The sequence below is a fragment of the Jaculus jaculus genome, chromosome 1 (genome assembly GCF_020740685.1).
Source record: "Jaculus jaculus isolate mJacJac1 chromosome 1, mJacJac1.mat.Y.cur, whole genome shotgun sequence".
In the NCBI taxonomy this organism is placed as follows: Eukaryota; Metazoa; Chordata; class Mammalia; order Rodentia; family Dipodidae; genus Jaculus; species Jaculus jaculus.
In genome coordinates this window covers 115382820-115454908 of record NC_059102.1, presented here as the reverse complement: position 1 = coordinate 115454908, position 72089 = coordinate 115382820, and positions in this window count along the sequence as shown.

Here is a 72089-nt window from a genome sequence, read left to right as displayed (position 1 = left end):
TTTGCAAAGCTTTGACAACTCCAAACTTAAGCTTGTCCCAAAACTGGTTTCACTGGTGGTGGGAGAGCAGAGGTAGAAGAGAAAGATGGCATACCCTAACAAGAAGGGTACTGGTGTTCTCAGCCAATGACTGGAGCTGATGTAGCATTGTACTTCACAAGACAGGATAGTACTTAACAGAAATACATCGCTTACAGCTCTGGAGGCTGTATAATATTTCACTCCTTCTGAGAGTTCTGAGAGTCTGTGTCATGCACCCAGCCTGGTTTCTGGTGGTTTCCTAGTGTGTTTTGACATTCCTTGATAAGAAAGTATCATCCCTGTCTCTGCCTTCATTTTTACCTGATATTCTCTCTATGGGTATTTCTGCATAGTTTTGCTGTGTTTTAAGGATATTTGTCATATTTGTATCCATGGTCCACCCTACTCCAGCATGACTTCATCTTATTAAGTTACATCAGCAATGGTCCTGTTTTTAAGTAAGGCCATATTTTGAGGTACTGAGAATTATATTGGCAACATATGAATTGAGAAGATACATATTTAGCCCCTACAGAAGGCTATAATACTGTTACTCAAAATTGAGATATAAAAATTATATAGTTTATTTCTTTTACTTCTTTGTCTTTCTTCAGAAATTATTAAATTTCATGACACAGATAACATGGTTACTCTATAGAAATACATCTTTAAATCTCTCAACTGAAAGGAAATGCTAAATGTTTTCCTTTGTTCCTTTCTTCAGTTTTCACACAATGATGTCATGATGTCAACTGGCACACTTTTGGAAAATAGTGAATTTATAGAAAATAAGAGTAGCATAAAAGTAGGTACGATAGAGGAAATAGTATATAATTTACCAACACTTTTTCTAATTTACATATAAAGCATAGGCTTTATATTTTAAAGAAAAAATTACAGCACAGAGCCTTTTGAAGTTATGAATGACCAAGTTTCCTAACAAGTGCTCTAAGTCCTCTTGATAAGTGGACCCCTTTTGGTTTATTTATATAATTATTTATTTGTAGTCTTGAAGGACAGGAGCTAGTTACTACATATAAGTGTATAAAGCACCTTGTTCTACATTCGATAGGCTGTCAAAGATGAATTCCATTAGTGACTGATGTGGTCTGTAGCAGTAACACTGACTTGGAGGACACTAGCATTTACTTCTGCTGTAACCAAAGCAGCAGTCAACTGTAGCTGCCTGCAGCTGGATCTAAGTGCTCTGTTAGAATTGCTTTGTAACAGGCTTTATTTATATTATACATGTTTATAAAATATTTGTTCATTAATACCTACAATGCATTTGAAGAATGCTTTCTATATAAAGGCCTGGTATTTAGCACAGGGAACCCTTAGCTAGACAAGGGATGGTCTCTGTCTTTGTAAGGAGAACGACCCTATAAGGATGACCTCATCAACAACTTAGGTTCACATAACATGGGTTTCAGTATCATCAACTTTAAAAAAAAAAATTCTTTTGTTCATTTTTATTTATTTACTTAAGAGGAACAAACAGAGAGAGAAAGAGGCAGATAGATAGAGAAAGAGAGATAATGGGCACGTCAGGGCCTCCATCCACTGCAAACAAACTCCAGATGCGCATGCCCCCTTGTGCATCTGGCTAACATGGGTCCTGGGGAATTGAGCCTTGAACTGGGGTCCTTAGGCTTCACAGGCAAGCGCTTAACCACTAAGCCATCTCTCCAGCCTGCATCATCAACTTTTAATGTCTACTCAAACCAGCACCAGAATCCTGCACAAATGCCAGTCACCTTGCAAGGGCTTCATGGGAGACCACGGCAGCTTGTAAGGAATCCTTGTGTCCTTGTCAACATCTTTGTTTTCAAACCTCATTGACCATTCTGCTGGCCTCACATATGGGTAAGTCATGTGACAATGGGCAGAGCACCTGTACAGGTCCCTGAGCATACTGGCTAGGTGTGATTGTCACCATGATGACTGCCCTCTTTCCCAAAGAAAGACAACTCTTGAATGTCCTCCAATAACCTTAATATGTTCATTCATCCTTTAATTCATCAACATTCTCAAATGATATTATTTTATTACTTAACACTTCTTCTACTGCTGTACATTTATTTGGATAACACTCAGATTTGCTTTATTAAATTTAGCTTTAAAATATGTGGATAGTATTCATAATTATAAGTGCATGATTTAGTCATGAGAGTCATATTTTTGTACAAAATCCTTCCTAATTTGGGTTTGAGATTAAATATTTATTTGAAGAGACACTTTTCTCTTTCAGGTAATCTCCTAATGGAGTGAATGTGCAAACTACTGATGTCATTACCACATCCAAAGAGCTAGATGGGAAACTGCCAAACAAACAAGATATATTCTTTAAAGACAAAAATATAAGGCATGCTGTAGGAAACAGCCAAACATGAATATGGGTATACTATAGGATATAGGTCAAGCTTTTGTGGTGATACCCAGACTAAAGATGGCCTCTTACTTCTTTTCACTAATGCTGTGCTCCTATCACTTAGAATCATTACTGAGCACATGACTGAACATACTAAAATACTTAATCCAGTCATTTTGGGGTCAGAGATCTGCTCAGAATTTATTAAAGGACCAAGAATTTTTTGATAAATCATTTTCAGGCAGGTCACACAAGACTACAGGTCTCATAATTGAGAAATTGAAAATAATTAAAATATGGCCTTCAAAATCAAATTAAATCCAATTTGCAAATGTGCAGATCAATACACCAGGAAATTTCGATATCATGGAATGAATTTGCATTTTCTTCAAGCCTGACTTACGGTTAATAAACCATAGTGTCCAACCTGGTGAGCTTGAGTAGCACATGGTACGCATGTGCTCAATGGCCATTTAGTAATTTAAAACTGAAAATGATATGTGCAAAAGATAATCTCGAATTAAAATCAATGGTGGATGGAATTTTCCTACAGAAAACTTTGGTCCATACAGACAGGCATAAATCTTTAATTTATCATAACTTAAATTTCATCTATGAAAACGTTTGAGTACTGTAACTTTCTTTTGTGAACCTTATTCATCATTAAAAATAATTTATCATTTCATATAGCACTGTATGTCTCTATGTATTAATAGGGACAAGGGATTTCTTTAATTAAATTCTTATTAGAAACAAATTTTTTTCCACTTTGACAGAGCTCAAATAACTTCTTGCCCTTAAAATACTTTAATTCCATAAAATTAATGCTATGAATATTTCAGTTAGGAAGTATGAACAGTAGTTAAATAGTTTAAGAGCTTGATAAAAAGTCATTTCAAAGAGATTCAATTCATGGAGGAGATTAATTATACCAAGAGGTCTTTGGTATTGACATCATGTTTGTGCTAAGGTCATTGACTCTCATTATAATTTTAGTGTTTTGACATGTGCTGATATGTTTAACTTGCTGGAACAATGGTTAAATATTCCTATAAATTATTTACTAAAGGTGAAGCGAAGACTGCCTGCAACAACAAGTGTCCTTGAGAAATGTCTGTGACATTTACCATGAGGTTACATTACAGAGTTGCTTGTCCTTCTGCAGTGTAAAATGAGATTGTTTTATGAGTCCTACTGAGGCCAGTGAGCACAGGTACTGTCACTTCCATGAGGCAGGATGGGATTCTCCAATGCTTGTAAGTGGACTACATCATCCTTTGTGAAGATAATTCATTTGCTCACATCAGCAACCAGGAGCTTAGTCACATGTGGACAACTTACATATAGCTTACAAACTAGTAATGAAATAAATGATTGAGTTAGGGACAATGTCAAAACTTTACTAATGTGATCTGGCTATAAGTAGAAAAGACTGTTACTGAATTATCAGTGTGTGCATTTCTGTTAACAAAAGAGAAGTCTTATATGCTTGAAACTAAAAAAGAAGGATTTCATACCAGATAGAGATGCTTATCTAAAGGTACAGTCTGGCTACTAGTAAATGAACTGGTGTGGGGGGGTGAAAAACAGATGACTAGTTTTTCTACCTTTGCTAGAATATTCTTCAACAGTGTCTTCTTCCTTTGCTCTGATCCTGGGTTCCTGAATAACCTTCTGATAACACAGCCATTCTCAAACTACCATAGAAGCTAGCATCCAATACAGGATGTCTTGAATTTACTAGATGTGTTTATTATTCCATGGTAAATTAGTAAATAGGTTACTATATACTTCACCCTCTATCTCTTGAGAATTTGCTTGTTATTAATCAGTCCCTAATAGACAAGATAACTCTTGGTACACTATGTACCAATTCCTGAGTCTAAAATGTCCAGGTCTAGTCTCTGATCCCTTAAGAGACATATGAGGTAGGTTGTGGGATCCATTGTGGGCCTATCGCTTCAAAGTACTAGTTCATTCAATTGGAAATTTCTCGTAGATGTTTATGTTTTTGATTAATAGTTTAATTTCTGAGAGTTTGAATTATGCCCACATTTAAACACTGATGTATTTAATATAACCTTGGAGTCTCACAATGTAGTACAATAGAATAGGCTAGAAAATGCTTCTTCAGGGAGGAAAAAAAAAAAAGGTTTTCCAGCTTATTATAGAGCCATACTTACTCCAGTAAGAATAGCAGCCATTAAAAAAAAAAAAATCAAATGACAACAAATGTTGATGGGGATGTAGAGAAATAGGAACCCTCATTCACTGTTGGTGGGATTGTAAACTGGTACAACCACTATAGAAATCAATATGCAGACTTGTGAAAAGAATTCCCTTACTGGGAATTTACCCTAAATGACTCATGTTTCACTACAGAAATATTTGCTCAGTCATTCTTACAGCTGCTCAATTGATAATAGCTATGAACTGAGATCAACCAGGTTGCCCACCATTGGATGAATGAATAACCAAGATGCAGTATATCTAAACATTGGAATACTACTCAGCAGTAAGAAAAAAATGACACAATGAAAGTTGTAGAAAAATAGCTGAACTTGGAACAGCTCATACTCAAAGAACTCACACAATCATAGAAAGACAATCATTACATTGTCTCACTCATCTGTGGTTCCTAACCTGGATCAGCCCAAGTTGCTGACATACCTTATAGACATACCTTGAGGCCTGGAAAATAGGGAAGGTAGGGTTTGGAGGAAGATGGAGGGGGGAAGGGACACAAACTGAACTCAAAATAAACTTGTGCCATAGAAACCTTTGTCCTTGAAGATAACCTAAAAGGTTGAGACCAGAAATAGGGCTTTTGAAAAGGTGGGATGAAGCCTCACATTAATTTTTCTTCTTCACTTCTTCATTTTTCTTTTTTCTTGGCTCTGCCCTGTAACTCCCAGTACCAGGATGTAGTTAACACCCACAATGAGCTGTTGATTGGAGAGACATACAACCATTGCCCCAAAACAATTCATACTTCTATCAAAACACTTGATTATCTCCCTGAGGTTAATGGTAAGACCTTACATATGAAGACACCATATACTGTCAGCAGGGAACATGGAGAGACTTGGCTGGAATCCAGAAGAGAGACAGACCTCACAGTTAGCCCATCTAGTGCTAGAAGGCACTACATGAGCTACTGGAGTACAGTGGCCAACGTTTGTCTGAGCAACCCGGGGCTCTAAGCTACTCGGACGCAAAGAACCTGATGTGTTGCACACACAAGGGCAATAGTGGAACACATCTTTGATGGGTAACCAATAGCTTTCTGATTGGCTAAGAAATTTTCTCAGTGGAAAGAAACCCATACCTGGAACTGGGAACCAGGTCAGAATCATATTCAATGATTTTCCTCTTCAATATCAAGCTTCCACTAATCTTGGGCTAAAAGAAGGACCAAACCCATTAAATTTTCTCTATGTTGATAATGCTTATCTCACTTAACCTATGCTGACTTCACTCTCCATTGCAGAATCTGCTTCTCTTCTTTCGATGAGAGTTGGACTCAAGGAGATCCACTACTCATCTCACTTAAGTCTAGCCCCAGCTGAAATCACAGAGGAATTGGGGAGATGAGCAAGAGTGATGCCTTCTTGGTGAGCCTGATAATCCGTGCCAGAGTGAAGGAGATAGACACTGAGTACACTCAAAACCTACCAAATTAGAGATCCAGAGACTCCTAAGAGACCATCACTGAAACAGACTTACAACACACCCCACATGGCTTAGGGAATTTTGCAGACGAGGGATCAGAGAGATTGTTAGAGCCACAGTTGGGACATTATGCCCAGAGGCATTGCCTCACTCCAATAACTGACTACTGCTCCCACAATGGGCAACCCACAATCCCCATGGGGATAAACTTCAACCTCAATGAGGAGGTCCTCTTAGGAACAGGGGCACGGAAGAGGGAAAGGATGGTACCAACATGTGTTGTTTATATTCTAAGGATGTCCATAACTAATAAAAAATTAAAAAAGAGTTTTTAAGCTTAATGCAGAAAAGATCATGATGAGCTCAGAGTATCAGAATGTTTAATAATCACACATCCATTTTCTTAATTATCTTTGAAGTAAATATTTTGGTATTCTCTGTAGGAATATATACCTATTTTGACTTTACCCAGGGATGTTCAGGCAGAGTTCATCAAGTAATTACAGTATTTTTTTTTCTCATTTCACTATTGTGATTGCATTTCTGCAATGAAGTTGAATATATCACAGGAGACCTAAGATCCTATTTCATTAATTTTTTTTATCATAATGTACTATCCTATATCTTAGCTAAATGCAATTTGTGACAATTTCTTAGAAGAAAATCATGTGCTGCATTTAAGTCTAGACTTACCTAACACTGAAGTCATATTTAACTCTGAATTCTGCTTAAGCTCCATTTAGTGAAATAGCCTAGTGCTCCTTTCATTATGATACATTTCAGCGATCCACTATCGTTCCAACATTCCATTTTCCACAAATATCACTTAAATATTTCCCCCTATTCTTGAATGCTCTTATTAGTTCTCCCCTCTCATTTTCTGGACAAATTCTGTGCAGGTTTTAATTAATTCCTTCTACAATATTTGCATGCTATGATTTTCCTTAATTTATTCTGTCTACACTCTTTCCTTATTTAATTCAAGGGAACATTTGGGGAATGGATATGGTTTGCATAAAGGATGCTATGCAAATAAATTACACTGCTTTCAAATGCCAAAAAGGGTAAGCAAAACTTTGCAAAGCTGTTTCTATGAAGTTTATCTGCAAACAAAGAGAGCACTTCTGATTAATGTGGGTTACAGCTTTAGTGAAAGTCCTCAGTTCACTTCAGTGACACTTGCACACTTCGTGCTTTTAAAAGAGTTCCTGGTTTAAGTGTTCAGAATTGTACTCTGAGCATCAGTTCCAACAAGGATGTACAATTCTGGACCTGTTTGGCTCGTAGTTCACCTTCCAGATGGAATTGTGCATGTGAATTCATAGAGCATCACAAGCTTGGCAATCCAGAGAATGTACTGTGATGTTTCACAGATCTAATCCCTTTCCTCTGTGAATTGTTGCCAGTGTGACAGCATTTAATATTTTGAAAATAATTTCAAGTCCATTAAAACTAATTGGCTGAATTAATCTAAAGCATATTTCTGGAAGCTGTTAGGAGACAGATAAAGCCCAAGAAGAGGGGGAAGCAAGGTTAGAGGTAGTAACACTGATAAACAGTGACACAGAGCAGGGAATGTGTCTGATTAAAGGTCTATAAGAGGAGTGAATATAGCAGGGATGGTCCTTCCTTCCTTCATTCCTTCCTCTGTTTCTTTCCTCCCTCTTTTGTCCCTCATAGAATTCTTATAATTTAACATATATATTTCTTTGCTTAATTGCTGATTTTCATTCTCTCATTGGAATGTAAATTCCAATAATTTAAAAATTGTGACAGTCTTATTTTCATATATATAGGTACTCAGTAAATATTTGATCAATAAAATACTAGCAACTGAGAATTTAATATATTTTCAAGTCCTAGAAATATATAAGCTATAAAGTACTGGGAAACATAAGAAGAAAAGGAGCTGTTAAGGACAGTCCTATATGAGGAAAAGTGGAATAGTTGTGGGTGACATGAAGAGTGAAGGTTATGGGTGATTCTCCAATCATCAATATGATATTCTTTAAAATTGCTTAGAGGAAAGAATAATATTTAAACATTGACATAGGCAAAGGAATAACTATGGTCAAGGATATATGGTCCAGTTAGCAAAATGCTTGCAAGCATGAGGACCCGAGTTCAGATTTCCAATACCCACATAAAAGTTTATTGCAGCATCTTGCACCAGTAATTCCTGTGGTAGGGAAGTGGAGATAGGAGGATACCTGGATTTTGTTGTCTAACTAGTCTAGTTGAATCAGTGAGCTGCAAGTTCAGTGAGAGATCCTGTCTCACATTATAAAGTAGAGAGTGATTGAAGAAGACACCTGACCACACATCCATATGTACACAGTGTGTGTGTGTATGTGTGTGTGTGTGTGTGTGTGTGTGTGTGTGTGTGTGTGTGTATGTGTGTGATCAGCATTGGTAGATGTGCATTTAACTTTCATTTTGCAATGGGAAGGTTGTGAAAGTAAAAGTGGAGTATTTTAATAGTGTTACCGAAGGCTGTGCTTCTGAACAAGTGTGGAAGTTATTTTTGCTTCAAAAGAGGTTAAAACAACATTTTCTTAGCAGCTTCTCTTTTCAAAATAACATGGAGGGGCTGCAGAGATGGCTTAGTGGTTAAGCGCTTGCTTGTGAAGCCTAAGGACCCTGGTTCAAGGCTTGATTCCCCAGTACCCACGTTAGCCAGATGCACAAGGGGGCACATGCGTCTGGAGTTTGTTTGCAGTGGATGGAGGCCCTGGTGTGCCCATTCTCTCTCTCTCTGCTTCTTTCTCTGTCTGTCACTTTCAAATAAATAAATAAACATAAAACAAAAAAATTAAAAAGATAACATGGAAATATGGTGCAAAAGGGGCTCCTTTAAGGCTGTCCCTTATCATGCAAAGGATTGGAGTGGCACTGTATGTGAATAGACACAAGGAGCAGGCTTTCTGAAGCCTCATGCTCTCAATGCAAGACAAGCAGCATAGAAACGGAAGGCTACACCTGCATCTCACTGAAGCACAGATGCTAGACCAAAGTCAAGGCTTCCACTATCTAGGTCACGGATCTTCTTCTGTAAGTTAGACTTTAGGAATGTCTTGTCAAGAGCAGAGTAGGCAGGTCCATTGAATTTGAAGTATTAATTATTTATAATAGTTGTCTAGGATGCGCATGGCACAGCGTCTGAAAATTCTGAGATCTGAGCAACACTGCAATTCTCTGGACAAACAAGACCCAGACACCTGGAGTGCTGAGCCTGGAAGAAATGCTCAGCCCAATTTCTCAGCATGCTGATTGGCTGTGACATTCAGCTAGAGAAGTGCAGGGTGTTGGAAGGAAGGACTTTGTGTTTCTTGACAAAATGACAAAGTCTTTTGTCAAATAGAAACGGTATCTTGTGTGATTCCTTGGAAGCCTGGTACTTATCCCAAATGACCTAAATGCATCTCTTTCTCACATGTAACCACTAAAAAAAAAGCTATATTTTCCTGGCCTTCATGAGTCTTGCAGTTTATACTTTAGTGATAACTTCATTCTAAATGTGAGGTAATATTGGGACTTAAGTGGGGACCAACAGAAGGCTAAAATTCCTTTCAATCCTAAACATCATTTGTCTGAATTTTAGAAAGAAAACGCCCAAGTATCAATGTTTTAGAACTTTACATTTAAAGTTTTATTGTGAAATAATTTTAGCAGAGGAAAAGTTAGAATGACTTTTAGGTAAATTAATAAAAAAACAGTTTTTAAAATTTTTCTGGCATAGACTTAGAGCATAGTTTTTTTCATAGTCATAAAATTATCCTGTAGATTTCAATTCCCAAGTATAATTCTCCATGGAATGGGGCACTGTGTCTGGCACTAGAATTTCATACATCCAGAGGGAGACTAGACCTTTGTCCATTTATAGTAGGAAATCATCGGAAAGAAGGTGCTCTTTTCTCATTCTGTCCAAATCAAGTTACATGTTTCCATGAGCAGATTTAAAGTCAAAGAAGTTATTAAAGCAGATAAAATGTGAGCCATTGGCTTTAGTAAGTGCCTTTGACAATAAGAATCATTAACTTTTCATTACTTAGCACTTTTTCATCTGTGGTAAAAGAAAGGCATTAATGCTTCCAAATGACACATGAGGGCTAGTTTTCTGCATAATAGATTTACAAGTATAATAAAGTACTCTGAATAAGAGTGATAATAGAATTCCAAAGAGCTTGCTACTAGAAAAGATAAAATAGATAACATATATTGTAGTTTCTTTTATTCATCTTTTAAGTCTACAAAAAATAGACAAAGTGAAATATAATCGATTGTTATTTCAAAAATTTCTTTCCTTTAGGATGGTGGAGTTTTTGTTTTCTTTTTAAAATCGTGCCGTATATCATTTTATATCCATTTTTGTGTGAATTTTGCAAATTATTCAAGATCTTTCAGAGGGAAAAATAGCATATGAAGTATTGTTTGTTCTATAGAAAAGCTCCAAAATTCACAGTGTCTCTTCCATGTAGACACCTTAGTGTCATGGGTTATTTTGAATGTCTCTTGAAAAACACTCCATGAAACTAGCTCTGCATGTCACTAGCAGACTCAGAGGATTGTCCAATGGATGTTTTGGTACCACTGATGGGATAGCTAAGATTAGTATGAGATGGCAGTTTCTAAGACTTGGTATCTATGATGTAATTGGATACATGGAGGGAAGTATTAAGGAGGATGCTTTTTCCTAAAGCATCACAGCAAGGAATTGCTGAGTTTATTGTAACAGGAGGTTAGCACCATGAAAGGGAATAGAATGCTTAATAAAAATATTTTGTTCATTACACATCTTCTAAATATTGCAACAGAAATGGAAACACTTCAAGGCTACCACATAGTCCTGGTTCTAATATTTTTGTGTGCAGTAGAATTAACATGTGTTAAAACTGCAAATTCTCAAGCTAGACACTAACCCTGATGATGGAGAGTACCTGATAGAGAATATGCATGATGTCATTAGTTACTTTCTCATTGCTATGGCTAAATACCTATCCAGAAGCAACTTTAAGAAAGAAAGGGTTTATTATGGCTTACAGACTTTAGTAGATACATTTTGTCAAAGCAGAAAAGGCATGCTGTAGGCCTGCTCATCACATTGCAACCCAAGGCAGGAAGCAGATCAGGAACAGAAAGTGGGATTGGGTTATAAAGCCCAAAGATCAGTGCCCAGTGACCCACTTCCTAGAGCAAGACTGCACTTCCTAAAGATTTTACAACCTTTCCAAATAGTGCCACCAGCTGAGAATCAAGTGTATGAAACACATGAGCCTATGGGAGACATCTTACATTCAGAACACAATGTTTTCTTATAACCTTTGACTTAAGCATTGCCATTCTATAGTTCTCTCCACACTACATCCTGTGCTAAAGGACTAAGGCTATGGATTCTAAAAGGAAAGGTTAAGAAGGGCCTATAGCTTAGTTGGTAGAGAGCTTGCACTGCATGAAAGTTGGGTTTTGTTTCTCAGTACCACATAAACTGAGTGTGGTAGCACATGCCTACAATATCAGCATATCGAGGTAGAGGCAGGGAGGTCAGAAGTTCAAGGTCATACTCTGCTATATAGCAAGTTCAAGACGAGCTTTCAATACACTAGGCCATTTCTCTAAAGCAATAAAAATAAAAATAAACAAAGGGAAAACTCTACCTTGATTTTGTACTGATAGAAAATGGAAATTTTATTAGCACATTTAGAAGCAGGGTTTTAAAAAATATTTTATGTTAGTTATAAAAGGATGAATCAAATAATTGAAATTATCCACAATTTATGCATAGTCTTGTTGTAAAGACACACAAGCAGATAAACATAATGGAGGCATGAAGATTAATGATCTCATAGGCTATGATTGGATAATGAAGGTGGAGGATGGGAACTGTAGCATAGATGCAAGAGGGGAATTTATCAGAGTAAATGATGCTTACATCAAATCTTGAAAAATGATTATGTACTGAGGCTAGTTTAACATTGTCTAGGAAAGCATATTTAAGTTATATATTATCAGGTTAAAAGATTTAAGGGCATGAAATATGGTAAAAATAAGTAGTTAAATATTTAATTTAAATATTTCTACATACAGTTAACTAGTAGGAAAATATGATAATATAGTGTATATTCAGAGTGAAAGTCATGTCAGAGATCATGTCATGCAAAAGATAGAAGGATCAGATCACTCATCTCCCTTGGAAAAAATTTTTTAAAAAAGGTCAAATTTCTCCAAAATCTGAAGAGATTACTGACACGTTTTTAAGTGAAGGGAAAAGATCAGGTTTGCATATTTTGCTTACCTAAGAACTTCTTATTCCATCATGATAAAATTATGGAGGATGATTAAAAGTGAGGTATGCCATTAGATCTGGAGAAGTACTATTTCAGTTTTGGCAAATGGCAATGAGAAAGATGGGAATTGATAAGAAGGATATTAAGATGGTAAGTGAAGGCTGAAGAGTGTTCAGTGGCTAAGGTACTTGCCTGCAAAGCCTAAAGACCTGGGTTTGATTCCCCAGTACCCACAGAAAGCCAGGTGCACAAGGTGGCACATGCATTTGGAGTCCATTTGAAGTAGCTAGAGGCCCCAGCATACCCATTCCTCTCTCTATCTGCTTATCTCTTTCTCCTAAATAAATAAATAAATAATTTTTAAAAGGATGGTAAGTGAAACTTGGAAGACTCAGTAAAGGATATACAGAATAAATAAATTAACACAAAATCAACATTTGACCTACAGAAACACTAACAAGTGGTTTTTAAAGTGCCCATTCTCCATGGTACACAGGATTTCTAGAGAATGATAAAGAAGGTTTGGCTCTACTTGAATCCAGAAATTCTTCCTTCTCATGCGGGATGTGGGACTGGCAAGCATTGAGGAATGGGTATTGGATATGGGTAGGCATCAAAATTCCTTGGCAAGTGTTTTTAGTTACTCAATTTGGGTAAGTGTTGAGGGGAGTATATATATTAGCTTCCAAAGATTTAGGCAGGGCTGAGGAGATGTATGGATCAGCAAGTAAAGTTGCTTGCTCTGCAATCTTGCCAATCTGAATTCATTGTTCAGGTCTCATGTGAAAGCCAGATGCAAAGTGGCCCACATATCTTTAATCAAATGCATTATGTGTGCCATTTTGCCTCTGGCTTTTGTTCTTCCATCCCATTTTCTCATCATCTCTTGGTCTCTTCTTGTGTTCTCCTATCTTGAGTCATAGCCTATACTCATTCTTACACATACAGACATAGATACATACATACATACATTAAAAGTTAGGATCCGCATATGAAACAGAAAATGAGATTTTTTTTCATTTTTGGCATGGCTTACTTCAATTAATATATTTTTTCTAATTCCATCCATTTATTGAAATTTTAATAACTTGATTTTTATAGCTAAGTAAAGTTCCCTTGTGTATATATGTGTCATGTTTTCATTTTCCAGTTAGAAAAGAGTAGAATAGGAGCTCCAGGAGTGCAATCTGTTAGCTCACAAGTTCTTATACAGAAAAACATGAAAAATATATTTCAAGCCTTGAGAGTTTTCTTTTAGTTAACTTTTAAAAACAATCTAGTATTTTGATAGCTAACCTAGTGGTAACAATGTGTAATGAGAATTGAAAACTATTAATTGCCTACTTGATACCAGGAGAAGAGGAGACTATGCGAAGAACTCTGCTTCACAGAGTTCTGCTTTGTGTTCTAGTACAATTTAATACAAAACATGTCATATTCCTCAGGCCTGTGAGATCATATGTGATACCTCATCAACTGCATAAGACTAAAGATTGTTTTCAGAAATATAATAGCTTTGCTTTTGTAGTGCCATACAAATAACACAGCCAGAAATAAAAATGTGAAACATAAAAATGTAGATATAATTTAATGGATCAATAATGCTTATTTTCTTGAGCCACTGGGGTTTTATTCAGGAAGTCTTTTCCCATTCCTATATCATGGAAAGTACTTCCTAAATTTTCTTCCAGTAGTTTTCGAGTTTCTGGTCTTATGTTGAGGTCTTTGATCCATTTGGATTTGAGTGTTGTGCATGGTGAAATGTGTGGATCAAGTTTTAGTTTCCTGCATGTGGTTATCCAGTTTGTCCAGCACCATTTGTTGAAGATGCTATCTTTTTTCCAGACTATATTGTTTGGGCCTTTGTCGAATATCAAGTAGCTATAGTTGCTTGGCCCAAAATCCGGGTCCTCAAGTCTATTCCATTGGTCTATACTCCTGTTTTTATGCCAGTACCATGCTGTTTTTATTACTATGGCTTTGTAGTATAACTTTATATCGGGTATGGTGATGCCACCAGAGGTATTTCTTTTGCTGAGGATATGTTTGGATATGCGAGGCCTTCTGCCTTTCCATATGAAATTTGAGATCATTTTTTCTATGTCTGTGAAGAACATTGTAGGGATTTTAATTGGAATTGCGTTAAATCTATATATTGCCTTTGGTAGGATTGTCATCTTCACAATGTTAATTCTGCCTATCCAGGAGCATGGGAGGTCTTTCCATCGTTTCAAGTCCTCCTCAATTTCTTTTTTGAGAGTTTTTATATTTTCGTTGTAAAGAAACTAAGGACAACTGGCAAAATAAGCAAGGGTGATGTTTTCCTGTGAACCGGATACCAGCACAAAGGGGAAGGAGATCAATTCAGAGAAAAATCAACTCCTACCAAATCAGAGAGCCAGAGCCTCAGAGGCCCCCAACACCTCAGCACTGAAGCAGACCAAAAATGAACCCAACATGGCTCAGGGAAATCTTGCGGAAGAGGGGGCGGAAAGAATGTCAGAGTTACATGTTGGGTCATGATTTTCAGAGACATTTATCATACTAATAACTGGGGGCTAACTCCACAATGCACGACCCATTTTCAATAATAAGGAGGGTCTAATGGGAGGGGGTAGATCACAGATGAGCCTAAATAATGGTACCAAACTGCCTGTATTTACTGAAAAGAAAACTAATAAATTAAATTTAAAAAAAAAAAAATAATGCTTATTTTCTGATTAATTGAGAAAACAAAATAGAGAAGGGAGGTAGAGAAGGTAGCAAAATTACTTTTAAAACATAAAAACTTTCTATATACTTCCATTTGGAAATAAGCTACATGAACAACTTTCTGAATAATGTACAAGTTAGAGTATAAATGATACAGTTTCAACAGTTAGTTTTTGGATTACCCTTATGTCCTTTTATATAAGGTAATAATGAAATCAGTAAGCAGAAAGTATATGTAAGAATATTAATATAATTATATAAAATATAAATATAATATAATATATAAAAATATAATATATAAAAATAATATAATAATTATGGTTTACACTTGTCTGATGTCTAGTTTTTTTAACATTTAGTCTTTTTGTGTCATTGGTGTAATTTTTTTTCAAAAGGTATAGCAACACCAAAGGAAGAACTATAATCATGTTATGGTGAAACAGTCACATTAATATTTTATATAGTCAGTGTCTCTACCTATGTATTTTAAATAAATATTTCTGTGCATTTTATGTAAGTTAGTATATTTTTTCCTTCCATTGAACATTTTTTCTAAACACATTATAAATATTTAGGTAGTTTATCAAACAAGCTTTTGAAATTTTATAACATATTTTATTACAAAGAAGTATATCCGAGGACTTCCTGTCAAGATGGCATCTGCCTAACCATGTTTTGCCTCCAAGGAAAGGCAAGATCTTTGGGGTTTTTAGGGCCTGCAGATCCTAGCAGACCTCCAGGGGGAGTGTGTAGAGGAGCAAAATAGGGAATCCACTGATTCCCATGTTCTGGGGTAGCCCACCAGTCCCCCAAAGCCCTCAGGTAGTCATTCCAGCCACCACACAACCAGGTTCCTCCTGCACTACCCACAGGCCAGGCCTTCCTCCCTCTCTTGGCTCAGGCCATCCCAGCTGGTACCCCATCCTGTGTGAACCAGATCCTCCAGAACTACCCTCAGGCTACACGGACCCAGTCCAGCAGGCAAGCATTCCCCCTCTGTCTCTCACTAAAGTCCCTGTGGCAGGTGGCAGTTTTCTGGGTCTTTAGTCCCAGCCGCTGCCCCATCGTACACTGACCAGGTCCTTCTGCAGTACCTGCAGGCTACCAGGACCTAGACCAGCAGGCTAGCAGTACAACCTCCCTTCCTTGGTTTTCCCACCACCCATCACTGGGACTTTAATCCCAGCCATGTTGTCCCAGCCATGGCCCACCATGCACAGACCAGGTCCTCCTGTACTACCTGCAGGCTTTGTGGACTCAGGACAGTAGGCTAATAGTTCCCCCTTCCTCCCTCAGTTTTCCTTTCCTTTCATGCCACAGGGACTGCTGCCCATCCCCCTCTCCCTTACCATATCACCTGACCTGTAGCAGTCCCATCCCCCTGCCCCACTACGTCACCAGATCCTCAGTTCCATCCACACCCTGCTACTCAGTCCCAACAGACTCTGCTGTCCCCTCCTCTCACCCCGCCACATCATAGGACTAAGCAATCCTATCCTCCCCCCTCCCCTGCCCTGCTACAACATACAGCCCCATTGCCATCAGACACCTAATTGAGGCAAACATAAAAGGGAATAATCACTGAAGACATTTCAAGGGTAAACTACAGCCTCCTCCTAAATTAAATAATATTTCTACACTGTGATGGGCAGACCACAGTGCAAAAGGAATAACATGAAAAATCAAATGCAACTAAATCCAACAAGATTGTCCAGTCCCATGATGGAAATCTCTAACCAAAACATAGAAGGAAAAACAGAACCAGAACCCCAAAATGAAGACACAAGCTATGCAATCCTGACCAAGCAATTAGCAGAACTTGCAGAAAATCAACAAAGGTCCAATAATTGTATGAATGCTGTCCTCACTAGATTAGACCTAATAGAAAATAACCAGGAAGTGTTCCAAAGACAATTAAATGATCTAAAGGAGAATGACAAAAAAAGAGAACTTCAGTAACCAGCTGGCTAAGCTCAGTGACGACATAAAGAAATGCAAGGATGAATTCCAAGAAGCATTAAGAAAATCAGAAAATGATGTGGAAAGGGAACTCAACAGAGGGATGGAAACTATAGATAAAAAAGCAATAGAAAATACAGACCAAATTGAACAAGTCAAAACCTCTATAGAAGCTCTCAAGAGTAGAGTCAGTCATGTGGAGAATAGAAACTCAGAACTGGAAGACAAAACAGAAGAAACAGTTCATGAGTCCAAAAATTTGAATAAGTTCAAAACCTTTTGCGAGCATAACATGAGGGAACTGTGGGATACCTTTCCAACATTTGGATCATGGGAATACCAGAAGGGGAAGAAATTCAGACCAAAGGCATGGAGAATTTATTCAACAAAATTATGGAAGCAAACTTTCCCACCTTTTCAAAAGAAAGTCCCATCAAGTTACAAGAAGCTAACAGGACTCCAAACAGACTGGACCAAAGAAGAAATTCTCCACTGCAACCCATAGTTCACCCTCATGGCTCCATCAGGTCTCCATGAAGGCATCCAGCAAACCTGCTTCACACTGCCCATGGCCATTTCCAAAACATAAGACCGTGTTGCAAACTTAATGATCCTCTCTTTCCTGCATTTCCTATACTCCACAATACAAGGTAGGGTGCCAATTTGTTAATCCAGGGGGGGATAAAGCAGACTTTGAAGAACAGGACATTCCTTGAGCACTCAGGCCCATTCAAAAGAGTCTTCATTCTTCCTGTTGCCCCAGTGCAGGTCAGATGGTCCAATCTCAAAGATTCTTTTCATTTGCAGCTGAACAGGCAATAGTTCACCCAAAGATTTTTCTTTCTGTGCCATATCCCTCTACTCACACCAGTTCATTTCTATGCAAAGCAACACTATGCAACTTCTCAGGACATAGGCATAAAAGCAAGCTTTTCACACAAACTGCCTATAGCCCAGTCCAAGCAAAGCTCTTTCTCACCATCAGAAGCCAAACCTCACAGTCCATTGTTCTTACTGCATTCAGGTCTTTCAACTCTAACCAGAATAGTCCATCAAGCTGTATTTTCAGCACTGCAAAGTGTCTTTTAGGCCAAGGTTTCAAATCATTCCACAAGGTTAAATCCCAACATATCCCAAGGTTCAGTCACAGTCATGGTTTGAATCAGATGTCCCCAATAAACTCATGTGTTTTGAATACTTGTCTCCAGCTGGTGGCAGTTTTGGAGATGTTGCTGGGGTTAGGGTTAAGGTTAGGGGAGTTATAGAAAGCTGTCTTTAGCCAGAGCTCAGCTCACTCTCTTGATGCTTCCTGCCAGTTTTTATGAGAAGATGTGATGTCTTGCCTCTACTATACCATTCTGTCCTTGCCATGATCAAATTTCTCTGCAAGACTGCAAGTCAAAATAAACCCTTTTATCACCATACTTTCATGCTTTGGGTGTTTTGTCCCAGCAATGAAAAGGTAACTACAACAGTCATAGTTTTTTCCATCTATTGGCCTGACCTGCTGTTCCATGACATCCATATTCTTTCCTGGCATCCTTACTTGACTGGATTACAGTAGTCACACTCTTACCTACTAAGTGATGCTAGGTTGTTTGTAGAACTGCCTCCTCGGGTGCCATGTTCCACTGCTGATCTGCATGTTCTGATGGTGAACTCCTTCCACAGAGCACCTCATCTCCTGAGAAGGTGCTGTCCTTAAGATCACCACCTCTCACCACCCATGTCACAGACCTGTGGTGAAGTCAAGGTGGAAAGCAGCTCTGAGGATGCTGGAGCCTAAACAAATGACTACATATATAAAAGTATTTTTAGGGTAAAGAAAGAAAATGCAGAAGCAAAATCATTTATTCCTTCTTAAAATGTCCTTGTCAGGTACAAAACATGTGTTCATGTGCTCTAATCTGTTCCAGGAACTTTTGTAAAGCAGCTTCTTTGTCTTAAAACAATATTTACTTGTACATATATGTGTATCTGGACACATTCGTTCTGTTGCCTGCAAACAAATGCCAGGCATATGAACCACCTTTTGTGTCTGCCTTTAAGTGGGTCCTGGGAACTTGAAACTGGTCCCACAGGCTTCACAAACAAGTGTCTGCAACTGCTGAGCCATCTCCCTTGCCCATCCTTTGGCTTTGATGACTCTCTCATAGTATCTCCATATATGTACAGGAGAAATGGAGCTAGAAGAGACGTTTACAAGGAGCAACCTGTAACATTTAAAATTGCTTTGCCATGCTTATAGTTCTGCTGTTAAATTAGCTTCTTGGTGCCTGGTTTTTCCCTATCTTCTTAATTACTTTTCTGAGCCAATATACTTTCAAGAGAGGACAGATTTTATATTTGAATTATTCACATTTTTTCCTACTAAGTCTTTATAATTTTTGAAATGTCATTACTAATATTTAATAATACATTTTTGATAAAGGCTGGGGTAGATTTTTAATAGAGTCTTGGAAAAGATAGAAGAGATGAAGATAATCATATTCCAGCCAGTGTTCAGTGGTAATATTTCCATACTATGTCTGTTACATGAATACATATTCATGGTAGGCATAATTTTTGGCTTTTATTTTCTTGGAAACTTAGTCTTAACTGCTCCTTTCATGTTCTTGAACTCCTGTAAGCATGAATTCCATTTTCATAGGCAAGATGACCCTGTTTCTGTGGAAGGGCGTCACATCCCCAAGACAGGAACAGATGCTGAATTACTGGCTCAAAGACAATAATACTGAATTTGTAAAGCTCAGAAATCACTTTCTCTCTTTAGTGAACTATGTCTAGCTGCTGCCTCAGATTCTTCTTACCAGTAGTCTCTTACCAGCATGCTGAACTAACTGCCTTTGTGAACTGTGGAATCCTCTGTTTCCATGTAGTATGGGACAGTACCTGCCGATAGTCTCTTTTTTCTGCTCTAGTTTTTCTCTACTGTTCTTTTACATCAGATAGAAGAAATAGCTTTGTCCCTAAAAATCTGATTTCTTAATTTAATTTATTTGGATAGAGCATAAAAGTCAAATAGGGATTCATTTCCCAAAAACAAAGGAAGCAGCAGCAAAATAGAGGGGGGACATATTTGTTGTTTTTATATATGAATAATTTAATATGTTACTTAAGTACAGAATTTTATTTCCTAATGATCACACTGACAAAACCTAAGCAAGATGCTTGATGCTCTCTTGAGCTTGTAGAACAGAATTATACAGTGCAGCTTTGGCTTCTGGAGAGTAAACGTGTGATGCCAGAGTGTCAGTGTGGCAACACATTTATGGATTAGAATTTCCAGGGGCATTTGTTCCAGGAATTGTACCACTAAAGCCTGCCTCAGAGATTCTCTTACCAAACCATGCTATGGTATATCAGCTCAATATTCATTTACTATCCTGACATACAAAAAAATGATCAACAGCTACTCACAAAGATGCAAAAAGACACCAACAGAAGAACTGAATACATCCAAGCCTCAGTCCACAGGCAACTTAAAAACATATAACTATAAAAAAGAAGAAGGTACTTTTGGGCTGGAGAGATGGCTTAGCGGTTAAGCGCTTGCCTGTGAAGCCTAAGGACCCTGGTTTGAGGCTCGGTTCCCCAGGTCCCACGTTAGCCAGATGCACAAGGGGGTGCACACGTCTGGAGTTCGTTTGCAGTGGCTGGAAGCCCTGGCGCGCCCATTCTCTCTCTCTCCCTCTACCTGTCTTTCTCTCTGTGTCTGTTGCTCTCAAATAAATAAATAAATAAATGAACAAAAAAATTAAAAAAAAAAAAGAAGGTACTTTTGAGAGAAAAAATTTTAGATGTGTTAAATGGAAAAGGCAACAGAAAGAACACAATATGCAGCAGGATTCGGATCAGTGAACATAAAAGAAGCTGTCCTGTCTTTGGGACATGAATTTTCTTCTGGAAGGAAGACACAGTAAATACTAATAGTTACTGCCTTCAAGGAAGGAGTGGTTGGGGAACAAAGCATTTCATTTTTGCATTTGAGGTTCTTTGTTTTTCATAATATAACTTGTACTTACTTTTAAAAATGATATATGAAAAGGAGCTATATGAACTGTGATTTTGTAAATCAAGTTTTACTTATATAAATCTATATCATATATTTCTATGTATATTTCTTGTCTTCTATAATTTTGCAATAATTATATATTCATGTGCAGTTGTTAAGTGATAACACCTATAATGTTTTTGAGTGTACTTCTTTATTTAGAGTTTTCACTGTTGCTAAGTAAGTGTAGGTAAAGCTATATTAGTGTATGCCACTGCTGAGAAAAAAATAAATTTTAAAGATATTATTGCATTAAAATAGGGTTTGAGTAGGAAGGAAACTATCTCATTAGACTCTCCTGAAATCCTTTAAAAGATAATAATGATAAGATTGCAGATCATTCCACTTAAATCAAAATCTTTGAGAAAGCAGGGAATAGACACAAATGCTTTGACCTTTTATGGGGACACATTATATCAAAATGACAACACAGTTCATGGTGAATATAACCTACAAGCATATGGAAACTTATGTACACAGCTTATCTGTTGTAATGACCACTTGCTTGGATGATGGATACTAGTTTCAGGTGTGGCTTTATAGGTCCTTCAAAGGGCAATGACATAAGGAAAGGGCAAAAACCATGTTGTTGCCCTAAGTATCATCCGTCTGTCTGCTGCCCGCTCATCAGCAGCCTTTCTTCCCCCTCACACTTCCCCTGTCCACCTGACTTTTATCTCTATCCCCCCCCCAACACATATAATTTTCTACATTTCTAGGCTCTACATCCTTGCATAGATCCCTGTGATTTTCAAACACCTCTATCCTTAATTCTTCTTTTCTATGTAACCTAACATTTTCAAGGTACTAAGGGTTGGAATGTGGACATATTTAAAAGCCTGTACTCTCCCTATAACACTGCTACTCCATCTATATCGGAGGTTTTTGGCTTACAGTCAAGTTGTTACCATTGTTTGCCTCCTCCCTGTCCTCCCCCTCTACAGGAGCCCTCCTTGTTGTGGAATATGGGTTGTGCATTGTGGGGTTAGCCATGTGCATCATGACCCAAAGTATAGCTCTAACATTCCTTCTGGACCCTCTTGGGCAAATTTCCCTGAGTCATATTGGGTTCATTTTAGTCTGCTTCAGTGATGAGGTCTTGGGACAATTCTGTGTCTCTGGATATCTGGTTTGGTAGGAGTTGAGTGTTCTCTGTGCTTATCTCCTTTAACCTTGTGCTGGTACTGGGTTCACCAAGAAAGCAACACTCTTGCATATTTCCCCAAATTACCCTTAGTTTCAGCTGGGGCCCTTTTGAGGTGTGATGGGCTGGTTCTTTCCTTAGGATCTGTGTCTATATGAAAAAGAGAAGCAGATTCTCTGACAGAGAAAAGTTAGCACCATATAAATGGGATAACAATTGTTTTGTAGAGAGAAGTTAATAGATGTTAGGCCCTCTTACAGCCTCCTATTGGTGGGAGCTTGCTAATGGAGAGCAGGCTCATTTTTGGATATGGTTCTGACTTGTTTCCCAGCTCCAGCTATGGGTTCTGTTCCACTGAGCAGATCAGTTAGCTAACTTAAGAGCAGTTGGTTTCCCACCATGGCTATGTGCCACTATTGCACTTGTGTGAGCATCACAACAGGTTATGAACATTGTCACTGTACATATGCCAGCCTTCCTGCATGCACTCATTCCATAGTTTTTCTCCTCATTATTCTGCTTTCCTTCCCACTTTCTCTTTTCACATCCATATGTTCACCATATACTTATACTTTTTCATGCAGGTACTGGTTTATCCCTTCTGTTGACTTGGTCCCTGATGATTCCTGACACCATGGGTTTTCATCTGTTTCTACAGGAAGATATCAAGTTATTATGTGTTTATCACTTGCAGTTTTCTAATACTAATTTTGGAAGAGTAAGTATAATGTATTTCTCACCATTGTGTAAATGTCACATGCCACCAAAATCTGTTTCAAATCTTCTTTTAAAAATGCTCAACCCCTGCCCCAAGCTTGAGTTGGAAGAATCCATGCTACTTGAACTATTAAGCTTGACAGCAAAAGTAAGGGCTTTGTTATAGTTAACATCTGTAGTGAAATTGTGAAATGAAAATATTTCAATCCTGTGAAAATAACCTCACCAAAACATTTTCAGAGGCAAAAGTTAAGGTGTATCTGTCCAAGTTCAAATTCCTTTTGCTGCAATCTCTGTATCAAGATCTAGAAACCTAGAGTTTCCATAGCTTTCCTGAGTGCTTAGATGTCATGAGCAAATAGTACTGGCCAGTCAAAGGTATATTATCTGGCTAGAGCTGCCATAACCAAATATCATACATAGGTAGATGGCTTAAACCATAGAAGTTTATTTTCTCATAGTTCTGGAGATTATAAATTAAAGCTTAAGGTATCTGCAAAGTTGTTTCATCCTTGGTTCTCTAATTCTGATTTGCAGAAGTTCATCTTTCTGCTGTGCTCTCCTGCAGCCTTTACTCTCTGTGTGTATATCTTTGGTGTCTCTTTCATGTAGATACTTTTCCTTTTTTAGAATGATACTAATAAGAATTGATAAAGGCCCACTCATGTTAGTGTTTTCATCTCAGTTCTCTCTATAGTCCATGTGTCAAAATATAGTTGTATTCAGAAGTACTGGAAACTAGGATTTCAACATGTGAATTTTTGAGAAAGACAACTGAACTCATTACAAATGATGCATATAAGTATCCAGAGATGAGAGTTCAGGAAACTGCATTCTAACTGAGAAGGACAGGCACAACTGCTATTACTTTCCCCTTCTCTCTTTTGTTCTTTATTGGATGAAGATGTGATAAATGGAGCTAAAGGGAGCCATTATTATATGATCCTGAGGTAAAGGGTGGGTGTGACAAAAAAATTATCAGATCATTAATTGTGGAGTCCAAAATTAGTCAGTGGCCATTGATCTCAAGACTTCTTGCTATACAAAATTAATAAACACCAAGTCACTTAAGACTTTTTAATTTTTATATACTTTTCAGTTTTCAGTTCTAGAAATGGACTGGGCTTCATGCATGTTATATAAGTGCTGTACCACAATTTATGTCCCAGCCCACAGAATTACATCCCCAAACTTCACCTAAGTTTTCTGAGAAAAGTGTTTCATTATTTGTTGCTAGATAGAATCTTACTTAATGTATTTTGTGTGGTAGAGACTTTGAAAGCACCAATCATTAAGATATCATGTCTGCTTCAATTGTCATCCGAGCAGGAGGGAAAATACATCCCCAAATGTTTCACATAAAGAGAAAGTAATGAAGGAGTTACATACTGGGTAGGGCTAAGGGGAAAAACTAGGAACTGGTGACTCACTCAGACAAGAGTAGTTGAAAACAACAAGCTCTCTTAAAAGCCAAGGAACAGGAGAAGAGAATGAGCAGTCCTATCCAGTGAGCAGTGAAACTACAAAGCCATGGCTGCGGGCAGCGCTCACACAGACGGCCAAGGCCAGGAGAAGCATGGCAAGAAGACAGAAAAAGGAGCAAGGAAGAAAAGTTATCTTATCTTTCTTCCTCCTTCAGCCTGCACTGCCTGGGTCTCCAGGGTCCAAGACCAACTGGAAGCTTTTCAGTAGGGAAATATACAGTTGGTAGAATCCACTAATGTCAGTTTTCCAGGAAAGAACAGCAAGAGGAAGGCAGAGGTGAATCTTGGAGAGGTATGAGGGAAATTCTGAACAATTATTAAAGTGTTTTAGAAAACTTCAGCTTCATTTTGATCATCTTTCTTTTAAGTTACTATTGATAAAATAATAGGTTCATGGCTAGTCTTTCATATCAGATATCCATCCTTTAACTTGAAATGCACAAACCTACAGAGAAAACTTAATGGATCTTAAAAAAAAAAACATATATTTAACTGAAAAGTCTATGAGTGAAGTGTGGGTGCTAATACAAATTGAGAAAGTTAAGGTTGTACTCACTTGTTATCAGAGTATTTTAAAAGGAGATCAATAGTTACCTTCTATGTAAACTTGGGTCTTAGCTCAGTATGGATGAAAATGATACCTAAAAGCAAAAAGAGAGTTCAGGAAGGAAGACTCAGTAAACTGAGGTAAACCAGTACCATTAATTATAGGACTGAAAACAAAATAAAATGTCAGTCATAAAATTTGCATTTTAGACTAGAAATTGCTAAAAATCTTTATAGCAAATACAGTAATTATGTTGGAAGGAAGACCATAAATGGGTGATAGTCAAAATTTATTAAGTATTTTTTACCCTTTACCAGGAATAAAAGAGACATTCACTTGACAGTGCCCTTTCTATGTAGGAAAATCTTTGTCAATAGCTTAATTTTGCAAACCAATACTATAGGTAGGCAGGCAGACAAATAAGTAAAATATCTAGCCTAAACCCATAACAAGTAAGTCATAGGTAGAATATGGTAGAAGATTAGCCTGACTTCTCTTTCTGTTAAAGGCTGAGTATATTTTATAATAGGTACTTAGTATAATTCCATACAACACTTGGCTCTATCACCCATCTCAGTGGCAACATGTGGGTCATATTTTTAAACCTATTAGAAAATTAATATACAAACTCCAAAATGATGGCATGATGATCATTCAAGGGAAGAGGTTAATAATTGATCCCTGAGAATGGGAAATTGGAATAGCTTCTTGACCCAAAATCTTATTTTCCTACTCAAATCCTACAAGTAGGTTAACAAGGTCTTGCTGTTTTACCAGTAAGCTACAATTAATTAAACAGTTGGTTCATTTACTCAACAAATATTTAGCAGACAGTCCACATGTGTGCTATGTTACCATATAATGTGAGAGACACAGAAGCACAGGCTCTTCTTTCTTGGAACTATTTACAAAACTGATGGGACAAAACATGCACAGGCCATATTTAAGTGTACAAATCTATACAGACACTTCATTTAAGTCAATGGTTTACATATTTCTAAACTAAATATTTTCTTTTTATGAAATATCAAATAGCTATTAGCTGACATGATTTGATGCTCATAGTTAGTTAATTCTTAATCTGTTTTAGGTGACCACAATTGTGAGATAATGATTAAAAAGAAAGCATGGAAAAGCTGAGTAATTTATAAGCCTTTTTAAAATTTGCTTAAGTATGTCATATGTACCAGGGTAACAGTGGATGCTGACAATAGAAGAATAAAAGACATTGTTTCTGCTCTGAAGGATTCATAGTCTAGTAGCAGATGCAGTCATATATTGTAGTGTTCCAAGACTCTTATATGTGCTGAGATAAAAAGAAACAGAATAGCGTGCAGGGAAAATAAAGCAGCTGGATGTTCTGGACTCATATTGTCAGAGCTCATGCTACCTACCATCAGTATCATGTTAAATATATACGAACATTTTAGTCTTCCCTATGAATTTCAGTTTTCTCATCTTTCAGATGAGTATTATTTTTTCTTTTTGCTTTCTGTTTGACTTCTTCCCAGGGTCATTGTAACTACTAGATGAATTAATATGCATTTGACAATAATATAATTAGATATTCTTTTAGATGATGTGTGAAGAGTTTCCCTATAAGAAGTTGTCTCTGCCTGAGATGAATCAAGGAAGAATATTCCCACATTTGAGCAATAATTGTGTACAGAAAAAACATGAAAAAGAAATCATCGTTATAAAGAGTTGCAGGGAAATATAAATGTTTTGATTGACTTAGACCTCTAGTCCTCTGGTAAATAGTAGACATTGTCATTTGGTAGGAAGATGAATTTGGAAGACAGACAAAGGCTAGATATTGTGCAGACCTGCATGACATGTAAAGGGATTTGGACTTGATCTGCTACAGTACAGAAAGGGAGAAATATATTCCAAGAAGTTACTTGGTCCAATAAAACTTGGACATTAGTATAAAAATAGTCTGGAATAAGGAGAAATAGGCAGAGAGAAATTTCAGATAGTGGTTAGACAGTAATGTAATGAAAGCTGAATGTCTATGAAATGACAAGTTATTTGTCCAGATTAGATTCCAATTATTGCTGCAATTTCTAGCATATGGACCCCAGGTGAATGAGTTTTCCTCATTGATCAAGTATGTAACTGATTGGCAAACACATTACTGATTCTTAAAGGACCATAGTTAATTCTGTGCTTAAGTTTGCACAAAGACTTGTTAGTGCCTTTTCTATCAAACAAAATAACTTTTTTTTTCTGAGGTAGGGTTTCACTTTAGCCCAGCCTGATGTGGAACTCAATATGTAGTCTCAGGGTAGCCTTGAACTCAGTGATCTGCCTACCTCTGCCTTTTAAGTGCTGGCATTAAAAGTGTGCACTATAATGCCCAAGATTTTTTTTTTTTTTTTTACATTTTTTAAGACACAGAGAGAGAGAGATAGTGAGATGGCTGGGGGCAGGGTGAGCAAAGGATTGACATACAGGGGCCTCCAGCCACTGTAACCAGCGATTACAATAAAAAAAAAATGGAATGAGTTGAAGGGAAGGGGTCTGTGCCTCAAGAACGAGGTACAAGTTTCTTTCTACTTTCAGCATAGCTTCGCGGGCTGTTCAGTAATGGTCCTCAATCCCAAACACACTCAGTATTGTAATAAGGTCATTTATTAATGCCACAGGGGAAAGGTTCCTCTTCTGTAGTTATCATTTGATGCATGCATTTGGAGGAAGAACATGAAAAAATAGTGTTTCAGCTTTGAAGAGTTTTAATGTCATGCTGGGAAAGCTTAAACATTTGTCAGAAAAGGGATAGCTTGTAATTATGAATTAGATAATTTCAAGGTTTTCACTTAGTTTAGTGTTCTTCCTCTCCTATTTGCTCCCTTTTTAAGTAAAAAATTTAAAATTCATTTGTATGTATGTGTGTGAATTCTGTGTGTGAATATGTTTGGGTGTGCATGTGGAAGTCAAAAAGTCAAAGGACAACCTAGGAAGCTGTTTCTACTCTTCTTCCACCTTCTTTTCAGAGTCTCCAGTTTTACTGCCACTGCTAATGAGCTTCCTTCTGGTTTCCCCATTGGCTCTGCCTCCCATGACCATAAGTAGGCTGAAAGCACAGATGTGTGTGTCACTCTTCACTCAGCTTTCCTTGGGCACTCAGGAGGGCTGAACTCACCTTTCAGGTTGGCAAGCTCTCAAGCAAGTGCTTTTAACTGCTGAGCCATATCCTTAGGCTTGATATTCTCCTCTTAATAAACTTGTCACTATTTTCTTTACTTATCTAAGGTGACAAACAATCTGAGTATGTCTTTGGGATTTAAGAATCTAGACTATTTGAGGCCACCCTGCAACTACATAGTGAATTCTAGGTCAGCCTGATCTAGAGTGAGACCCTACCTCAAAGAAAACAAACAAACAAAAAGAATCCAGACTAAGTTTTATTCTCTTTAAACTTGGCTATTACTGTCTTTCAAATAGTATCTTTAAGATTATTTGTTAAGCATGAGTTACAGGGTTTCAAGTTTTTTACTTATATGTGTAGCTACTGGCTGTTAAGGGAAAGCATGAATTTCAAACTAAGTATCAATATTGAAGAGATATATTTGGGATTTCTCTGATACTAGTTAATTGATTTTTAAATTTAAAATTTCCATAAGAAAAAAAACATTATAAATGTTTGATATAACCATAAAAAGAAATGACCAAATATTATGTTTCTTCAATGAAGCTTAAATGCTTACTGTAAGATATGATTTGTTACGGATTTTGAGATAATTAAAAAAGAATTTGGGAAACATAGTCTCACTCATCTGTAGTACCTAATGTGAATCTACCCAAGATGCCAACATACCCAGTAAGCACCTCGAGGAATAGACAATAGGGTGGGTGGAGAGGTAGGGGAGGTCAAGGGAGGCAGTGGGGGACACAAATCTAGACCCAAACGGCAATGGTAACACAAAATTCTACATCCTAATAGGCAGACCAAATGGTTGAACCTTCACAAAGCCCTTAGAGGGAACACCTGAGCCACAAGGCACTGGAGAGGGTATGGTGAACACTGACCTTAATTTTCTACCTCTTCTCTCCCTCTCTCTCTCTCTCTCTCTCTCTTTTTCTCTCTCACTTTCTCTTTCTCTCACTCTCTTCTCTCTAATTCTTTTATATTAGTTATGTTTTTTCTTCCTTCATTTAGTGGGCACTGACCTGTAACTCCCAGTACCATCATGTGGCTATCATCCACAATGAGCTTTTTATCAGAGAGACCTACAAGGATTGCTTAAAGAAAGACAGAATTCTGTCAGAGTCCTGATGACCCACCAAAGGGTAGTGGTAAGACCCTACTGCTGAAGACACCATACGTGGTTGACAGGTAAAATGGAATGACATGGCTGGAAGCTGGAAGAGAGTCAGTCCCCAGTCATCACGTATAGTGCCAGAAGGTGCTACATGGGCGACTGGGGGAAAATGACCAATATCTGTCCAAGCAACTCATGGTCTAACTTACTTAGCAACAAATAACCTGTCATGATGCTCACATAAGTGCAATAGTGGTACACAGCCATGGTGGGAAACCAGCTACTCTTGATTTGGCTAACTGATTTGCTCAGTGGAATGGAACCCATAGCTGGAGCTAGGAAACAAGTCAGAACCATATCCAAACATAAGCCCACTCTCCCATATCAAGCTACCACCAATCATGGGCTATAAGAGGGTCTACACCTATTAAATTCTCTATAAAAATAAGGGTTATCCCATTTGTCTGGTGCTATCTTTACTCTCCATTGGACAACCTGCTTCTCTTTTTCAGATAGATGTAGATCCTAAGGAGAGAACCACCCCATCATACCTCAAAAGGGCCCTAGCTGAAACTAAGAACAATTAGTGAAACAAGAAAGGGTTCTTTTTTCTTGGTGAACCAAGTACCAGCACAAGGGTGAATGAGATCAACACAGAGAACAATCAAGTCCTACCAAATCAGATATCCAGAGACACAGAGGCTCCCAACACCTCATTACTGAAGCAGACAAAAATGAATCCAACATGGATCAGGGAAATTTTGTGGAAGAGGTAGTGGAAATAATGTCAGAGCCACATTTGGGTCATGATACACAGAGACATTTCGCCTGTCCATAACTGTGGGCTAACTCCAGAATGCATGACACATATACCTCTATAAGGAGGGACCAGCGAGAGGGGGTAGGACATGGACTACCTAACAACGATACCAACTTGACTGTATTCACAGAGTACAAAACTAATTATCAAAAATATAAATTATAAAAAAAGAAAATACCAGAATGCATGATATCTAAATCTCTGCATGCCAATTTAAGATAAAAAATTAGAAAATGAAAAACAATAAGTTTATTTGGGTAGGGGATATTTAGTTGCTTTTAAGCTAGCTTAAATTTTCTTTTTCAAGTTCATTTTCTACTTAGGAAAAACATTTCAAAGAAAGTACTCAAAAAACTACTCCTTCTAGAACTGTAGATATTTGAGGAGTTTACAAATAATGGAATTTGGAATTGAAACAATGTATTCAGTTTGGGTTTCAATATTTTTTTATTTATGAGAAGGAGAGAGAGAGAGAAGGAGGTAGAAAGAGAGAGAGAGTGAGATAAGGAGGGGAAAAGAGACAAAGAGAATGAATTGGCACAACAGGGCTTTTAGTCACTGCAGTTAAACTCCAGACATGTGCACCAACTTCTGCGCATGCATGACCTTGTATGCATGTGTAACCTTGTGCATCTGGCTTTTGTGAGCTCTGGGGAGTTGAACCTGGGTCCTTCGGCTTTGCAGGTAAACACCATAACCACTAAGCTATCTCTTCAGCCCTTGATGTTTTACCACTAAAGTAAGTATAAGCAACCATTAATGTATATGATTACAGGTTATTGTTTTCATGGCTGTTTAGATTGTTCAATTTGGCTGAAATTTGACTTTCATCAATTTTGTGTGTGTGTGTGTGTGATATTGTACATTTTCTTTGCTGACTTATTAAAGCCTTTGGCTCACAAGCAAACTCTGTCAAGATATTGGCTTATTTTATGTATCTTTGATCTTGGATTTAACATCTCTTATAAAGTGTCAATATAGCTCACTCATAAGAGCAACCAAAGTACAACTTTGAGTCTGCAAAAATACTGTGAGATGGTAAAAGAAGGAGAAAAATCATTATATGCAATAGCTCACAAGGAACACAATACTGTAAAATGAACAAAGATAAGAGTTCATAGACACAGATGAGACAGAGCTTAATAAAACTGAAATACTACATTATAAATTATGCACATCTGCAGTGCTGTAGCATAGGTGAAAATAAGACAGTACTACAGCTAAATTTTGCCAAGTTCTCTAATATATGGTAAACAACAAACATCCATTTTGCTTTATATTTAAGGCTGAAGAGGTTGGGAAGGGGTAGAGAGAAATTATTTCAACCCATGTGATTTAACTGTTGGATTTTTGTTTTTTGAATTTGACTTTCATGACCAAGAAGTGCAAAGAGAGGCTTGATATGGCTGAAAATCTTCCTTTTTTGAAATAGCAATCTCAGTCTCATGGTGTTTAAAGCTCAGTTACCATGTCACCAAGGAATGTGTACAGTAGGAATTACCTTGTCTCTATACTTTTACCACTTCTATTGTCTTTGCCCCTGGTTTTCTCACTCCCAAACCTTGGAGGTAAGTGAGAGAATATAATAAAGATCCAGGGACAAAAAGGTCAGCATTGCACATTCCTTGATAATTAGAAGGTAAATATTTTTACTGTTTATCAATATGCTAGAGTCATACTTAGCATATTGTTGTGGTCAGGAAATTCTGTTTTGTTGCTATCAACAACAATAACATATGTAATAACTCCTGTTCTCTTTACAAATATTAAATAATTCAGTTGCCATTACTTCACTTTGAAGTTAATAGTATCTATCTTTATTTCAGAGATACACATCTATCCTACAACTTCGTATCATTAAATGAGAGGTCTCACAATGAATAACATCATACAATTATATTAGCAAATATTTTCTTTTATATATATAAATTGTGCTACTTATAATGGATGACATCTTGGATTGAATGAAGTACATAATGTATATTTTACAGGTGGAAAATGAGTTAGTGAGGTCACACTACAAGTGAGAGACAGGGTTTCCAACCAAGATCATAACTTTCATAAATGGAACATACTGCCTTCCATTATCTCTTTGCCACACTGGCTATATATGTTTTCCTGAAGCATCATGATTTTTATACATGGTGTTCTATAGATAATTTTTTATTATGTCCTTTCTTCAATTTGGGAGGTACTTATCTTTTTAAACATGTTAGTAGGTACTAATATTAAATATATATTGAGTACTTGTATATTTAGTTTTGCAAAACATATATAAAAGAATTATCTCTGTTGACAATAAGTAAAAAGGGGGCTGGAGATGTAACTCAGCGGGAGAGCACTGGTCCAGTATGTTCAAGGCAGTGAGTTTAGTTCCCAGTACTGCAAAAGCAAACAAAAATTATAACAAAGTTTTATAAAAAGGGAAAGTCTTCCTCTGCACTTATAACATTTATTTTATGTATTATATAATTTAGTTTTTCTCTTTCTGATGAATATATCTTTTTAAAGCTAACTAAAACTCTTGCCAGTTTTATGACACAGGAATTTTTGACCTCAAAGACCTGGGAACCATCTCCTTGGAATGTAATCATTAAGGAATATAGTTCTCTTTCCCAGTTTCAGTAGGAGGGTAGGAGCCAACTGTTGGCAAATGTCTTGCTCCAAGTTGTAAAACTATCTGTGTCATATGTATAGTAGAAATTTAATTTTCCTCTGGACAAAGCCAATTAGCTAACACAGATTTTCAGTGAAAGTACCAAGTGAGCCTAGGATGAACAGTGTGAGCAACTATGCTGTCAAACTATGTTATTTGAGGAGTATAGTTTATCTTGAGAGTTTATATGCAATTGTTGCATCTGCTTGGTTACAGAACAGAGCAAAATGTCTTTCTGTTTTTGAAATGTTCTAGCAAACTACCTGTAGTATAAGTCACAAAGACTTATTTAATAAGAAAGTTTCTGTTCTCTGTCAACTCTGTGAGTAGGCTTTCTGGCTTAGAAGATTTTATTTTTAACTATATTTTCCTGACACTTGCAAGGACAGAAAGTTACCTAGTAAAGAGTTAGATAATTGCTTGGAATGCTTTAATGATGCAAGCTTATTCAATTACAATGGTCTTATCAGTCTGTGTTCATATATACATGATTTTATGCTTCTGTAACTATGTCTACTCTTATACCCTTTCCCTGTATGTGAATATTTAAAAACCAAACAGCTGCTGCTTTGTTAAGAGATGGTGGAGAGTTGATCCATGGAGGGTGTAGTTGGCACCAATCTGTGCTGAACTAATATTCCATGTCACCAGCTGCATGTCATTGCCAAGTTTGTAAATTTGAAACTTCCTAAAATAATTTAATGTCATTGTAATGGAGGGTCTTACAAATTAGAATTTCTCCAGGATATTCCTTTACCTTTAAGTTCTTATATCTTGGTTCATAGTTAAATAAATCTGTCTAATCTATGTAGCCATATATCTATGTATCTATGTATCTATCAATGTATCTATGTATGTATGTATGTATGTATGTATGTATGTATGTATGTATGTATGTATCTATCTATCTATCTATCTATCTATCTATCTATATAATATATCTTTAATACTCTATCTGTCTATCTTTCTACCTATCATCATCATGTTTCTAGCTATTTCCTGGGTGTTATTTTGCCTTTTGCATAAATTGTAACACTGTTATGAGCAAGATAGTGAAATATTACAAATTTTTATTCTCTCCCTTGCCCAGGTTCTGGCCATATCTGCAAAGAAATATATTTTCTTCCACCATTTCCTGTCTTCGGGTTTTGCAGTAGAGTGGTAAGTGTTGACCATCAGGTCTTGGTAAAATCATTGTAAATGTCTGAGGTCCGAGCTCTACTAATTAATATCATAATGTAATTTTTATTTATAATTCCAGTAGTTTAAGTTTCTTAATGTTTTACAAGTTTTAGCCACTGACTCTACATGACTAAATTGTTGGGGAGAATGTGACTGAAGGCTTAGCAAAAACCTTTGGGCTAAAATCAGTAATCTACCCTAATATACCCTTTAAGGAAAGAAGGAGTGGTGAAACGTAGAGAAAGGAAATTAAGCAATGTGGCCACATTGGGAAGAAATACAGAGGTCCAGTGGCCCCAAGTTTGTCTTTGGTGCCTTGATGTATGGTTTAGGTTTAAATAGGAAGGAATTGGGCCAGAGGGCAAAAGGTGTGCATAATTAAACAGTCTGTTCAAGGTATGGTCTCATTGTTAATTGTTTCAGTGCAATTGTTTCTGCAAGGTCTCCAAAGAAGTCCTTGAGTGTCACCTGAGGAGACAAGCTGCTGCAGGAAGTGATTACTTCTGCTCCAAGGTGCAGCCTCTCCCTTATGGATAATTGCCCTCTTCTAGGGGAAGGGGTCTTTCCTGGGAAGTTTTGCTCCTTGTGGAATCCAGGGTGACTGAAGGTTTAGGACAATGACCAAGTAAGAAGTTAATGTTTTAGCAAAAGCAGTTTTAATTGCCTGTTACAAGTTGTTACTAAGAAAGACACTAGCAACAGAAACCACACAGAGAAATTAGTTCTGGGTTGTGTAGCCTTTTTAGCGATCAGGCTCAAAAGTTTTGTTGCACTGTAGAAATCTTTCTCTGGCTTATTATTACTTTTTTGTTTTTTTTTTAAAGACATTTTTATTTTTATTTATTTATTAGAGTCAGAGAAAGGGAGAGAGAGTGAGTGAGAATGGGCACCTCAGGGCCTTTAGCCATTGCAAACGAACTCTAGACTCATGTGCCACCATGTGCATCTGGCTTATGTCCTGGAGAATCTAACCTGGGTCCTTAGGCTTTGCAGGTGTTAAACACTAAGCCATCTCTCCAGCCCTCTCTGGCTTATTTTAAATAACAAACAGATAATCATAATGTCTAGCTATCGGGCTTTGTTAGTATTTGCAAAGTCCAAATTTAAAATTTATTTGAAATTATGTGTGGCTCCTTCCTATGTTAGTCACTACATGAATACTTAAAGTAGGCTTATTACCCTACTTTGTTTTAGGTAACATTTTATCTCAGCCAACTCCACGGACAGTCATGTACATTATCTTTGTTTCAAGTAAATTGGTGAAAGTTGAAATCTTTTTAAAGAGTTGAAAAATAAATATAAATATGTAAAGAACAAATTTATGAGGTACAACATGTCCATTAGGCCAAATAATTTTTCCTCATTGGGGTCTATGACATTCCCAGGCATAGACTCTTAACTAGGACATCAACATCCTGAGAATTCCTAGCTATTGAGTATTCAGCACTAAATTAGAAATCTCTACCATGCCATCCAAGGCTCAAGGAATATCTTATAATATGGATCAAGAATATAAGAGTCAGGGCACCTACAAAGCCTAATGACCCAAATTCAATTCCCAGTACCCATGTAAAGCCATATGTACAGAGTGGTAAATACATCTGAGGATCATTTGTAGTAGTTAGAGGTCCTGGTTCACCCACTGTCTTCCCAGCCAGGCATGGTGGTGCATGTCTTTAATCCCAGCATTCAAGAGGCACAGGTAGGAGGACTGCTGTGAGTTTGAGGCCGCCCTGAGTCTATGTTGTGAATTTCAGGTCTGTCTGGGCTAGAATGAGCCCCTAACTCAAAATCCACCCCCACCCCCAAAGAAGAAGAATGTAAAATCCAGAGGAATGGAGGAGTAGAGCTTTGGAATATTATCTTCCAAACATCAAGTGGGAATTACATTCATCACACCATAGCAGCTATTCCTACCTACCCACACCAGGACTGCACAACCCTGAGTCCATCAATATTTCAACATGTATGTTGACAGAGAGTTAAGCCAAAAAGACTTCAAAATAGAAGATAAGCTAGCGAGAAAGAAGAAAGTTTAGCAGGGGCTGAGGGTTGGTGGTTGGAGAACAAAAATAGTTAATAAGGAGGGATTATGGTCAAAACGCATTATGTGGATGCATAAAAATTGTCAACAAAAAGTCTAACATGAGTGTGAAAACAATTTAAAAATTAGTGTATTTTGAGAATACTGTATTTTAACAGTGAGAAGTAGAAAATATTTTCATTAGTGCAAGGCCAGTCCAGAGCCCTGCCTTCAAGACAGCCAGGGTTTTGCCAGCACAACATGTATGAACTTAAATGGGATCTATCCAGGGTAGTTTCTATAAGTACTATGTGTTTTGTTCTAAGTCAGTTTCTGGTTAGAGGTCCAGTGGTATTAAGAGCAGTGTCTGGAGGAAAATGAATCTGTGCTTCAGTATGTGACTGAGATGGTAGCTGCACAAAAGGGACAATTCCAAGGCACTGGTCTTGAGTGTCCACATGGGGTTGCGCGACTGACCAAGGTGTCATGAGCACAGCAGAACAGTAGGCTTTCTGAGGAGGATGCCGAGATCAAAACTGTACACTTTGTTTTAGGAATAACAATGAAAAGTGGGAGCACCAGGACCATTTGAGGAATATGTGTGTCTGCAAGTGTGCACCTGCACGCGTGCTTGCGTGTGCGTGTGTGTGTTTATTCAGTTAGTATGTACATTTTTAAATTTGATCATGTTAATGCAAATATCATAAGAATTATTAAGAGAAGATAATCTTATTGGTGCACAGGTACAAATACTTGCTTTTCATGTATTTAGACTTAGAAGCTACTTATGTGACTTTTCAAATTTACATTCTAGTCTGCAGCAAACATATCAACTTAATGAGTATTAAGAATTTAATCTTCACTTTGCCTAAACTTGAATCAATTCTTGTCTGGATTACTGCTCTCATCCTTCCCCTAATAACCAGGAAGTTTTATTTTCCATATAGCATCTAGAAGGATGTTTTAAAATGGAAAACCATTGAAAATAATCCACCTGACACACTCAAAGCCATAGTTCTTTTCTATAAGGTCCTATAGCAATTTTTCTCAATAGGAATTCAGACTTTATTATTTTCTAACATTATTATGTGCTTCTCATTCTAGTCATCATGGACCCCAGGAGGCCGGTGGCCCCATATTCAAACTTGGACCTAACACAACTTTCCCTGAAATATCCTTCCACACAAGTTCACAGACATTCCTTTTATATCATAGATGTCTTTGCTCAATTGTCACCAGAGGGAGAACTTTGGTCATCTTACTGAAACAACCGATCTGTTTATCACTATACTCTTATTTGATTTATTTTAATAGTAGTTATATTCATTATTTTGGTTTTTTGCCCATTCATTTTTAAATGTTTTTATTTATTTGAGAGAGAAAGAATGGGCACTAGGGCTTTCAGCTACTGCAAGCAATTCCAGATGTATATGCTGTTACTGTATATGCATAAACCTGGGCAGGAAGGCTTTGCAAACAAGTGCCTTTAGCCACTGAGCCACCTTCACAACCCTCATTTTTTCCTAATCTATCATCTGTCTATCTATCTATCTATCTATCTATCTATCTATCTATCTATCTATCTATCTATCATCTATCTATATCTATCATCATCATCCATTTATTATCTATATATTTTATCTTCTTCTTTCCTTGAGTAGAAAGGAAATTCCATGATAGGAATTTCTGCTAACCTCACCACTGTAATAATGTGAAAGAGTTTATTAATGTTTGGGGAGGGAGAATCTCAGACAATAGCCCTACTAGTGCAATTGGGAAGGGACTAGAGAGGCAGATATGCCATATGGAGGTAACAGAACAGAAGAAACAAATAGATACTAACTTGCTGTAAATACAGAAGTATGTCGTGCAGGTGATTGTGAAGTGTGTTACATATGAAATCATGTAAATACTTAGACATTTCAATTAGATTACCTTTAGCTATACTAATTCAGACCAAGACAACGGAATTCAATTGTTTATTGTAACTACTTTGTATATGGCTTTATTGGATAAGGCTTAACAATAATTTTACTTTCAAAGCAATCCTGTGGATTTTAAAGTCTAAGCCATCTAGAATCAGATAGCCAGCACCCAGGAGTGGGTAGCTCAGCCCTGTTTGCTGTTGAAATTTTCTTCTTGCTGTTTGAACTTCTTGCCTGGATCTTTCGTTCACCACAATCCTGATTTCTTGCCTGACCCATGACTAGGATCCCAAGTAGTTAATCTTTGGAAGTAGCTGGTGATTCATACACATTAGTTTGGCTTTTGAGCCCTGGCATTCCTTCTTAGTCATGGTTTCAATTCCTGAGAGAATATCTTCCTAGACTCTCCTAGAAGACATTTAGTTTGTGTGAATTTAATCATTCCAAATTGCTCTAAGCTTTGCTCTTCAGTGACTTATCCTTTATTCCACCACATACTCTAAATTTCTGTGTAATACTTACTAACAAATGTCATCTGGAATATCAATCATAAAAAATGTAAGAATTTATTGTGGGGTCTCATAGGATTAATTCATTTTCCTGATAGTTAATATTAGTTTTTTGAAATCTGGGCTAGATATTTATTGGCAAAATAGCTTACATAAACAATATGAGCTTAAGATCATACCAAATAAAAGAACAGTAAAAATGGAAGCTAGAAGTAATGGCAATACTCTAAGAGGTTCATGTTATTAAAGAGTTGTGTTCCAATTTCCACACCACAGGCGTAGGAAAAGATAAAACTAAAGGAATGATATAGCTTATTGGAAAAACAATGCTGAACAAAGGAAATTAGGATGGTTCAAGGGGTCTGTGAAGAGGACAGAGAATGAGCAAGAAATATTTCCATTTCCTCTCAAGGCAAAGGGACTATTAACTTGACAAATGGCTGGTGCATGGCTGTGCTGTTGATCACATACATTTATAGTGTCAGAAAGACGTGGCGTGACAATAAGCAATAGGGAAGCTTGAGACGCTGGTTAGCAAAACAAAGAGAGAAAAATAAATGAAAAATTGTCTTGAAACTTTCTAGAATAAGAGGGAATAAAGAACCCCTGATCATTTGCCCTCTAAAGTTCTATATCTTTTAAATATTAAAATTAAGAGTTATATTTACCACCACCAGCATCCACCAGAATTGATCATTTCTACTGGCAAACTCTAATATCTTAAGCCTGTTAAAAAGATTATGCCAAATGATTCTGATGAATATTTTATCAGACTTAAAATATATTTCCATAGCCTAGAGTGAAGACAGATAAGAAAAAAAAAAGTGGGTTGGAGAATCAGAGAAATAGGGAAATTAATAGCACTAAAATGTAGAATGTTCTAAGACAGAAATTACTGTATTCACATAGGCAGATAGATCGTACATAATCCTGTATTCAAAAATCCCATGTCCTTAGCATATAAATGAAGCACAAAGGAATAATAAAGACCTCTTAAGTGTGACAGACATATTAACTAGCAGGTTATATATATTCCCAGAAATCTCAACAAAGACTTTAGCTTTGTTGACTATGCCCTGATTCTTTGCCCAGTCCTGTGTAACTTAGTCTGTATGCACATGCAATCATCTTTACGATGTCCGTTGATGCTCACCTGCACAGGATGTAATGTAGACCCTCTCTTCTAGACACAGATGAGGGAAGTGCTTGCTCCCATGTAAAGACTGAAGAAATATGCCATTAGATGTTTTTTAATTGGATCAAACAAAACTCTTCATTGATGGTGTGATTATTTTCATTACTATTTATCTCGATGTATCTTATTTTTCATTTGGAGAAATCATTTAATGATAGCCCCTTAAGACATAGTAATAGAGAAACAATATAAGCCAGTTGAAATCATAGTCAAGACTGCTATGTTCAATGTCCAGCCTTCCTCACAATTTCATACCAGATAGAACTGGTTTTTGCCTGATTGTTATAATAGTATGGATCTATTATGAAAATATTTATTTTCTTTTTACTTGATTAATATTTGCATTACATATTGAGAAACATTATTTTTCTTTAGTTAGTAGAAACTAATTTCTTTTGTGTATGTTTTATTCTCTTTATAAGCATAGTCCTGAGTTCACTACTACATAAGTCACCCTATTTTCTCCTCAGGATTGGTTCAAATGATCTCTGCAGCTAGTGGGTACACACTTTATTCTTCCCTGGTATAAATGTTTCTCTCTATATTACCTGCACTATTGACTAAAGACACAAAATTTTTCACATATTACTTTATTGCATCTTTGTCCTCATGGAACTTAACATGACTGGAAAGGAAAGAGACATGAATTATTGAACTGATTATTATGCAACTAGATAAACTGGTTGGTGCATTTAAAATTTATAACTATATAAAAGGAGATTTTCATGATTTTCTAGGGAATAGATGTTTGTGTTAACATTAAAATGTAATAAACTATGTTAAGGGAGATTGTTAGAGTTTTCTAGGGAATAGATGTTTGTATTACTAGTAAAAACATGAATGCGAGTTTTAATAGACCAGAAGTTGAGGCAGAGAGTAGGAGAGAATATTATTTCATTATTTAATGATAAATATTTTGTTTGTGATTTTTCAGTAGTAAGAAATGATTTTTTTTTTTTTTTTTGCTTTTTTGAGGTAGGGTCTCACTCTGGCCCAGGCTGACCTGTAATTCACTATGGAGTCTCAGGGTGGCCTCGAACTCACGGCTATCCTCCTACCTCTGCCTCCTGGGTGCTGGGATTAAAGGCATGCACCACCATGCCTGGAAAGAAATGAATTTTTTATACAGATGTGTTTTATTGATTCATTCACAATAAATTTATTAAGTACTTGTTTTCCAAGTGCATTATAATACCTGAAGAATATAATGATGAGGAAATGAGTATTTACTTGGTTGTTTATACAACTGTTTATTCATTCTGTTTATTTATTCAGAGAAGAGATTTCCAGATAAAGTATTAGGTAAGAGAAATTGGAAAAGTATGGAAAAGCCAAGCTGTACAGAACCATATAGCTTATAACTGAGATTTGTTAACATTGGTGCATCAAAACAGGTGCCAAAATAAGTTTTATTGTGGGTAATAACTGTGAAAGTAGCCTGGAAGGGGTCAGGGAAAAGTAGGCTAACTTTTATAGCATGATCTAAATTGACAAGAAGTGTGTTAGACTGATGCTAAATCTAAGGATGCTTCCTTCAAGTTTTCATGCACGTGTGTCACCAAAGCCCACAGATAAGAGTGCTCTGTGACCATGTTTATTGGTAGGTTTTGTGTTAGTAGGTGATGGGGATGAGACCATGTGTGGTAAACTGAAAAATTCAATAGCATTGTTATTTTGTCTATTGCATATTGGGAGTAACATTACATACTCTTCCAATATTATGAAACCTGTAAACTTAAATGTTAGAGAAGATACTTTATCATATTTAAAATAAGTTTTGGGCAAGAATAGCTTTTTTCTTTTCTTTTATAATGATACTTTTGATATATACTTTATATGCATTAAAAGCTTATTTGCTGCTGAAAATTAAATCCACATTTATCCACCCTTTTTTGCATCTCAATTAACATGGGCACTGAGGAATTGAACATGGGATGCTAGGCTTTGCAAACAAGCTCTTTAATCACTGATCCATCTCCTCAGCCCCTGTCTCCATTTTTAGATGAGTCTTTTGTATGTTTAGCTTTTGTACTTTGGTTCATTATGACAATACTTTTCTTCCCCACTTCTAAATGAATCTTAGTCTATGTTCATAATTATATTTGAATTATTGTGGACTATAAGAGCAGAAAATAATGCAACTGGTGAATCCTATCTTATATGAAATGGATAATGAATCCCACCTTACCTGAAATGAGGACATATATTTTCTGTATGAAATGAATCATTTTCTAGATGAATGAAGGAAACATTTTTAATGAAGGTGGTTTCCACTTTATTTTTTATTTAAAAAAAGATGAAAGTGGTACTAATAGAGAGCTGAGAATTATAAACAGGGTAATAAAACTTGTTATTGATTAAAGATATAATAAGAAAAATAAAAATGTTAAGGTCATGCATGATAATGGTAGAGGGATCAGAAAGGATTGGATAGGAACATTGAAAAAATTTATGTTCTAAAAGACTTTCTTTTGAAGTGCTACGAATAATTGGATATATTAGCTGAGAATAGAAAGATCTTTCCTACAGATTATTTTAGCAATTTTAACTTAATATGTATAATTATTTGTAGAAAGAATAAAGATAGCTAAGTAGACTTGTTGCAGAGGAAGTAATAGTTCCAGTATTAGATGTGTTGAAATTGAGACGGAAGTAATCTGCAAAGGATGACTACTGAAGGGGTCAGCACCCAAAATTCAAATGTTAGGTTATGAAATGTCATTTTAAGGGATCACCAACTTGTTAGGGGCAGAAATGAGAAATGAATTTATGTGAGTGGGTGACTTCAAAATAAGAGTGCACAGAGGGAAATGACAGGAAAGCTAATCATAGATCATAATCCTTAGGAAAATCAACCTGTAAGAGTATGGATTGAAAAATTGAAACGTGAGACAAAGGTTATGAGAGCAAAATGTGTTAATAACCTAGAAAGGAATTTCCAGTGGCAAGAAAGGATAGTATTGCCAGAGATTTCAGACTGCTCTCATAAAGTAATAAATGAAAGGGAATTGCTCAGTGAATTTGGGAAGTTGCAAATAATTTAAAAATATTACCAAGAATTTTCCAAGTGTTCCTACTTCTGGTCATGGGACTAGATAAAGTATTAGGAAATGAAATGATCTTCATTGTCAACTTGGATTTAGAATCACCTAGAAGACTGGTGAGGATCACATTTATGTGTGTCTATGAGTACATTACTCGCTCAGATTAACTGAAGGAGAAGACCCAGTGTGAATGTATGCCTTGAGCTGGGGTTCCAGATTTCATAAAAAGAAGAGAAGGAGGAGGCTAGCAGAGTACTTAAATCCCCTTTCTCAGCTTTCTGGGCCACTAGGATATAGACTTCTCATTTGTCACCTCATCTCCTTCATGATGGACTGACCCCTTTGAAACCAGGATCCAAAATAGACCTTTTTTTTTAGTTGTTTTTGTGGAATGTTTATGGCAGTAAGGAGAAAAAAATTCACTAGTAGAGTAACACAAAGATGAATAAAGCTGGATTTGTATATGTAAGTTACTCTGAATAATCAAGGAAGAGGTGTAAGAATATTATGAACTGATTTTCATCCTATAATATCATTGTCTGTATAATGTTCAATCTTAATTGTCAGCTTGATTGGATTGAGATACACCCAAAAGATGAGAAAAGCCGTCCTCTGGTTATGAATGTGAAGGAATTTCTAAAGAAAAGTGGCTAAGGTGTTGAGGGATAGACCCACTTTGAATTAGGCTGGTGCCATCCAATATTCTGCAAAGCTGGATGAAATAAAAAGGAAGATGTAGCCCACTAGCATAACCATATACTTCTCTTTGCTTCATAGTTGCCACAAGGTGAGCATCTTTCTACTACTGTGCCCTTGCTGCATGATGCTATGCTTCACCAAAGATATAACAGTAACAGAGTAATCTGACCATCCACTGAAACACTGGAACTGTAACCAAATAAATCTTAACTCTATTAAATTATCTCAGGTGTTTATCACAATGACAAGAAGTCTATTAGGTAGAAAGCAAAGATTTATTACTAACAAGCCATAGGTGTTAGTTTAACAACCATAATTATTTTAGGACTAAAGTGTTACCTGTTTTGCTCTTCTCTAGATGAATACAAATCATTGACTATAGTCACATTCACAAGAAAAATACATTTCTAATTAAAACTATTATGTCAATGGCAGGTTTCTTCACTGCAGTTTAATACCTACCTCAGTTCTCTTTATTACTTGGTAGATGCTAAATTATTATTAATATATATCCATGGTATAAAAAGTAAATATATAATCTTAAAATGTTAATATTTTCTGATCCAGAAATATGGCTCTGGTGAAAACTTACCAAGACATAGCAATGTGTAGAAAGATATTTATATAGCAAAATTCCTAGAGTTGCATAAATTTATAAACAGCAATAAATCTAAGCAATATAATATCAAATCAAGTTTCCTAAATTTTTAAAATAATTTTTATTGACAACTTCCATAATTATAAACAATACCCCATGGTAATTCCCTCCCTTCCCCCACTTTCTACTTTGAAACTCCACTTTCCATCATATCCCTTCCCCCTTTCAGTTGCTTTTTTATCTTGATGGCAAGATCTTTTCTTCCTATTATGATGATTTTATGTAGGTAGTGTCAGACACTGTGAGGTTATGGATATCCAGGCCATTTTGTGTCTGGAGGAGCACGTTGTAAGGAGTCCTACCCTTCCCTTGGCTCTTACACTCTTTCTGCCACCTCTTTTGCAATGGACCCTGTGCCATGGAAGGTATTATTGAGATATTTCAGTGTTGAGCACTCCTCTGTCACTTCTCAGCACCATGATGCCTCTTGAGTCATCCCAAGGTCACTGCCATTTGAAAAGAGAAAGTTCACTAGCCAAAAGTGAGAGTAGCATAAATATATGGGTATGAATGTTAAGAGAAGTGCTTACTGGGCAGTTTGGTGAGCATAGTATATACTTTTCAACAGACAGCAGCAGATATTACACTCTTAAGGCTCATGACTAACCCTGTTGTAGGTTTTCAGTATCAGGGATATATTCCCTCCCATGTAGTGGGCCTCCAGTCAAATTAAAGGGCTGCTGGATTCCCCCATAACAGATGTGCCTCTATTGTACCCATTGGTTCATTTAGCCTGGCTGGCCAAATATAACGCTTGCAGTATCCACTGTTGGGTATCTTCACTGGTGGTTTCTCTCTCTCCCATTGAACTGCATGCAGAATGGCATTTTTCAGCTTTCTGTCAGTTGGTCTACATAGAAGAGATTATCAGCTCAGTTCCAGCAGGATTTCTCAGTGGCCTTGCAGCCCAAGTATGTGGAGTCTTCAGCAATAGGGTCTTACCATCTATTCCTGGTAGGAAACCAAGGGCCTTGGCAATGGCCTGTAATGTTTGGGGACATCAGGGACCTCCCTGGCCAACAACTCACTGGAAGGTATCCCATCCCTGGCACTGAAAAAGGTCTAAATTAGAGGTCAGAAGAAGAGATTGAGTAAGGAAAGGTGAAGGGAGGGCTAACCAAAATAAAAGAGGATGTAAAAAAATCATATGGAAAATGACTTTTTTGGATAATGGAACACACATGAGTCATAGATTGTTTCTAGAAAGTTTTCTAAAGTTATTATTACTAGTGTCCTTGTTATAGTTTTAGGCATTAGCCATAGTAAAGAATGGTAATTACAATCATGTAATTTGCCAAGAATAAAGACTAATTGCAATCATATGTTTAATGGGCTTAAATGAGGGGGTCAATTATAGATGAGATGAAAATTATAACAGTAAACTAAAATGACTTTATGCCTATAAATCAGTGAGATCAACCTCCCTGTCTGTAGCCAGAGTATGGAGAAGACACATATATGGCAAGTAGCCAGCATGGAGAGCTCCTTGAGAAGGATTTTATTAGAAGTGCCTAATCAAAGAAGTTCTTCTGGAGAGAATTACAGATGTTTGTTGTTATGCCAAAAGTCCCACTTATGTCAAAATGCTGACTTACTGCCAAGTGGCATACTTAAATTACTATAGCTTTACTTTCCCCAATGACAAGCAAAATGGACAATGGGCCTTGTATGCTGGCAGAAAGGGAACATCAAGTCACCTCAAGTAGAAGGAGTAATATTCAAGTCATAGTGCCATTACTGTGTATAATATGTCCTTGAAATGAGGAATTATTTAAAGTATTCCACTAAAACTTTGTTTTGAAAACTATAAACTGAGGTGATTTCTTATGTTCATGTGTTGAATGAACATGCATTATTGTCAATCACTCCATTAGGATCTTCCTCAGTGTTATCACATATATTGCAAGCATATTATGGGTCACAAAACAGAATTACCAAAGTAAGAAGCACTAACAGTTGAAAAAGTGGTAACCACGACTTTCAAAATATTGTGGGAAATAGTAGCTCACAATTCCCAAGTTTCCCATGCACTCCAAATAAAATAAACACAAAGGCCCTTACACATAAGCACATTTAAACTAGTGTGTGGTATGGTGGTTTGAGTGTAAAGTCCTCTACACAGGTTTGCTGTTCGAAAAGATTGTGGAGTCTGTGGAGGGTGGAGCCTGGCTGGAGGAAGGGTGTTGTGGGTGGTAGCCTTTGGAGGTGTTAGACCAGCCCTGACTGCTATACTGTTTGCTCTTACTACTTTGGCTGATTTGGAGAGGTGATGTCTGGCTTTCAGGCTTCTACCATGCTTTCCCTACCAGAGTAAAACTTCCACTTGAAACTTTAAGCCAGAAATAAAACTTTTCCATACATAAGCTATTTCTGGTTGGATCTTTTATCCCAGCAACTAGAAAGTAGCTGATGTGGGTGGGAAAGGCCAAAAAGCTTAATAGTAACAAGTGAAAAGTGACATTACATCTGAAGAAACATTCACATAGCCAGGACTAATTTTTATTTATTTTTTATTTTTTATTTTTTTTTAAGATAGCATCTCACATTACCCCAGGCTGACCTGGAACTAACTCTGTGTTCCCAGGCTGGCCTGGATTGCATAGCGATCCTCCTATTTCTACCTCCTAAATGCTGGGATTAAAGGCATGTACCACTATACCTGTCAAGAAAAGGACTGAGTATTTTTGTTAGAAGAAAATGGAAGCTAATAAGTAATGAACTAGCATATTTGAAACACTGAATAAGAAAGGTCAATGAAAAAAATCTAGTATCCCAGTACCTGGAGGATCATCATGTAAAAATATAATCAAGGTGCTGGGGAAATGGCTCTGCAGTTAAATGCACAGGCTTGCAAAGCACTGTTTGGCCTGGGTTCTGTTCCTCAGTACCTACATAAAGCCCAATGCACAAAAGTTGCACATGTGTCTAGAACTCAGCTTTTGGTTAGAGAAGTTTCTTTTTACAGATAATGATGAATACTGGAGAGACCTATGACTCATCAAGGTGATGAGAAGAGAAAGCCCAGTGCTTAGTATGGAGACACTGGCTGGGGGAGGGGAAGTGCTGCAGCTGTTGTGGATGAAATTGGGTCAGACATGCGTTCCAATCCTGACAAGGCAGGGTGTCATCTTCTGGTTCTCTCTTTGGGCTCCTGTCCCTAAATGAAACTGCCTAAAAGAAGCGTGCTTTCCCCTTTGTGTCCTTCAATAGCATAGTAATTTTTACTTAGGAATAAAAGTGATAAAATATAGGAAAGACATTGCATTAAAAATTAAAGCCATATAATAATTAATTAATAATTCCATATTAGAAATGTTCATACTTCTTTAATTGCACAAAGTTTTTGTTCCGTCTCAATTGATATACCAAAAAATTACCCTTTTGTAGATATTTTAACTATTTTCAATTTTACTTGATAATGTAAATTATATAAATAAATAAATACAAAATATTTTGAAAGTTAAGCAAGGTTGTAGGATTTATGCTATCTCACATCAAAATTTACTATAACTGTAATATCAAGATGCTATCTTACCAGAATTAGGATAGACATATGTATTTGAGACTTGAGTCCAAAAATTTATGTAGTAAGTTTATTTTATTGAGAGTCCAAGACATACACATATGAGAATTAAGGGTTTCTCAATTAATATTCAATGTTATTATAAAATGCTAAATATCTAATCATAAGTGCTAAAATTATGAAATATCCAGGGATAAAGAAAATTCTTTATCACTTTGAATTAGGCAAATATCTCTTAAGGAGAAAAACAAATAAAAATGACCTTAGAAACATTAAAAACTACTAACTTTAAAAGGACACTGTTCAGAAAATGAAAATTTCAGTTATAGTTTAAGATTTGGTGAAAATATGAACAAAATTTTTATAAATACATATCATATGAAAATGGAAAACAAGTACATGTAAAGATCTTTAATATGACTACTAGTCAGATGAACACAAAAGAGAACATTACAAATTAGAATGACTAATATTAAAAGGCTCAAACACTAGTGTTGGTGAAGTTATTTTGATCAGCAGCTTGACAGTTTTTTCCTATGAAGTTAAACAAACTTCAAGTCTCAGCAGTTATCCTCTTATGTTTCTACCCAACAGAGAAGAAAATATATATTCACACAAAGACCTTTAGCTGAATATTCATGACATTATTCAAATAGTTCCACACTGGAACAATCTAAATGTCCATGAACAACTCAGTGACTTAACTAATTATAGTAAATCTAACATAGTATTAACTAAAGACATATGAAACATCATGGAATAATATCAACTATATTATGCTAGGTGAAAGAATCCTGAGGTAAATTTTACATAGTACTCTTAAGATAGAATGTATATGAAAGTCTTTTTTTTAATAAAGTAAAAACATTGTATGAACACATCATATGTTGGTATTGGTACCATCACTTCCCTCTTCCCTGCCCCCACTCCACTGAGGGTCCTCCTTAGTGGGATTGCTGGTCTTTTCCAAGGAGCTGTGGGTTATGAGCTGTGAGAATGTCAGCCAGTCATTGTGTAGGAAAAGCAATGTCTCTGGATATTCCCTCCCACCCTGTGGCTCTTTCATTCTTTCTGCCCCTTCTTTTGCAAAATTCCCTGACCCTTGGTGGGTGTGTCTTCAGTCTACTTTCATGTTGCATTTTCAGCAGCTTCTGTATTCCTGCTTTGGTGTATTGTGCGTAATCTCAGTGTCTGTCTCCATCACCCTGGCAAAGGTGGCCTGACAGGCTCAAGCAGCACTCTTGCTCACCTCACCAATTCCTCTGGGGTTTCACCTGGGCTCTAGCTACTTTGCTAGTGGTAGTTCATTTCCTGCTAGGGAATCAGCTATCTATTATTTTCTTGTTAGATTTTGGTTGTCCTCAGTTCTCACTGCTTTCTGAAAAAGAAAATCAGATTCTTCTATGGAGAGTGAGGTCAGGAGAGATTAAAGGGAACAGGCATTTTGAATTTAAAGATTTTGATGGGTGTAACCTCACTTGTGAACAAAGACTAGTGGGAGTTTCTCATCAGAGTCCATGATTTTGGTCTCCATAGGATTCTGACTTTTTTCCCAGTTCCAGCTATGTGTTCCTTTCCATTGAACAGAACTCATTCCCAATCTGAGAGCCACTGGTTACCAACCTACGATGGGTGTCACCACTACAAGGTGTGTGCATCTTGTCAGGCTGCTTGCTTTCATGTAGCAGTGTCCCCTGCTTGCTCACAATAGGTTTGGTCATTTTTCCTTGGCAGCTTATGTAGCACTTTCCAGTAGATATGGGCTAAACATCTGGGAACTAGTTTCTTTCCAGATTCAGCCAGATCTTTCAGTGTTCTGCTTTGGCAGCATGTGGTGTCTTCAGAAATAAGGTCTTATCTTTCACATCAGGCAGGCAGTCAAGTGCTTCGGCAGAAGCCTGTCTTGTTTTGGGGACCTTGTAGGTCTCTGCAATTAATAGCTCAATGTGGGTTATAACCAATTTCTGGTACTGGGAGTTATAAGCCAGAGCCAAACATTTTAGGGTTAAGCTTCATTCCACCCTCTCTAGGGCCTTTCTTACAAGATGATCCCCCCATACTGCTATTGAGGGCTATACCCTTTAATCTTCTACCCAGGAGGAAGGTTTCTATGGTACTAATAAATTTTGGTTTTGTGTATATCTCCCCACCTTTCCACTCTCCTCCGCCCCCCCCCCCCCCAGCCCAAACCCTTCCATCCCTCTTATCTGTTGCTCCAGTTGTCTGTCAGGTATGCCTGCAACTCAAGCTGTTCCAGATTAGGAACCATAGATGAGGGATAACATGCGGCATTTGTCTTTCTGTGCTTTTATGAGTTCACTTAGTATGATCTGTTTTTTTTTATTTTAATTTATTTCTTTATTTGAGAGAGCAAGAGAGAAACAGACACAGAGAGAGAGAGAGAGAGAGAGGAGAGAGAGAATTGGTGTGCCAGGGCCCCCAGCCACTGAAAGCAAACTCCAGACACATGTGCCACCTTGTGCATCTGGCTTACTTGGGTCATGGGGAATTGAACCAAGGTCCTTTTGCTTTGCAGGCAAACACCCTAACCACTGAGCCATCTTTCCAGCCCCTTGATCTAGTTTTAAAAGGTGAAAGTCACTCAGTGTTTGAGAGTTGCTGGCTATAAAAGACCATAAGAAAGTGTGTGGTGATGGAAGTGTTCCATGTCTTTATTGTGACAGTGACAACATCATGTTGTGGACGTTTAGCAGAAACCAGCTAACTCGGTATGTAAATCGGTGAATTTTATTTTACTATTATTTGCACTTCAATAACACTATAAAAACAAGTATTGTCTTGTTGAGTGTTTTGCTAAGAAAATTTTAGAAACATCTTCATTTCATTTTCTATCACTGGCCATTGATGAAGTGACAATTTTAAAGCCTTGAACCCAATCACAAAAGCTCAGAATTTAATAAACTGAGTTCAGAGGATTTTGGTCCTATGGTTATTTTTTTTTTTCATTGTTTTGGTCTGGTTTTTTTTGTGTATTTGTTTTGTTTTGTTTTTATTATAGGGCTCAAACTCAGAGTTTCACACATTCTAGGCAAGTCCTGTGCCACTCAGCCATACCCACAACCCAGAACTTATTTATTTCCTTCTGCAAAGACTGATATATTGCTCTAGATGAAGAAAATGACCTATTCTTCCATGGAAGTGGCATTGATTGCATCCAGCCATAGAACCATGAGAAAAATCAGAAATACTTTAGCCCAGGTGAGTGAGTGTGTGTGTGTGTGTTTGGGGGAGGGAGAAAAAAAAATAGAATTAGAAAAGTCTCAAACCTGAAAGATTTTTATATTCTTTGTTTACTATTATATTATAGTTCATAGTGTTTGGACTCTTTCTTTGCCATTTCTTTGCTTTTTCTTCTTTTAATTCAAAGCATTTGAATAATAAGGTCCACTTCACACACATGAGAACCATAGCAGGCAGTTCAAAAAAACTAAAAGCAGACACAGACTCTTATTTGCGTCCTGTGCCAGAGCTCCTTCCTAGAAGGGTCTACACACTGGTAACTAGTGTAGAGAATGTCCAGAGGTTCTGTTACTTAAAATAATTAATTTAGTACACTTGAATTACCTTTTATATCCCTTCCCAATTATCCTCCCATTTTCTATTAAGTTGTGGAGTGTTTGTGAATATGTGTGAAGGGTTACCCTATATGAGAAATCTAACTTGAAATTATATAGCAAAGTTTCAGTTAATTTCCTTTACAGATGAGAAATTTATAAAATAAGGGGATTATCAAAAGTAATGTTTGTGTTATTTTTATTTAAAATTTTAGATGTAATTTCTTGTTTTTAGTTTCTGTTTGTTTTTATTAACAACATGTTTTGTATGGATACATCATGTGTTGGCACCCTCTTCTCCCTTGTCCCTGCTCCCATTCTTTTGGGAATGCTCCTCAGTGGGGTTGTAGGTATTTCCTATGGGGGTGTGGTTATGCATTGTGGGAACAGCAGTCAGTTGTTTTGGGGAAGATGGAATGCCTCTGGGCATGATGTCCAACCTGTGGCTCTTACGATATTTCTGTCTCCTCTTCGGCAAAATTCCTTGAGCCATGTTGAGAGAGTGATGAGCTATTAGCAGCCTCTGGATCTCTGCTTTGGCATAGAGTATCCCCAGGGTCTGTCTCTTACACCCTGGCACTATCAGGTTCAGCACTAATGCTTGCCTCTGCAATTCCTCTGTGGTTTCAGCTGTGGCTTGACTGAAGTGCAAGGGAAGGGACATCTTATCTCCTCAGGTCTTGCTACCTTCTGAAAAAGCAGAAAATGAAGTCAGCATAGTTTAAATGGATTAAAAATTATTAATTTAGGGAGAACTTGATGTCTATAACCCCTCTTTTAGCAAAAGACTACTGAGAGCTTGACATTGGAGAGCATAATCTTTGTCTACATAGGATTCTGATCTGGTTCTCAATTTCAGATATGGGTTCCTTTACACTGAGCAGATTTCTTAGTCAATCAAAAAGCTGTTGGTTAACCATTGAGGCTGTGTGCCACTATTGCACTGGTGTGAACATCGTGTCAGGGTGTTTGCTTCTGAGTAGCTCGGACCTCTGGTTGCTCAGACTGTTGTTGGCCACTTTCCCCCAGTAGCTCATGTAGTGCTTTCTAGCACTAGACAGGCTGTCTGGGGACTGGCTTTCTTCTGAATTCCAGCCAGGTCCCCCCATGCTCTGTGTCAGCAGTGTATGGTGTCTTCAGCAATAGGGGCTTAGATTTTGCCCCAGGCAGGTAATCAAGTGCTTTGACAGAAAGCTGTCTTGATATGGGACATCAGAGGTCTCTCTGATCAACAGCTCAATGTGGGTAGCAACCAATCTCTGGTACTGGAAGTTATAGGGGAGAGACAGAAAAACATTTTTCTTTTAAGCTTAGGCTTCATCCCACCCTCCCCTAGGCCCTACTTTTGATATAGAAGGAATTTTTAATTTTTACTTCTTTTTATGTCTGATGATCCTTTCCTTTGTTCATTTTCTGCCAGATGAATTTATGAATTTACATTTCCACTCATTTCTGATGTGTGAAATCCCTTTCCTTTTAGCCTATGAGCTTATTCTAAATTTGAAAAGAAATAGTGTGTATTATGACTATGAAAGGCATTAATATAAAATAAAATAATATTAGGAACTTATAGAAGAGAAAATGCAATTGCAATAACAAAGATTATTTTTTATAAACATTTATTTATACTCTAGGGACTCTTGACTCTGCAAATAAGCTCCAGATACATATGCCTCTTTGTGCATCTAGCTTTACAAGGGTAATAGGGAATCAAGCTCAGGCCATTAGGCTTTGCAAGCAAGTGCTTTTAAGTGCTGAGCTCTCTCTCCATCCCCCAAAGATCTTTTATGATGAGGAAGAATCAGTGTTAAAGTATATCAGTTCTATTTTCCCATACTTTATCAATGATTCACCATTGGGCAACATTTTAGTTTTCTTTCCTTGTATGAGTTACCTGATCAGAAGCAGCTTATGGAAAGGAAGAGTTTATTAAGATTTATAGTTTTGAGAGTAAGTTTTATCATGGTAGGTAAAGTATGACAGGTAGGTAGCCTCGTGTCATATCTCCACACCAGCAGGAAGAAAATAGTGTGACTAGGCTTAAGGCTGGGCTGTATAAACCCAAAGCCCACCCTAACATGATTCTCCTGTATTTGCCTCCTGTCTCATTATATATAAGTGTAGTTGGCATAGCAAATGCCTGTCACAGTGTTTGGCTTCATGTGTGGGTGTTGGGGCTCCAAGCTAAAATACTTGTGCTTGAGCTACAAGTGGTTGATCTGCTAAGCCGTCTCCTTTGTCATAAAAATGTATCTAATTCAGTTATTTTTATCTCCTACAATACTATTATTTAAATGCATATTAAAAACTAGTCTTCAGCTGGGTGTGGTGGTGCACATCTTTAATCCCAGCACTTGGGGGGCAGAGGTAGGAGGATAGCTGTGAATTCAAAGCTAGCCTGAGACTACATAGTGAATTCCAGGCCAGCCTGAGCTAGAGTGAAACTCTAACTCAAAACAACAACAAAAAAAAAAAAAAAAAAAAACAACCTAACAAAAAAATCCTAGCTTTGTAGTTATTTTAATGGTAATGAAATAAATAAAATATGTGTTTTATCTGTTGTGTGGAATAGGAGACATTTTACTATTAATGTCTATAAATCCTTAATAAAGGAACCTGATTATCTTCTTGAAGCAATTTGACATAACTAGTGGCTATACTTAGCAGTGTCGGTAAACTATAGAAGGACAGCAATAGAAATATGATCTCCTAAAATCTGATGTAACAGAAAGTATCAATGTTTTTTAGTCAGCTAATGAGAAATCAAACTCCAGTTTGTAACCCTCACTCCTTTATTGTACTTCTGTGTCCTTGTAGTAATGAAGTCTCTCTTTACATTGGTAGGAATAAAATTCAATTTTGTTATACATATTTAAAAATGTAGTACAGGGCTGGATAGATTGCTTAGTGGTTAAGCACTTGCCTGTGAAGCCTACGGACCTCAGTTCAAGGCTCGATTCCCCAGGACCCTTTTAAACCAGATGCACAAGGGGCACATACATCTGGAGTTCATTTGCAATGGTTGGAGGCCCTGGTGCATCCATTCTCTCTGTGTCTATCTGCCTCTTTCTCTCTCTGTCTGTCACTATCAAATAAATAAATAAAAATAAACCAAAATAAAATGGAAAAATGTAGTATAGCCAGGCATGGTGGATCACACACCTTTAATCCCAGCACTTGGAAGGCAGAGATAGAAGGATTGCCATGAGTTCAAGGCTACTCTGAGACTACATTGTAAATTCTAGTTCAGCTTGGGCCTACCTCTAAGTACCAAAAAAAAAAAAAAAGTAGTATATTAGTAAATCTATAACAAGGTTTGATTAGTTATTTTTTTTTTATTGCTATGACCAAATACCTGACAAGAAACAACTAAAGGAAGGAAGAATTAATTTTGGCTCCTGAGTTGAGAGCATAGTGCACCGATGGTAAGGGTATGGCAGAATTCATGGAATCAGGGACGTGCAGATGGGACTCTTCACATCTCAGCAGACCAGGTAGCAATGCAACATAGAAAGAGTGAAGAGCCAGAAGTTGAGCCCGGCTACAACACCTGAGACATGCTCCACAGCAACCCACTTCCTCTAGCTAGGCCTCACATTCTAAATGTTTTATAACCTCCCCAAACATCCCCATGAGTTGAGGACCAAGAATGCAAGCACACATGCATATCATATGCAAATTATATATATTATATATATGCATTTCATATGCAAATTATAATGAAAAGCTAAAGTAATAAACATGGGATGGTAGAAATTGAGGAAATTTCAGTATCTACAACAGGAAGTGCTTATCAACCTTTGTTGGTTTATTGGTCCCTCTTCACTGTATACACTGCAATTTCTTGAGTACTACTATTGATAGTTTAAACATTTAGTTGGTATAATGTTATCTCAGTCAAGGATATGCCCATCAAGAAGTCTTCTAAATGTCCATATATATCCCTTAGATCCATACTGCTGTAACTCTTGCCTAGACAATCTGCTTTTTACAGATGGCAGTGACTATTGAGGACCCAACAGTACCATAAGAAAAGAAATCTGAGTACCTAGCACCAGCTGCGTCATCTCTATCACAAGTGACAGGGCTCAGGAAACATTATAGAGGAAGTGGCATGAGTGACTCTCACTGCTAGTCTGAGACCCTCCACCAGAGAGATGGAAGTAGACACTGAGACGACTCAAAACCTGATCAAATCAGAAAACCATAGGTTTCAGAGAACTCAATACTAAAGGAAACTATAATACACCCACCAAGGTTCAGGGAACATTGTGGAAGAAGGATAGAGAGATTGTAAGACCACATGGTGGGAAAGAATGTAACACATTTAAAATGCTGAAAGTGTATAACTCAAGATAACACTAATAAATTTTCACTTTTATAAGACAAGAAAGCAATCACTGAGAAACGGCTTACTAAAATGAATTTACAATCTCAAGAGGAAGATATCAGCTCAGACCTTGTTCTAAAATTTAGGGATCACTGAACTAGTCTCTAAATTGGTATTGGACTATTCCAACAGACTTGTGTTCTGTTGATTGCTGGAATTTTTTGGAAACAATAATTGGAGTTAGTCTATTGATAGAACATCTTTTCTGTATTCTATTAAAAATGATTTTTCACCAAACTGTATCTCTATTTTATTTTTTAGATATGCATTTTTCTGCCAAAATTGTCAGTATAACCATTTTGGTTATTTTTCATTTGCATTTGAGCATATCTGAAACCCTCCCCACCTTTTTTTTTTTTTTTTTTTTTACTAAATTTATTGATCTTAGATTTTAACTAATAATTAATATGGGTAGTATTTTTTCCGATAACTTTGGAATATTTAGTTGCACTTGACCAAAGTACCTTTAGTTGTTGTGTTATTAAAATTTCAGTTTAATTGGGATGGATTGCTTAGTGGTTAAGTCACTTGCCTGCAAAGCCAAAGGACCCAGGTTTGATTCCCTAGAACCCACATAAGCCAGATGGCCATGGTGATGCACCACAATTCTATTCTCTGTCTAGTGAGATAGATGCCCTATTGGGACTACAATTTGGACGTTTTTTTTAGTGAAAATAACGGTAAAATAAGATGCGACTTTGTTAAAAATTGTTGAGTATAAAAAAATTAAGACATGGCAGCTGTAATTTTTCCAGCTATTTCTAATTTAGAACTGAGATGTCAGCAATACAAAAAAGAAAATTGGAAATCATATAAAAAATGACTAGATGCTCTGGAAATTTAGAAGTGGGACAAGTCTTCTCTGAATAAGAAGAGTAAAGTCCACAGAAAACCTGATGGATTACTTAAGTAAGTATAATTAAGATGTTGTGGGGGTCAGTGCTAAGGATATTGCTGAATATTAATTATTAGTATGCTTATAATTCATAGAGACATCAGCTAGTGTGTCTGCAACATATTGAGAAAAATGTGAATTTACCACATTTTATTTTCTTTCAAATTCTTTCATGTGAAATTAGATAATAATCCATTGTGATTGCAAATATAAACTATCCAAAGGTATCGTATGTAGTAAGCACTAAGACTGTTTTCTCAAATTATTTATTTATTTATTTATTGGTTTTTCGAGGTAGGGTCTCACTCTAGTCTAGGCTGACCTGGAACTCACTATGTAATCTCAGGGTGGCATCAAACTCATGGTGATCCACCTACCTCTGCCTCTCAAGTGCTGGGATTAAAGGCTTGCGCCACCACGCCCAGCTTCAAATTATTTTTTTAAACATGAAAGTGGTGCATAATTAGGCTGGAAAGACAAACTTGGAGCCAAATGGATAGTCACTAAAAGACACTGCTTTAGCAATTTATCCAATAACCTACTTGCAGCCATCAAAAGTATCTCAATTAGAACAGGCTGTGCCAATCAGAGGACAACTTTCCGGTTATGTCTCACCTTTCCACCTCCTTGGAGGCAGGGCTTCTTGTTATGGATAATGCTCTGGCATTGTTCCTGGCTGTAGCTGTCACCCTAAGGTTCTGGAAAATTCTATCATCTCCCCTCATCTTGAGCAAGTATGCTGGGATTACAAAAGCCCAACAGACACAGGTTTAATTAGGAAAAACCTGAGAAGAGCTCTGGCCAGGCAGGTCAGAAGCAACTTCCCTTACAGACTAGGGGTTATTTATGGGGCAGTGGGGTCATTACAATTTCTTGGTTATAGGGCCTGTCTACCTTGCCTCAGGGCTCTGGCCACTTCAGGAAAGATAAGTGGAGTGGTTAGCTTGGGGCCATTCCAGGAAGGTGATACTGGGGATTGTTTGAGTCATTCACGGAAGTGATCATTGGGAGGGGTGGTTGGCTCACTCCTGGGAAAGAGTTACAATGAAATGGTAGTCAGTGTCCAAAGATGTAATCCTTCTAGTTCTAACATGCCCCAGCTTCTAGTTTTTAACCTGGAATCTAAATTTGGGATTGAATTACACCTATTAAACTCTCTATAAAAAAAAAAAAATAAGGGTTATCTCATTTGTCCTGGTGCTAACTTACCCTCCTTTGGAGAATCTGCTTCTCTTTTCAGATAGATGCAGATCCTAAGGAGAGAGCCACCCCATCATACCTCAAAAGGGCCCAGGCTGAAACTAAGGAAAATTGGCAAAACAAGCAAGAGTGCTGTTTTCCTGATGAACTGGATACCAGCCCAAGGGGGAAGGAGACCAACACAGAGAAAAAATCAACTCCTACCAAATCAGAGAGCCAGAGCCCCAGAGGCCCCCAACACCTCATCACTGAAGCAGACTAAATTTGGGATTGCATGCACTGAGCATCTTCCCAACCCCATGATAGATACTTTCTAAATGTAAAACATTTCTTTAATGTGCTACCCTTAAGTGCCTTGAACTTTAGAAAACCAAAATTTTAGAGATTGGAGTGGATTATATAGTAAAATAAATGAAATGGAAAGTAATGTGCACCATTGGAATATCATAGTAGGAAATCCTAGTGCACAGAAAACATTTATAAAATACTTTTCTAAATATATGGGCTTCATAGCTGACTGTACTTATATTCATTGCGAATGCAAATTTTGGAACTTATAATGACTACAGTTAAATTCAAAGGAAGAAATAAATGCACACTGAATCTTCAAATTAACAATTGCATTAATCTGTATTTATATTTATATTACAGAGCCATCCTTCAGTCCCATTGGATGCCCCAGTTAATGAGACTTTTTTTCTCTTAGTGAGTTGCCCCATAAACCATGTTTTTAAATTTAAATTAAATGAGAAAGCCAATTTCCTGTGGCACCCTGGGATTTTGCCCAAAGGCAAATTCCTCTAAAACCCCAGTTCATTTGCTGTCTTGCTTTAATGATATTCTTTTATTGAAATGTCCATGAAAATTAACATCAAAACAATGTGTATTCTTACTATAAAAGCAGATCAAAAATAGTAAGTCCAGAGCAATGTGGTGGCCTGCCTGTCTCTGCCCATTATAGTGTGCTACACATTCTGAAGACTTTCTTATCTGCAGTGCTCCCAGCAGAGCGCAGCCTCATCCTGTTGTTTCTGCAAGAGTAAACTCAGTTTAGTTCCCAGCATAATTACAAGATAATTAAGCTTAACTGTTTAAGAGGAGATCAGGACTGGAACTGACCTTTTCCTGGCTAACTAGTACTCGCAGGGCAAAACATGTAATTATAGATAGTCTCTTTCTCATTCACACACACACACACACATACACCCTCAAAAAAAAAGCATGCATTCACATGCTGTAATCTAAGTAGCTTTTTAAAAATTACATAAGTATTTTTTTAAAAATTAATTCAGTTTAGGCAAAAGCACGGTAGTACTTTCTCTTATCCCTTCTGGAGTGGGACTGAAAAAATCAGACTAGTGTAATTGGAGCCTTATCAGAATAATTGATCTTAAGGCTCCACTAAGATAATGATGAGGTTGTATGTTTAATCACATTAAACATTTCTCAGGTAAAGAAAAGTTTCTAACATGTTCTGTACAACAATGGGTTCTGTTATGGCAAAATCACAACACAGCATCATATTTTCTTTATCAATAGTTATTTGGACTACAAATAGAACATAGTGATTGGATTTAATGGGACATTGCTAAGGAAACCCCGTGTGTGCACAACATAATTGGGAGTGACCATCACCGAGGTAGCACATCTACGCAGTCATGAAAACTGTTTACACAGATGCAGCTTTCAACCCCAACCTCCATGTTTTCTGTGGATTTCAGTGTAAAGTTCCATTGTTAATGATAGTATTAAAGCTCCAGGAGGCTTTTCCAGAGAGCAGGACTTGAACTTGGAAAACTGCATAAGGAAGAGGAGTTAATATAATTCTGAGAACAGTGTTTTCATCTGAGTGTCAAAGGATTTACTGGGAGATTTTATAGCCTCGGACATTTAGGGAGAGATTAGAAACTCAAAGAGAGGAAACAGGATTAGTGAGTGGCCTTTGTCTTCTTACTTTGTCCAATCTGATTCATGCACAGGTGGTTATAAAATAGCTTCTCTGACTCCATCAGTTCACATCTTAAGAGTGTACAATTTATCAGTGATGATCCTGTTGAGGAAAGCAATTAACAGACTCATTTGGACATCAAACTCTATCCTCAACCTCTAACACCAATAAGTTATATTACATTGATATAGAAACACACAATAATTTGGGCATTATGAGATTTGGTGTAGAGGGAGTTCCCCCGCATATGCACCCTGACCTTTAGGTTCTTGTTCATTTTAATGAAGAATTGAGGATACAGACCCCAAGAAGGGTAAATTATGAATTATGAGATCAATTTAGGGAGAATTGCCATCCAGGGGAAGATAAGAAAGTCTCAGGCCAGACAGAAATTCCTTTTCTGGATGAAAAGGGAAATCCAGAGAGTGGAGAGTTAGGAAGATCTCCAAGTGAAACCCATGGAAAAAGCACATATGAGATCCCAGCCAAAAGATTAAGGAAAAAATAAAAAAGATACACACATGTGGGAAGCAGAGCATAAGAGTACAAGTCCTTCCCCTTTACATAAGGAAAAGCTAAATGATCAGATGGTAATGGTACCAGAATAAGAAGAAAGTAACACAGTGAAAATGAAGAAATTTTCTTTCCCCCATCCTAGCCAGGTATGGACAATGGGAAAGCCTTATTAAAACAGGAACTATAAGACCCTACTGCTGAAGACTCCATATGCAGTTGACACGTAAAATGGAATGGCATGCCTGGAAGCTAGAAGAGAGTCAGTCCCCAGACAGTGCCAGAAGGTGCTACATGGGCAACTGGGGGAAAATGACCAATATCTGTACAAGCAACTCATGATCTAACCTACTTAGCAGCAAATAACCTGGTGTGATGCCCACACAAGTGCAATAGTGGCACACTGCCATGGTGGGGAACCAACTGCTCTTGATTTGGCTAACTGATTCCCCTCAGTTGTATGGGACCCATAGCTGGAGCTGAGAAACAAGTCAGAACCATACCCAAACATAAGCCCACTCTCCAATATCAAGCTACCATCAATCATGGGCTACAAGAGGGCCTACACCTATTAAACTCTCTATTAAAAAAGTAAGGGTTATCTCATTTGTCCTGGTGCTAACTTACTATCCGTTGGAGAATTTGCTTCTTTTTTTCAGATACATGTAGATCCTAAGGAGAGAGCCACTCCATCATACCTCAAAAGGGCCCTGGCTGAAACTAAGAAAAATCGGGGAAACAAGCAAGGGTGCTGTTTTCCTGATGAACTGGATACCAGCACAAGGGGGAAGGAGACCAACACAGAGAAAACTCAACTCTTACCAAACCAGAGAGCCACAGCCTCAGAGGCCCCCAACACCTCATCACTGAAGCAGACCAAAAATGACCCCAACATGGCTCAGGGAAATTTTGCAGAAGAGGGGGTGGAAAGAATGTCAGAGCCACATGTTGGGTCATGGTATGCAGAGTCATTTATCTTACCCATAACTGTGGGCTCACTCCACAATGTATGACCCATATACCTCAACAAGGAGGTGCCAATGGGAAGGGGGTAGGTCACGGATGAGCCTAATAATGGTACCAAACTGACTGTATTTGCTGAATACAAAACTAATTAATAAAGAAAGAAGAAAATAAATAAGTAAAAAAAAAAAAAAAACAAAAACAGGAACCAGGAGATTCAGATGCCAGAACGAATATCCAAAAGAAGGCTTCTGCATTTGACAAGCCCTTTCAATAACTAATTAGGATAGATTTTGTTGTGAGACTCAGTTGTATAAAGGAGAGACCTGGTCCTTTGGTCCATGGACTCAAGGGAGTAAACACAGGAGGGGCCAGCCCACACAGATGTGCTAGATTGGGGAAGAAGTAGGAGACTCTTGCTGAGGTATTTCTTCCAGACATTTTGGGTGAGACTGGATTAGATGCCAAGTCCTTATTTTGCCAGGGTAGGTGGGGTGGCATCTTTTTGTCTTTAGGCCTTGTTCCTGGCTGACTACTTATAAATAGCTACCTTACTCCTGTTTCTTCTTCAATAGTAAGGCAACTTTGGGTTTCTTTGTTTTGGGTTGGCTGCTAAATATCAAACAATAGAATAGGTAATAAAATTATTTCTAAACTGGGTATGGTGACTCACACCTATAATCCTAGCACTTGGAAGGCTGAGGCAGGCAGATTGCCATGAGTTCATAGTCAACACAATAACTTGGGTAACAGAATGAGATCTAGTCTCAAATAACCAAAAATAAAAAATTCTTTTCACAAATCTCAAGTTCTCCAACTCAGTACAGAAGAAAGAATGAATTAGAAATGTAATTGATCTGTTAAAAGTTCTATAGAGAAACAAAAGGGGCAGATTGAAAATGCTAGAGGCTAAAAATGCCTTGGAAGGACAGACCCATACTGTGTCTTGAAGTAACACTAAAGCAAATCATGTGGAGAAATTTCAATTCATTATAACTGGAGTAGGATGGTATAAGGCATAAGGTACACAGAGAGAAAAGGTTAGAATTATAACTGGAATTGTAAGCGGAATTTACATATCATGAAAGAGGAAATATGGATGTTTTACAAGGTGTTAGGCCATAGCTTGGAGAAGTATAATCTAATTTGTTTCAAAATCATTATTTCTGAGTTAAAGATGATATTGCTGCATGTCACTTTAAAACATGTGCTTTACTGTTGAGTTCAGTTTGCTAGTGTTCTACTTGGGGAATTCACATATATTAATGAAGAAAATAAGTTAACATCTTTATATCTTGTGATGGTAACCTTACCAAAGTTTAGTATTCTGCTTTTACTGGAGTCAAAAAACAAATTGAGAAGAGTTGCCACCTCTGAGTGCCTCTATTTGAAGTTGTTTCTTCAATATGCTTAGCAAAACTTATTACGAATGTCTGAGGATATCCTTGTTGGAATATTTTGGATTGGGCATTAATTTGTTTAGCAGATATTGAATTTCTTGTATATCTTAGTAGTAAATCTTGAATATGACTTCAACATTGAAGCTATTGGATAGTTCTATGTGAAAGGGAGGAGTAACATGATTTGTTTCAATTTTTAAAAAATCACCTTGATAGATCTGTGACCCTCACTGGAGAGATGATCTGGTAACATAGTGACAAGGACCAATTATGAGGTCTTCCCAGTGTTCAGATGTTGGGGGAAATAAAGTGAGGTGGTGATAGGAGAACTTGGCTAAGGATTGAGTGTGGAAAGAAGTTCCACACTTCTTTGAGGGAGGAGTGACAGCTCAGACTGAAACCCAGACTTACCATGCACAAACAGAAGAATGTAGTAGAAGTGTCATTGTGAAATACGAAGTAGATTATCCAAAAACTGTCCTGGTAATGGGATACAATTCAATCATGGAAAGGATAAAACCTTCGGACTGGCAGGGTGGCTCAGTCAGTAATGTGTGTGTTCTGCAAGCATAAGGACCTGAGTTTTGATCCATATCACCTGTGTAAAAAGCTGGTTACAGCTATGCATTTGTAATACCAGCACTTAGGAGGTAAAGATGAACAGATCCTTAGGGCTTGCTGGTTAGCTAGTCTAGCCAAATGATGAGTTCCAGTTTCAGTGACTAACTCTGACTCAAAAAAAAAAAGATGAAGAACAATTAAGGCAGATATCTGCTGATGACATTTGGCATCCACATTGCATGCACACACACACATATACATCTGTATACACACATGTCAAACACATATGAACATACATATACACATGAATGCATACATATACTCAGGAAGAATGAAATCTTTCCATTTACAAAAACATGGATAGGAGTGGAAGATATTATGTTCAGTGTAGGAATTTAGGCACTGGAAGACACATATTGCAAGATCTCAATTGTCTGTGTAATTTAAAAAAGTTGATCTCATAGAAGTTGACAGTAGAATAGTGGTGATCTGAAGCTGTGGAGCATAAGGGGAGGGAGAGGGATAAAGAGAAGTTAGTCAATAGCAACTAAGTTAATATAAAAAAAAAAGTTCTGGTGTTTTTATTCACAGGAGAGTGATTATAGATAATGACAATGTACTATGAATTTTGAAAGGCTGGAAGACTTTCATTGTTTTTAATCACAAAGAAATGATAAATGTTTGAGGAGACAGGTACACTTATCCTGATTTATGTATTGTACAATGTGTATGAGTGAATATCATCGCACCTCCTAGGTATTCATAATTTTTTTGAGTCAAGCCCAATGGACTGTTTTTTTTTTTTTTTTTTGTAATGCAAGAGAGAGAGAGAAAGAGAGAGAGAGAGAGGGAGAGGGAGGGGGAGAGACTGAGAGAGAATTGGTGTGCCAGGGCCTTCAGTCACTGTAATTGAACTCCAGATGTGTGTGCCCTCTTGTGCACATGTGCAACCTTGTATACTTGTGTCACTGTGTGTCTGGCTTATGTGGGACCTGGAGAGTTGAACATGGGTCCTTAGGCTTCATAGGCAAGCACTTAAGCACTAAGGCATCTCTCCAGCCTGGTATTCACAATTTTTATATGCCAATTATCAGAAAAGTAAAAGAAATAAACATGTGGAAACATTTCAATAACTTTGTACATCATTGCTCATGAAGTCAAAAAGTACTGGAGGAGACTGAATCACTAAGTGAAAAAAACAGAGGAAAACAGAATAAAATATAGATGAATCTTTATCCTATCTTTTTAAAGAAATGCCTTTCTAATCTTAAAACAGTATTGGACAAACCACAGGGTGAAGGTGGAAATATTTCACTGCAAAGACTAAAAAGCTCCTCAATTCCAAAACTATAATTAGCTTAAAATTCAATAACAAAGAATATAATAGCAATAAAGAGGAATTGGTATGACTTATTGAAAAGGAATGCTAGTCCAAATTATCAAGAGTAATTTTGAATAGTTACTTTAAAAAGCCACAGAATAGGTGTATAGGAGAAAAGACCTGACACAAAGCTTTCTATGGTAGCAAGCCACAAATGAATGTCAGAGTTTTATAGAAAGGAAAGCAGAGTGAAATTCAAAGACAATTATTACCACTACAGAAATGATACTACCAAAGAGAGGAGAGTGGATTAATACAGTCAGGATCAAAAGCTGGACTACTAGTGGTTGTAATACAAGAAGTTTTAAAGTGAGTAGATGAATGAAACATAGTCTCTTGATGACGTAATGAGTAATATTTATTACAATTGGCTTCTGGGCCATTATACCATGTCTGAAGTTTCATTTAGACTTAGTTTACATCAAAGTGACTCTGTTCCCCCATACATATGTGGCTCCTTCTTATATGATATAGTTTTCAAGTTATGTATGCCTCATGCTCTCTTCTGTTCCTACTTTATTTCTGACTAAATATCTTTGAAGCTAAAATGTTTTATATTTTATTCTTTATTTTATGAATGTCAAGTAAAACTGCTCACTTTATAGATATTGTACATATATTCCATTCTGGGTGTGAAAAAATTGGGCCAAATTGTTGACCCAGTAAGCCTTTTATTCTGGGACTTTGTCATACTTAACATAAAACCCGACAAAGAAGATGATGTGAGACAAAAGAATTGTAAATGATTAATTGAGTAACATAATATGTGTTATATCACAATAAAATAATATGTAGCCACTAATATGACTATTAAAAAGACCAGTAACAAGAACATTCTTATGAATCACTTAAGCAGAGAATAAATGTATGTATTTAGAATGATTAAAAATCCAATAAAGATGATATATTTCTGGGGCAGGGTCTCAAAAGAAGAAGTAGAAATGGCAATAGTTTAATACACAAAGGAAATTAAATGTTGGTTCTCAGACTACAATGTGTAAGTGGATCATGTGAAATATTTCCTAAAAACTCACCTTCCCAGGGCCACCCCATATTGTAATAGTTACTCTGAAGAAGTATTCCAGACCTTATATTTTGTAAAGCATTCCCAAGACATTCTGAGATGGATCCTGTTGGGGTGCTGTGACAGGATTATGGGGGATGACCACACTCTACTAGTACAACTCTGTGGACCATCCCACAAATATTGCAAGTGAGAGAAATGATTGTTTGCTGTGTCCCTAGTTTAAATGTGAGCCATTGAACTTTATATGCATTAATCCTTTTTATTGACCATATATATGAGGATCTATTACTCTATCTTCTTACCAAGGAGAAACTAGCTTCATTGCTAACTTATTGAGTATATATACAGTTTACTTATTTATAACTGAGGAGTATTTTCAATGATAGTTTTCTAAGTAGGGAGAATTGGAATTAAGCCTGATGTAAATGAACCTGCATTACTAATTTCTTCTTCCTCAAATCTAGTTTTCCTTAAATCTGTTGAAACTTGATTCTATCTAAGATCCAGTACCCATCAAACTGCTATATCTTGCTAGCATTACCGTAAGGGTACTGAATCACCCCTCTTGAGTAAACTCATTTGTTATGTTCTATTGTAGAAGGGAATCAGCAGGAAGAAAGCAGTTGTAGGTTACTAGGATTATATCAGTGATCACTAACTAAATAGCTACTGTACTTAGAACTGTGACTCACATGTAGAATTTTTACGAAAGGTCTGTCCCATCTACTGAATGGAATATCTTTAGAAAGCAGCATTGGAACCAACCTCCACCATCTCCGAATCTGCAGTGGGAACTTGGCTTGAATTTTAAATAAATTAATCATGATAGCCTCATAAATGCCCCACTCTTATTTCTTTGTCCTGATCCCCATTTTATATTTCTCTTCATGTAGTCATAAAATAAAGTTCCAGAAAGTCTTTTACCCAATAGCATCATGTTTGAAACAACTAGATTAGATATTCTGTGAAATTTCTAATTAGAGATTAGAAAGACAGGTCCTTTAATAGTTACCTTCCCAGACCAAACATACTATACAAATTATGCACTGGGAAGGAGAAGCAGCACTATGTTGTATATGAAGCAGGCAGCTAAATTTATTCTCACAATTATTCCATGCTACACAAGGAGCTGAAGTTTAGAGATAAGTTTAGATATGGAGGCATAAGCATCATTATAGAGACAAGATTCAAACTCATTTTTCCTACTCTTTTTATGTTGCCACAAAACTACATTGCCACTCAACTTGTCTAGTTTTTTAGATTTAATATAAAAGGTACAAACACAAACCACTTAGGAGGAAAACTTTATTGGTAGCAAAATGTTAGACAAGATAAACAGTAGAATAAATGTCTTGGGTTTTGGTTTGTATATTTCTTTTTTTCTCTGTTTTTAGAACTGCTATCTCAAGCACTTGGCTATTCAGTATGGCTTTAGATTCTGGCTAAGGCCAAAAGTAACGAATGAGAGAAGAAAGATGTGTTTTTAAGTGGGGGTTCTATAGACAAATTCTTGACACAAAACTAATGTGCAGTGCAAACAGGGAGCCAAGCAAAAATGATTAATTACTCATTAAAATTTACCTTGGTATAAAAGTGTGTCAAGGGCATACAGTTCTGAACTGCTATCAGACAAGACTAAGAGGACGAGAAAAATAAAAAATGGCTCTGAGGTCACACTTTTGTTCTATTCTGTGAACTTAATGCATGGGCATATTGCATAATCACTGCCATGAAGATACAGATCAAAAATGCACAATACTACAAGGACAGTTTAAAAAGCTGTGTTGGTCTAACTTATGGGAGGAATAGTGAGCATGCAAGGTTATGGCAGGAGAGAACTTCCCTTGTGTTAGCACTTTAAAAGAATTTTAAAATATATTTTAGTTATTTATTTGAGATAAAGGAAGAGGGATAGAGAGAGATTGAGAATGGACACACCGGGGCCTCTAGCCTTTGAAAACAAATTCCAGACACATGCAACCCCCCTGTTTTGCATGTGGTTTACGTGGGTCCTGGTGAATGGAACCAGGGTCCTTAGGCTTCGCACCTTAATCGCTACACCATTTCCCCAACCCCATATTAGCACTTTAATAAAAAAAAATTAAGAAGAAATCAAATTGTAGCTTGCATTTAAAAATTATCAGTATTGTTTCCAATAAGGTACTTATAAAGATAGTTGAAAATAACACCTAAAAATGATTCTGAGAACCAAAGAAATATGGCATCCTCCAGAAGGAGGGCCAGGAGGGTTTCCATAAATCACCAAGAGCAGATAAAGCCAGATTAAGAGACATGGCCATGACTATGCATTGAATCTTTGTGGGACTAAGAGAAAGATGGAATTTTAAGCCTCCCAACTTGGCTTAGAGGCTTTTGAGAAAACAACCTGAGCAATAGCCTTTCCTTGGGGGTAGTGTTACAGGTAAAGACATGACCACTGGCCAACCTGCTCCATCCTTTATCAATTTCTCTCCTCCTCCATCCCCTTAAGGAAAACTCTTAAAATAAATAAGAGATGACAAGTAGTAGAAAGAGAACACTGATAATTTGTTATATTCCCTGACAGGCTCTTTAAGTTATATGTAGACATATATGTGCAGAGATATAAATAATATTGAAGTAAATTCTGAAGATTGTGGGATTTCAAATACTCTATTTGACAGAAAAATACTAGCAGATTTTTGTCTGTTTCAAATTTATCTTTTGACTTATTAAAATGGAAATAACATGTAAAATTGATTAATTTTTGTCAATTTAATATGCTTCTAGCTCCTACATAGAATTCTTCACACAACTTAGTTGCTGTAGACTGTCCCTTATCCCCCAATTGATATGTTAAATAAGCTCTAACCATGATGCTATTGTATTTGGAAACAAAGGTTACAAGGAGTTAATTAAAGTTAAATAAGGTTCTAAGACTAGGACCCAAATCTGATAGTTCTAGTGCTCTTAAAAGGCCAAGACACAAGAACTTTCTCTGTCTATTCTCAAAAGGCATACTGAAAAGAAGTCCAGATGCAAGCCAGGGAGAGCATGCTCACCAGGGAGAGATTGCTCACCAGAAATGTCACCACCTGGCCCTGTGACCTTGAACTTCCTCCCTCTTAAATTTCTGCTCTTTAATTCAGTGTATGTAATCTTGTTAAGATACACAACCTGAATCACACACTAATATTTATAGTCATTATTTTCATTATTTGTATTACTTTTATTATTTTTTTCTGGGTGGTGTTCCTCTTCAATTTTTTTTTGACAGCTTCCATACTTACAGACAATAAACCATGATAATTCCCTCTTCTCCCTCATGTTCCCCTTTACAAATCCACAGTCCATCATATCCCTCTTGTTTCCATTAGTTTCTTTTTTATCTTGATGTCATCATCTTTTCCTCCTATTATGGGTGTCTTGTGAAGGTAGTGCTAGACACTGTGAGGTCATGGATATTGAGGATAATTTCATCCTGGACAATTACATTGTCAGCAGTCCTACCCTTGCTTTGGCTCTTATATTCTTTCTGCCACCACTTCTGCAATGGACCCTGAGCTTGGAATGTGTGATAGAGATGTTTCAGTGCTGAACACTCCTCCGTCTCATCTTCTCAGCACTATGGTTAATTTTTTGGTCATCCCACTGGTCATCTGAAATGAGAAGCTTCTCTAACCAAAAGGGAGAGTAGCATTAATATACAGGTATGAACATTAACTAAAGTGCTTATAGGGAAGTTTTGTTGGCATAATATATGTGTTTAGCTAGACAAGAGCAGGCATTACACTCCTAAGGCTCATGACCTCCACCACCATAGGCTTTTAATTAGGTTTTCAGTACCAGGCATGTATTCCCTCCTATAAAGTAGGCCTCAAGTCCAATTAGAGAGCAGTTGGTTTCCTCCATAACAGAAGTACCACTATGGTATTCATTGGCTAATTTGGCCTGACTGGCCAAATTTGAGGCTTGCAGTGTCCACTGTTTTCACCACTGATGTTTTCTGTCTCCCATAGGGATGCTTGAAGTACAGCTTTTTTCAGCTTTCTGTCAGCCATTCTACAGGGAGAAGGGTTTCAGCTCAGTTTGATTTCTTGGTGACCTTGAAGCCCAGGCATATGGAGTCTTCAGCACTAGAGTCTCATCATCTACTCCTGGTGGGAAACCAAGAGCCTTGGCAATAGCCTGTTCGGATCCAAATATTTTCCTTTTATTTCTATGGATTTTGATACTTCTGATGACAGCCCATGTTTTGGCTTATGTATGTGTCTGTATGTGCAATATACTGCAGGAGTATGGGAGGTATATGCACAGGTATGTGTCCACAGTGCACATGTTTGCCTGAGGATGGATGTGCTGGCCTGAGGAGGCAAAAGTGGAGGACAGGTATCCTGCCTTAATACTCTTCTGCAAGTTCTTTTTTTTTTTTTTTTTTGATTTCGAGTCTCTTACTGATCCTAGAGCTCACCATTTTATTTTTCTATGAGCTCTAGTCTCTACTTTTATGGTACTAGGGTTACAGACAGATGTGGCCATGCCCAGCTATTTATGTGGGTCCTGAGGATCCAACTGGACAGTGTTGCAGGTCTCTTCAAGTCCTCATGCATGTATAGAAAGTACTTTTTTATTAGGTATGTACACAGTGTGTATACAGCCATGTCGGTTCCATCACTAACCTCCTCCCTGTCCTCACCCTCCACAGGGAACCTGGGAATGTGGGTCATGCATTGTGGGATTAGCCATCAGTTACGGGTAAGAGGCAATGTCTCTGTGCATAATATCCCAACATGTGGCTCTAACAATCTTTCTGCCACCTCTTCTGCAAATTTCCCTGAGTCATAATGGGTTCATTTTAGGTCTGCTTCAGTGATGAGGTCTTAACTGGTGACTCATCTCTCCAGCACAACAGGATATCTTTTAGGATTACTTATTTATAATATTATAAAATATTTGGTAATATGTCTTACTTAATAGCCTTATAAAATTTTCTGCTAGTCTATTTTCCTCTATAAATTATATTAAAGATTTTCAATTTCTATATGAAACTTTGAATACTGAGATTAGAGTAAAACTGAAAATTATTTATGTAACAATAGAGACATTTATGAAATTAAATCTTTACCTATAGGAACTCCCTAAAATGCTTGATATCCTTGATGTGAAATCTGACATTTCCTATAGACAGTTTCCTTACATTTCCTGCTGATTTATCTTAATTATCTATAAAGTATTTAATCTCTTTATAGTAGCAAGGTAGTTACTGTTATTATGAAGGAATTGTATCAGAACATAGATTATTATACAAAGCTATAGTGGGAATTCAGAATACAAGAATTCATTAATAGACTAGATGATTCAATGATTCAATCATAGGATACTTTGCCTGAGTAGTGTTAAAACATGAATGACTTGAAAATTATGTAATGACATGACTCACATCTACAGACAAGGACATTGTGAACACCTCTTTTTAAAAATGAGCATATTCTGTTACAGAATTTATCTTAGATTGTTGCCTGATCTTGCTGCAGACAAAAATCTGGTCATGTTGTAGCCAATATTATTATTCATTAAGAAACCATAGCAAAGGACTGGAAAATAATCCAGGTTAAAATTACTTACAAAGTTGAGCTCACCAACTCACATGACAAAAGTTTTCTAAGACAATAAGCATGGGGGATGCAAGATATTTGGCAGTGAGAATATATGTTAAACTAAGCATGCTTTGTTTGGTTTGGTATTTTTTAAATGTCTTTCCATGTTATAGACAATGAAATTACTGATAATTATATTAACTTCACAAAATACGTGAAATAGCCTGCCTGTTATACTGAGGCACACTCTTTATTACTTAATGAGAAAGCTGACTGTTTAATATAACTATAAGGAAATGAGAAAAATTAATAAATGCTGTCATAGGCCCCAGTGACATCTGCCTTACCTTGCCCATTAAATTTAAGTTAAGCAAAGGTAGCCCAAGAAAAGCATTGCATACTGAGAGCAAGTTGAAGTGCTCATTAGAAATGTTAACATATCTTTAAATCTGAAAATATTAAGAAATTAGGTGAATGAAATAATTTATGAACATCCTTAAAACAAATGAATAATAGAAATTCTCAGTAAAGCAACAGAAAAATATCAGCAAACAGGGGCTGGGGAGATAGTTCAGTTGACATCAGGACCTGAATGAGATCCCCAGAACCCATGTAGAAATACCAGATGCGGTGGTTCATGCTTTCAATCTCAGGACTGTGGCAATGGAGACTGGAGTATTCCTGGGGCCTACTAGCCAGCCACTGTAGCTTAATTGGTCATTTTCAAGCTAGTTAGAAATACTGACTAAAAAAGAAGGCAAATGGTGAAAAAAATACAAATTATAAGTAGGGAGGGAATGGGTCGTAAAGAGAATTAGTGTTTTATGTACTTCATGTGAGCTGATAAAATGATGCAACCAGTAAACTATGGCAAATAACATAAAATATATAGAAAAATGACCAAGCAGTATATAAAGACATACACTAAAAACACTACAAATTATTAAAAATATTGTTTAACCAATGCTCAACTATCTCATGGCAGGACAGGATAAAAGAAAACTTGAACAAAGAGAATTTTAAGCAAGTATAAAACACAAATAAAATGGTAGGCTTAAGGAGAAATATATAAGCCACTGTATAAAATACAAATGGCATAAATATAGCAATTAGGAGAGAGATTGGTAGAGTAATAAGGTAGCAGCTTCCAAGTATATGCTGTCTGGAAGAACCTCACTTCAACTATACTGATATAA